The sequence below is a fragment of the Apium graveolens genome, chromosome 4 (assembly GCF_009905375.1).
Source record: "Apium graveolens cultivar Ventura chromosome 4, ASM990537v1, whole genome shotgun sequence".
In the NCBI taxonomy this organism is placed as follows: domain Eukaryota; kingdom Viridiplantae; phylum Streptophyta; class Magnoliopsida; order Apiales; family Apiaceae; genus Apium; species Apium graveolens.
The window spans coordinates 19,678,147-19,750,235 of record NC_133650.1 but is presented as its reverse complement, the minus strand read 5'-3'; the positions used below and the strand labels follow the sequence as shown (position 1 = coordinate 19,750,235).

Genomic DNA, 72,089 nt, shown 5'->3' with positions numbered 1-72,089 from the left:
CTGACAAATGTTTCTGGAAATTATTTTTACTTTTTATTTTTATTAATTTTAAAAATCAGTTTTATTTATTTTGTAAATTGATTAATTAATTATCTAATTAATTAATTTATATTATAAATAATTCTGAATTATTTTCTAAAAATCAGATTGAATTATTTTCTTAATTATTTATTATTTATTTATTACTTATTAATTATTTAAAAGTAATTAATTATTTTGATAATTAATCAAATAATTTTCAATAAATCATAATAAATTCATTTTAATTTCAAAAATTATAGAAAAATTATTTTTAATTCTGATTTTCTTAAATAATGATTTAAAAATTATTTTTCGGTTTTAAAAATTAGTAATAATTATTTATAATGATTAATAAATGGAATTATCAGTATTTAATTAATAATAATTCAACCGTTAGTCCGTTTTGCGTGAAACGAAAGCCTGTTAACTCAGAAAAATGAATCCTTTTCAATAAAAATAATATCAAAGCTTAATTTTTTTTAGAAGTTAGTTGATTTTGTGACTTGTTTGATTATCAGTCAAGTTACGTGCCGAGACGAGTCCGAAAAATTCCGGATAAATGGGAAACAAGTCAGATAACGATCAGTTGAGCGATCAGCGAGTCAATTTTGGTTTTAAAAATTATTTTAACCATAAAAATGATTATGTGCTTATGTGTATTACGTGGTTAATCGAGTCTTACTTGCTTATATGTAATACATGAGTCAGTCATAAGCGCATGGGTAGATGTTAGGATCAGTTTGAAGTTGATTCAAGATGCCAATGAAGTACGACGTGACTTAACCAGTCTGTTTTTCCAACAGAAGCTAATCCAGCCAGGCCAGTTGAGTCGGTAATAGTCCAAGGTGATAGACATAAGTGATTCAATTGCAGTAAGTCACGCAGAAGGCAAGTTTTTCCTCTATTCTACTTTCGGAATAGTGATATTGATTCAAATATTTATCACATTTACATTCTCTTGATTATTGTTCTTGATCACTAATATACAATCCCTATTCCTTTGTTCATATTTCATTTTAATTCTTGATTTCTCCATTTCTTTGGATTCTTGATTCATATTCTGTTGGTAACACATGGAGATTGATATATTCTAGTGTTTGGAATATATCAAAGCATACCGATTATCCCGGTTGCTAAGCGATGGACTGGATAATGATATTTTGGGATTGAGTGTGTCTTAATCCTGAGAACCGGGATGACTGGTGCCTCGACGTGGGCCGTAGTGCCTGGGTACCCGACTGGATCTATATACTGAGATATAGATCTGCATTATATTCTGACTGATCAGTAGAATATAGATACGAACTTGTGTCCAGTTTAGTTTATTTGTACTCGCCAGTAATGGCCTTCTTTCTATTCTCGTGAGGTTATATCTTGGCAGATATACCTGGGATGGCGGATTCATTTAAAATGCTTTAACACTGTTTATATGTTTGTGGACTTGTTGAGCAACTTTTGGCTCACCCCTTTTGTTGTTATTAACCTTATTGTTTTCAGTTAAGAAGGAATATGAAACCAATCAGGACTCGAGTGGTAAAGAAGCGAGTCAAGCCTCGGGATCCTCTTATACCCAAGGTGTTGATCCCAATCCAGGAAGAAAGCTTTGAGTTGCCCGAGCAGGTGGAGTGTTGATAGATAGTAGGTGTGTGTGTTTGAATAAAAGTTGAACTTAGCTTAAAATGAATTAGACAATGGTTTGTAATAAAAAGAGTTTGTGAGACTTTGAATGTTGGTTTGTAATAAAAGTAGTTAGTGGTTCTTGTTTTCATACTTCAACCTAAAAAGATCCTGGTTAGTGTTAAAGGGGTTTAATTTCATTTTTTTATTAATTGTTAATCAGATTGTACAGGTTTGGTGATTAGCTAGTAACCCCCAGACTTATACCCCGGGTCTGGAGGGCGTTACAGGTTTGGCATCAGAGCTGTAAGTTTGGTCCCTGAAAACAAGAACATTAGGATTAAGATAGGATAAGGAGATCACATAAGATAGGGATAGTCAAATTAGGATGAATAGTGTTAGGATTTAGGTCAGATTAGAATAGGGAAATAATCTTAGGATTGTTAATGACCTTTTCTTTTCTTTGGTATATTATCTGATGGCATCTTCTGGTTATTCTGCATCTTCCGAGAGGACAGTCACTGGGCCAGTAGCACCAGCCATACCTCCAGTATCTGAGCATATGTTTCCTCCTCTACCACCTCCACCACCATTGCCACAGGAGCCGGTACCACCAGTACAGGGGATAGTGCATGACCCCATAGAGATGTTTGATCCATTTGAGTTCTTCGAGCCGATGGTTCCTTTACCTATTGAGCACCAGTTTATACTAGGTATTGAGCAGGAGTTACCACCACCACCACCATTGTTACCTCCTATACCAGTGCATGCCCCAGAGCCGGACATAGTTCAGATGATTCCAGTAGAGGGGATGGGAGAGCATGATGTGGATCTACAGTTAGGTTTACCCCAGCAGGGTACAGGTATTCCGAGGGTTCCTTCTCAGGAGTCAGTAGGTCAGGTTGCTCAGCCGCATATGGTACCATACCATGAGTATAGAGTTATGAGGGATGATGTGGAGTATTGGCGGGCACAGTGTCGGGAGATTATGCATCTGTTTGATCAGAGGGACAGAAGACCGTTAGCGACCCTACAGTCGGATTATTATATGAGACAGCGATTATAGTCAGTGTTGATGAGTGCTACTTGGGAGCTGGATGATTTGACTCATGATGGACCTTCTTCTTTTACAGAGTTCTACAGGGTTTTTCGCCTGGCACAGACTTTGGTCCAGGCACTTAGAGAGGAGCTTAGGCGTATTCCGCCTGGGTTCTGAGAGGGTTTGAGACGGTGACTCCAGAGTGCATGTGTATATAGAGGCATCATAGTATAACCTAGTGAGTAGTGTGTATGTGTGTATCAGTAGTTTAACTTGTAGTAGTAGTTTAACTTGTAGCGATAGTGTGACTTGTAGCCGTAGTGATGACCAGTAGCCCAAGACTTTTTGTATCAAGCATTTACACCTAAAGCTGGTGTCACATATATATAAGATAAACTTTTTCAAATTCTTTTATTTAAATTTCAGTCTTTACAGTTTATAGCATTTACTTTCACTTTACAGTTTTTCATATTATAATTCCTGTTGAAAAAAAAACAATTATTTTATTTAACTGTTTACATTTCCAGTCTGTACACTCAGCAACTGTTTTCTTTAAATAAACCATGTTATGAATACAGGATAAATTGTTTTCCATACATATTGTCGATTGTTTATTAAACTGTTAAATAAATATCACCTGTTTTATTATCAGAAGAAGATGGCACCAAAAAGAAAGACTAGGGCTGAGACCTCTAACAGTAATTCTGAAAATCAGACTAATGAGACCATGAACCAAATGTTCCATCTGATGCAACAACAGATGGTAATGATGCAGTAGCAGATGCAGCATCAGCAACAACAGATACAACAACAAATGTTACAACAGCCACCTCGTCCTGAGCTTCAATTACCACCAGTATTACCTGCTGTTACTTTTAAGCAGTTTCAGTCAGTTAAACCTCCAGAGTTTGAAGGGACTACTGATCCTATTAAAGCTACCACCTGGTTAAAAGAAGTAGAGAAAATGTTCGCACTAGTGAAGGTAGGTGAGGACCAGAAGACTGATTTTGCTAGTTACTTGTTGAAAGGAGAGGCGAATTATTGGTGGGAATCTAAGAAGGCCTTAGAGGGTGAAGAAGTTATTGCATGGGATAGGTTTAAAGAGTTGTTTTTAGAAAAGCATTTTCCTCGCTATGTGAAGAATCAAATGCAGATTAAGTTTCTAGAACTGAAGCAGGGAAATATGTCCGTGGCAGAATATGAAGCCAAATTTACTGAGTTGGCTAGATTTGTTCCAGAACAGGTTGACACTGAAGAAAAACTAGTTCAAAGGTTTCAAGAAGGGTTACGACCATGGATTCGTGGCCAAGTTGCAGTTTTCGAATTAACGACGTATATCGCCGTAGTTCAGAAAGCTTTGATTATAGAAGGGGAAACTGAAAGATCTCAGCAAGACAAGGGACAGGGAAGTTTCCAAGATCGCTCCAGCAGAAAGCCGGGATTCCAAGCCCGGGCAAATTTGAATTTTAAAAGGATAGGACAAGGTTCACAGAAGGCAGGTAATCGTTTCCAAACCTCCAGTCAGCAGGGAATGGTTAGAGTTCCAGTGTCGTACTGCAAGACATGTAATTGAAAGCAAACTGGTGTATGTATCAAAAGGGATGTAACGTGTTATCGGTGTAAGCAGAAAGGGCATTATTCTAACGAATGTCCAACAGGTAGAACAGCAGAGATGACTTGTTTCCAGTGTGGAAAGAAAGGGCATATCGCCAGAAATTGTAAAGGATCAGCTATGGCAGCCAGTGTTACGAGAATGTTAGCATTACCTCTGCCGCCGCCTAATCAACCCAAAGCAAGAACTTTTAACATGACCATGAAAGAAGCAGTGCAGAGTCCGAGTGTTATTGCAGGTACACTTTTGGTGAATTCTGTAATTTCAAAAGTATTAATTGATTCTGGAGCTACTCGTTCATTTGTTTCTGAAGAATTTCTTGATAAGTTACATTGTGAAATCGAATGGTTGGGCGAAACGTTAATTATAAAATTAGCGAATGACGACCAAGTTCTGGTAGATCGAGTATGTCCTGCGTGTGATATAGAAATAGCCGGACATCATTTTTCGGTAGATTTAATTCCTTTTAAGCTAGGAGAATTCGATATTATCTTGGGAATGGATTGGTTAGCATGTCATAACGCTCAGATAGATTGCGCGAATAAGAGAGTCAAATTGCGAACTGCGGAGAATGCAACAGTAATATTCAAAGGCGAAAAACAGCAGAAGAAATTTCTTACTGTGATGCAGACTAAACGATTGCTTCGACAAGGATGTGAGGCATACATAACTTACGTGTTAGATACTGAAAGAGGAAGTCCTAGAATAGAAGATATTCCAATTGTGTGCGAGTTTCCAGACGTCTTTCCAGACGAGCTTCCAGGGTTACCACCAGATCGAGAAATTGAGTTCACAATTGATCTAGCACCAGGTACAGAACCAGTTTCGAAAGCTCCATATCGGATGACTTCAGTCGAAATGAAGGAATTGTCAACGCAATTGCAAGATCTTCTAGATCGAGGCATCATACCACCTAGTGTATCCCCATGGGGTGCACCGGTGTTATTTGTGAAGAAGAAGGACGACAACATGCGATTATGCATTGACTATAGGGAATTGAATAAACTCACTATCAAGAACAAGTATCCCTTACCGAGAATCGACAATTTATTCGATTAGCTAAAATGAGCAACATGGTTTTCAAAGATAGATTTGCGATCAGGCTATCATCAATTGAAGATTAAAGCTGAAGATATTCCAAAGACTGCGTTTCGTACAAGATATGGGCATTACGAGTTTTTGGTAATGGCATTCGGTCTGACAAATGCGCCAGCAGCATTCATGGATTTGATGAACAAAGTATTCAAGAAATATTTGGATAAATTCGTGATTTTATTCATTGATGACATCTTGATTTACTCCAAGTCAGAAGAAGAGCATGCAGAACACTTGAGAATAGCTTTGGAAATTCTGAGGAAAGAGCAACTATACGCAAAATTTTCGAAATGTGAATTCTGGTTAAGAGAAGTACAATTTTTAGGGCATATTATCAGTAGAGAAGGCATCCAAGTCGATCCAGCGAAGATTGAAGCTGTGTTAAATTGGGAAAGACCAAGGACGCCGACAGAAGTTCGAAGTTTCTTGGGATTGGCAGGATATTATCGAAGGTTTGTCAAAGATTTTGCGAAAATAGCAACGCCGCTGACCAAGTTAACTCGAAAAAGTGAAAAGTTTGAATGGAGTGATAAGTGTGAAGAAAGTTTTCAAGAGCTGAAAAATCGGTTAGTAACCGCACCAGTACTTGTATTGCCAGACGAGCTAGGAAATTTCGTCATTTTCAGCGACGCTTCATATCGCGGGTTAGGATGTGTACTGATGCAGCACGGTAATGTCATCGCATATGCTTCGAGACAACTTAAACCTCATGAACAAAAATATCCCACTCATGATCTGGAATTGGCAGCGATCGTATTTGCGTTGAAGCTTTGGAGACATTATCTCTACGGTGAAAAATGTGAAATTTACACAGATCATAAAAGTCTAAAGTATATCTTTACGCAAAAGGAGCTGAACATGCGACAACGTCGATGGCTGGAATTGATAAAGGATTACGAAGTCACGATTAGTTATCATCCAGGGAAAGCAAATGTTGTAGCAGATGCGCTGAGCAGGAAAGAAAGATTGAATCAGTTAACTTCGTGTGAAGACTTAATCAAGGAATTCGACAAATTGGAAATTGAGATTCGTATTCCCAATGAATCTGTAGAAGCTATCTACACTATGACTTTCCAACCGGAATTGTTAGAAAAGATTCGCTGCCGTCAAAATGAAGTGATGAGTCAAGATGACGACCTGACGGGAGAAGAAATCACAACTCAGAAAGATAATGAAGGAATTTTACGCTTTGCGTCGAGAATCTGGATCCCTAACGTAGTAGAATTAAAAGAAGAAATAATGCGAGATGTGCACAATTCGAAGTATTCCATTCATCCAGGAAGTACAAAAATGTATCGTGATCTGAAAGAAAACTTCTGGTGGCCGAACATGAAGAAGGAAATAGCTGAATGGATAAGTAAGTGCTACACATGCCAATGAGTTAAAGCGGAACATCAATGTCCGAGTGGATTATTGGAACCATTAGACATTCCAGAATGGAAATGGGAATATCTAGCGATGGATTTTGTGGTAGGACTACCAAGGACAAAGGCAAATCATGATGCGATATGGGTAATCATTGACAGACTCACGAAGTCGTCACATTTTCTACCAGTCAATGAAAGATTTTCACTCGACAAGCTAGTTCACATATATCTCAAAGAAATTGTGATGCGACATGGAGTTCCAGTATCTATCGTGTCTGATCGAGATCCTCGTTTCAACTCAAGATTTTGGAGACAATTTCAAGAATGTCTTGGAACTAAATTGAACATGAGTACCGCTTATCATCCGCAAACCGACGGACAAAGTGAAAGAACTATCCAAACGATTGAAGACATGCTACGAGTTTGTGCGATCGATTTTGAAGGCAGTTGGGATGAACATCTACCCCTAGTGGAATTTTCTTATAATAACAATTATCACGCCAGCATTGGAATGCCACCGTATGAAGCATTGTACGGGAGAAAATGCAGATCACCAGTATATTGGGATGAAGTTGGAGAACGCAAAATTTTGGGTCCAGAACTAATTCAACAGATGAAAGAAAAGATTGAACTCATTCGAAAATGACTCGATGCAGCGCAAAACAGGCAACGCAAATATGCAGATCAAGCCAGGAAAGATATAGACTATCAGGAAGGAGAAAACGTACTACTCAAAATATCGCCATGGAAAGGATTAACCAGATTTAGCAATAAGGGTAAATTGAAACCACGTTACGTTGGACCGTTTGAAATTTTGAAGAAAGTGGGAAAAGTTGCATACGAATTAGCTTTACCGCCTCATATGCAGCATATTCACAATGTGTTTCACGTGTCCATTCTTAAGCGATATAATCCTGATTCTAGGCATGTAATCGACTATGAGCCGATAGAAATCCAACCTGATTTGTCTTTTATAGAACAGCCGGTAAGAATTTTAGATCGTCGAGAGAAAGTGTTGAGAAATAAGTCTGTATATTTAGTGCGAGTGTTGTGGAGAAATATTACGGTTGAAGAATCAACCTGGGAACTCGAAAGTGAAATATTAGAGAAATACCCTCATTTGTTTTCATAGAAGATTCTGAGGACAGAATCCTTTTAAGGGGGGAAGGATATAACGACTGAGAACTTTACGTTTATATTATATCATGATTATAATAAAATATGTGAATTAATGTGTCATTTATGTGTGATTATCTGATAAATTCAAACTATTACGTGATACGTGTATTCCATGTCATTTCTGTATTTTTAAGGTATTTTTCAGATATTTTATTATGCATTTATCGGTTTTATTTCAAACGTTTTATGACCCAAATGATGATTTTAAAGCCAGTATTTCAAATAAAATAATGGGCCTTATTTTTCATCAAATGGCTTTTACAATCGCCTTGTTCTGAACATCTAGATAATTTATAAATTTTCTCATTTTGCGAAAAATGATTTTTCCGGGCCCCATTGGGTGTCAAAAACCCCACAAAAATCATATTTTTATTTTTATAAAATTATAGGACTTTCATTTATATTATTTCTTTGCATTTTTGCATTATTCACAATTTTTGGGAATTTTTGGCATATATATTGCATATATAAAATATTTATAAATTAAATTTTAATACTCAAAAATTATAAAAATTAGGGCCCAATATTTTTATTTAATGTATAATTAGCCCCTTAGTTTTAATTAGGAGTATTATTTTTACTACTATAAATAGCCTAATTTTTATTTAATTAATTATAATTAATCATTAAAATCTGCAAAATTACCAAAAATTCTCTGAAATCGGGTCGGGAAGAACAGGTTCGGGTCGAAGAATCAAGTCGTGATTTCTCACTGATTACAGCATCAAATCGTGTGATTCAAGTACTCAAATCGAAGGTTTTGATCCGTTCTTTCTGTTTCTCGCATTAATTTCACGTTTTATTGCATCGTTTTTGATTTTTGATTTCTAGGGTTTATGTTCGAATTAGGGCTTTTTGATTCTGGGGTTATTGTGATGTTTTGATGATTGATATAGCTTTGTTAGATGATTTACAGTCGATTCATAGTGTTTAATTGAACAAACGATGCTTGGATAATGATTCACGATTTCTAGGGTTTAGGTCGAATTTTCAAAACACAACTCGATGATTTCTGTGAATATTTGGTTCTTGTAATGTTAGGGCTTTGATTGTATATGTTCTTAGCTTCATTTTGCACTATATAACGTTTGATGTTATGTACAAATGAGTGATTTGGATTTTTGGCCGGAGTTCTTGATGATTTTGATCGGAGAATGATATCTAGGGATGTTTCTGGTCGATTTTGGCCTGAAACATATTGGGTAGTAGTTTGGGATGTTTTGGGATCAAAAACGGAACCAAACGGTGTCCATTTGGCCAGGAATTGGACTCGCCGGAGTCCGGTGAAGTCGCCGGATTCTGGGTTTAAACCCAGATTCCGGTGGTGTTCTTCACAGACCCGGAATCCAACCCGGTTGACCCGTTTCCAGAACCCAGTTTTGATCCACCTTGTCAGATGTCTGTTTTCTGACATATGTTTCTGGAAATTATTTTTACTTTTTATTTTTATTAATTTTAAAAGTCAGTTTTATTTATTTTGCAAATTGATTAATTAATTATCAAATTAATTAATTTATATTATAAATAATTCTGAATTATTTTCTAAAAATCAGATTGAATTATTTTCTTAATTATTTATTATTTATTTATTACTTATTAATTATTTAAAAGTTATTAATTATTTTGATAATTAATCAAATAATTTTCAATAAATCATAATAAATTCATTTTAATTTCAAAAATTATAAAAAAATTATTTTTAATTTTGATTTTCTTAAATAATGATTTAAAAATTATTTTTGGGTTTTAAAAATTAGTAATAATTATTTATAATGATTAATAAATAGAATTATCAGTATTTAATTAATAATAATTCAACCGTTAGTCCGTTTTGCCTGAAACGAAAGCCTGTTAACTCAGAAAAATGAATCCTTTTCATTAAAAATAATATCAAAGCTTAATTTTTTTAGAAGTTAGTTTATTTTATGACTTGTTTGATTATCAGTCAAGTTACGTGCCGAGACGAGTCCGAAAAATTCCGGATAAATGGGAAACGAGTCAGATAACGATCAGTTGAGCGATCAGCGAGTCGATTTTGGTTTTAAAAATTATTTTAACCATAAAAATGATTATGTGCTTATGTGCTTATGTGTATTACGTGGTTAATCGAGTCTTACTTGCTTATATGTAATACATGAGTCAGTCATAAGCGCATGGGTAGATGTTAGGATCAGTTTGAAGTTGATTCAAGATGCCAATGAAGTACGACGTGACTTAACCAGTCTGTTTTGCCAACAGAAGCTAAGCCAGCCAGGCCAGTTGAGTCGGTAATAGTCCAAGGTGATAGACATAAGTGATTCAATTGCAGTAAGTCGCGCAGAAGGCAAGTTTTTCCTCTATTCTACTTTCGGAATAGTGATATTGATTCAAATATTTATCACATTTACATTCTCTTGATTATTGTTCTTGATCACTAATATACAATCCCTATTCCTTTGTTCATATTTCATTCCAATTCTTGATTTCTCCGTTTCTTTGGATTCTTGATTCATATTCTGTTGGTAACACATGGAGATTGATATATTCTAGTGTTTGGAATATATCAAAGCATACCGATTGTCCCGGTTGCTAAGCGATGGACTGGATAATGATATTTTGGGATTGAGTGTGTCTTAATCCTGAGGACCGGGATGACTGGTGCCTCGATGTGGGCCGTAGTGCCTGGGTACCCGACTGGATCTATATACTGAGATATGTATCTGCATTATATTCTGACTGATCAGCAGAATATAGATGCGAACTTGTGTCCAGTTTAGTTTATTTGTACTCGCCAGTAATGGCCTTCTTTCTATTCTCGTGAGGTTATATCTTGGCAGATATACCTGGGATGGCGGATTCATTTAAAATGCTTTAACACTGTTTATATATTTGTGGACTTATTGAGCAACTTTTGGCTCACCCCTTTTGTTGTTATTCACCTTATTATTTTCAGTTAAGAAGGAATATGAAACCAATCAGGACTCGAGTGGTAAAGAAGCGAGTCAAGCCTCGGGATCCTCTTATACCCAAGGTGTTGATCCCAATCCAGGAAGAAAGCTTTGAGTTGCCCGAGCAGGTGGAGTGTTGATAGATAGTAGGTGTGTATGTTTGAATAAAACTTGAACTTAGCTTAAAATGAATTAGACAATGGTTTGTAATAAAGAGAGTTTGTGAGACTTTGAATGTTGGTTTGTAATAAAAGTAGTTAGTGGTTCTTGTTTTCATACTTCAACCTAAAAAGATCCTGGTTAGTGTTAAAGGGGTTTAATTTCATTTCTTATTAATTGTTAATCAAATTGTACAGGTTTGGTGATTAGCTAGTAACCCCCAGACTTATACCCCGGGTATGGAGGGCGTTACAGTAGAATTTTTGAATGTTTAACATGAGCAATGTCAGAGGTTTCCTTTTCTTCTGATGTCAAGAAAACTTGAGCTCTATCAGAGGTTGCTTGAATATTGCTTTTCTTCTTCAAAATCAGACTTGTATCTTCATCAGATTTTGCTTCCAGATCCATAGTTGGTATATATATCTTTACAGGTTCATCAACTTTTGCCTTACCCTTGAATCTAGGATCAACTTCCACCTGTGATTTGGACTTGGCCTTAGATGCCTCAGTATCTGTCCTCTCTTTGATCACAATGCCCTTAGGCTTAGGTAGTTTCTTTGCAATGACTTGAGCTTTAGACTTTGACTTAGATTTGTCATTTTCAGCTTTCAGTCTAATCTCTTCTTCCTTCAGACTTTCAATATCCATGCCTGGATTGTCCTTTAGGAATAGCCTTTTGGAGATCTCTTCATCAAGTTTCAGAGTTTGTTCATCAGAACTTATCCTTTTACCAGTATCAGAACTTGTTCTTTTCCCAGCATCAAAACTTGTTCTTTGACTTGTAGTTCTGGCTTTGCTTGATAAAGAACCCCTGCCTTGACTTAGACCTCTACTCCTTTCAGAGTTTCCCTGGTCTTCATTATCATCATCTTTACCCTTCAATGGTTGATTAGTTTTTCATTTGGACTTAATCACTTTCTCCCCCTTTTTGGCATCATCTGGTAGAGCAGGGAGACAAGCAATTCCACAGAGTTTTGGATTTCATTGAGTTGGTCTTGTTGAGCAGCTTGATTTTTTAAAATATCAGATAGTTGAGCTTGCTGCTTTTCCTGAGTCTTTTCTATATACCCAATGCGGTCAAAGGCTGGCTGAAAAAACCTTTTCTTGTCCAATCTGACATTCATGTCTTGCTGAATCAATGTTTCTTGAATTTTGTTCACCTTGGCTTGAGTTATTGAATGTTGACCTTGAAGGTTCCTGGTACTCAATGCAGTAACTCTGAGCTGTGCTTTGAAGTTATCATTCATCAGCATCTCATCAGCTTTAGCCAGGTGCTCAGCAAGAATATTTGCAGTAGGAACAAAATCAACTTTGTTCCATTCCTTGATCCATTCTCTTCCTCTGAAGGTTTCACTCCAAGGTACTGGTGCATCTTCTCTCACAAACTTTTTTATCAAATCAGCTTTATTAACTGTTTGTAGAGGTGCATGTCCTGAAGGACCAGCTACATCAGCATTTTCATTTGTAGCAGCTTCACCAGTATTTTCAGTATTTATTTCAACAGAGCTTGCAGAATCTTCAGTATCAGCATCTTGTGATAGAATAATTGTATGTGAACCAATAGAAGATTCATCTGCATTGACATCAGCATCTGGCAGTGGAGTTGCTGGTGGAGTGTGTTGAGAAATAGTTGGAGCTTCCAAGTATAGAACCTCAGGCACATTCAAGTTGTGAATATCTATTTCAGCACTTGTACCTGGAGTATCAGCATGTACTTGAACAATGATAGGAGACATTGGAGGTGTATGCATGTGTTCTTGAGTATTCTCTGGCTCTTGAATAAAAGATTTGTGAGCTTCAGTAAAGTCTGGTTCAGTAGTGGGAAGAGATTCAATCATAATTGGGTTTTTTGAGATCAGAGATTCCTGACCTCCTTTTTCAGCTGCTGCTGCTTCCATTTCTTCATCAGAGATTGATGATTTTACAGCCCTCCTTGCTCTTTGCTTTTTAAGTCTCTTGGCTGATGGAGAGACTCTGGGAGCTTCATCATCAGAGTTTAGCTTTCTAAGCCTTTTTAGGGGCCTAGAACTCCCAGTTTCTTGAGCTTTCTGAGAAGAGACCTTCTCAGCTACTTCAGCAACAGGTTCTGATGGTTGAACCTATACCTCATCATCAGACTCATCTCTTAAAATTATCTTCCTTCTTTTCTGCTGTGACTGAGGAACTATCTTAGTCCTCTTGGCTCTAGAAGAAGAAGGCTTCACTTGATTATGTGTTGATGATTGTTTGGCATGTTCTGATGTGAGAGTTTGTTGAGTGACAGTAGTAGGTGTTGATGGCTGTTGTGTGTTGGTGGGTTGGATATCAAGATATAGCAATGAATAGGTAGCAACATCAGCATTTACAAGGGCTTGCTTTACTAATAAAGGAATGCTAAGGGGTCTCAAAACTTCCTTCTTATTGTCAGCAATTAAAAGATCAGTAAAAGCCCTCTTAGCTAATATAAACGGTTCTATCTGTTTATTTGCTAATTGTGGTTCTTCTGAAGTACAATGAATGTAGATTAACTGACAGAACCTAGCAAAGTAAACTACATTCCTGTCCTCTTTCATTCTATCTCCTATAAAACATAACACAGTCTTTGCATAATCAAAATGAGACTGGTTTAAGAGTGCATACCCAATTTGTTATGTCAGAATAGGAATGGCATCAAAATTTGAGCACTTGTTGGCAAACGTCTTCGTGATGCAATCGAAGTAGAAGCTCCATTCCTTTCGAATATATGGGCGTTTGAGTTGACCCAACTTAGCCAAAATCTGCTCATACCCAAGATTAGCCATCATTTGCTGTAGCAATGGCTCCTCAACAGCAGAACTGAATTGACAGTTTTCAGGTAGGTGTAGAGCTTTTCGAACTGTTGCCGGAGTAACAACATACTCAACCTCCTTTGATGTAAACACGATGCTTGGAGTCCCATTTTTACCACTATCCTCATAAAGTCCTGTACGCCAAAACGTCAGAACTTGAGTTCCAGATAAATATGATGGTTGCGTCAAAGCGAACCCAATTTCACTATGAGATAAGAAATCCTGAATAAAATGAAGTTCCGAAGGAGCTTCACTCTTAGTGAGAATGGCGGCATAGTTGTTAGGGACGAACTTTGCTCCATTAAAGATTATATCCTTGGGTGTCATTGAAAATGAGTGTGAATTTAGAGTGCCTGAAAGGTGTTTGATAAAATGTCTGTATTGAAAACCGTCATAGAATGTGAGAAAATAAGAAAAAGAGAGAGAGTATAGAATATAAAAGTAGATAAAAGATTTAAAATCTTTTCTCTCTTTTACTTATACACGCCACTTGACAGCAGTTATTGAGAAGTGGAACAGACTGTACACCTGTCAGCCATGCAGTAATTAAGACAAAAGTTAATGGGCATGGGAAATAAGTAATGATTACTATGCACATGCAGTTTTTCAAAAAAAACTATTCCCACTAAACAAATGATTATTACTGTCTTTATCTCACATAAACCAATATTCTGATAAAATATAACCGTTCAAGTATTGACCTAAAAATAAATCAAGGAAATAAATACTGCCACGTCAGCATCAGAAGTTGATTATCAGAATTTAAAAGTCATCAGAATATCGCTCATTTACTCAAAAAGTGAATGTTTATTTCTGTAATTCTTCACACAAATATTGATATGGTTTCAACAGAACTTAATCATCAGAACTTCCATCAGAACTTGTCTCGGAATTTATGCAACTGACACTTAAACTGTTCATTTAAAACAACATTGATCACCACAGTAGTTTTCATCATTCATATGGAGTGTGAGTGTGTGCTTTAAGCTAAATATCAGAAAAAGAGTAAAGTCTGATTCACTTCAGTACATCTTAAAAATAAGGCATAACTAAGAATTTTGCTCAAAATCTGTTATTAGTCTGAAGTCTACTATAGAATTAGTTCATGCATGAGTCAACCTCAACTGTTTTGTGCTCATTTTATGCATCTTTTGAAATTCCTTTTTACAGTGGCTTCTCAGTGTAAGTGAGTCACGACTGCTTATCAGAATTTATGCTATTATCAGAGTATTTCTCCAGTAATCAGAGAATGTGAAAAGTCACCAAGAAAATTTTATTTTGTTTTTCTAATGCATATTACTTAATACCAGCAATGCACTTGGGTCTTCCCTTCCACATACATTTTTCTCTAGATCTCAAAGGAGTACCTGATATTTATTTCTTTTCTTTACTTTTTCTTTTGATAAGTGAGGCTTATCAGCACTTAGTACATCCATAAGATTTACCAACATCAGAACTTAACAGATAAGAAGCATTTTTCTAGTTTTGACTTAGTAATAAGATACACAAAGTAAACCTAACCAAGCTCAATATCAGAATTTGTTTGTGTTAAAAGATTTCCACATAAACAATTACTTCAAACATGGGATCTTTAGTATATTAGAAACTACTAGGTCAGCATCTAGCGCAGTTATCCTCATTGGATTGAATAGTCACAGAAACATTCATATCACTATCAGAGTTTAGAAATTCACATCAGACAACAATCAGTACTTAGGTTAATTTCAATTTAAGCACAGATTATATAAAGATTGTAATATCTGTAAATACTGAATATAAAGTCTGATGTATCAGAACATAAACTAAGCAGATTTAGAGAAAGAACCTGAAACCATTCCAAGTTCATTTACCAATCTTGTAAAAGTAGCTTCACATAGTGATTTTGTGAAGATATCTGCTAGTTGTTGATCTGTTGGAACAAAATGCAATTCCACTGTACCTTCCATCACATGCTCCCTTATGAAGTGGTACTTAATACTGATGTGCTTTGTCATTGAGTGCTGAACTGGATTACCTGTCATAGCAATAGCACTTTGATTATCACAGTAAATAGGGATTTTAGAAAATTCTAACCCATAATCCAGTAACTGATTCTTCATCCAAAGAATTTGTGCACAACAGCTTCCTACGGCAATGTACTCTGCTTCTGCAGTTGATGTGGAAATTGACTTTTGTTTCTTGCTAAACCAAGAAACTAATATGCCTACAAGAAATTGGCAGCTTCCACTTGTGCTTTTCCTGTCAATTTTGCACCCTGTAAAATCTGCATCTGAGTAACCTATTAGCTTAAAGTCTGATTCCCTAGGATACCACAATCCTAGATCAGCTGTACCCTTAAGGTACTTGAAAATTCTTTTCATAGCTGTTAAGTGAGGTTCTCTTGGATCTGCTTGAAATCTTGCACAAAGATAGGTAGCATACATAATATCAGGTCTACTTGCAGTTAGATAGAGTAGTGAGCCAATCATACCTCTGTAATCAGTAATATCTACTGATGTACCAGTATCCTTATCCAATTTTTTTGCAGTGGCCATAGGAGTGGATGCACTTGAACAGTCTTGCATTTCAAATTTCTTCAACCAATTTCTGGTGTACTTAGATTGACAAATAAAAGTTCCTTCTGCATTCTGCTTGACTTGAAGGCCCAGAAAATAGCTAAGTTCTCCCATCATACTCATTTGATATCTTGACTGCATTAGCTTGGCAAACCTTTTATAAAGTCTGTCATTTGTAGAACCAAAAATGATATCATCAACATATATCTGCACCAAAAGTAAGTCCTTTCCATGGTTGAGATAGAATAAAGTTTTATCAATAGTCCCTTTGTTAAATCCACTTTCCAGAAGAAACTGAGCTAATGTCTCTTACCATGCTCTTGGAGCTTGCTTAAGGCCATAAAGTGCTTTATCAAGTCTGTAGACATGATTAGGAAATTTTGAATCTACAAAACCCGGAGGTTGTTCAACATATACTTCTTCTTCCAATTCTTCATTAAGAAAAGCACTTTTTACATCCATTTGAAAGACTGTAAACTTTTTGTGAGCAACATAAGCCAGAAATATCCTTATGGCTTCCAGTCTAGCAACTGGTGCAAATGTTTCATCATAATCAATTCCCTCATGTTGAGAATATCCTTTTGCAACCAATCTTGCTTTATTCCTTATAATTATGCCATCACTCTCAGTTTTATTTCTGAACACCCATTTTGTACCAACAACTGATCTATTCTTTGGTCTTGGCACTAGGGTCCAGACTTTATTTCTTTCAAATTCATTTAACTCTTCAGGCATTGCTTGCACCCAATCAGCATCTTGAAGAGCTTCTTCCACTTTCTTTGGTTCAGCCTGAGAAAGAAAAGAATGATAGAGACATTCATTTGATGTTGTTGTTCTAGTTCTAATACCTGCTTCAGGATCTCCAATTATCATAACTTGGCCCATCAGAACTTGATGAATCAGAATTTGAGTTTCCAGAATTATCAGAACTTAGCCCATCAGAACTTGATGAATCATAACTTGAAGAGCCTGTTCTAGATTCTGATGCTTCTTGAGATGTGGTTGGATCTTCAATATGCCCCCCTGCACAGGTGCATTTTCCTTTGGCGTAGTCACCACAGTTTCAATAACATCAGAGTTTAACCCATCAGAGATTGCAGTATCAGGATTTAGACTATCAGAATTTACAGAATCAGAATTTAAAACTTCATTCTCAAATCTTAGTTGATCATGATCACTGAAATCTTCAAGTCCAGTAATCTTCTTATCATCAAACGAGACATTGATAGATTCCATGACAACCCTTGTTCTTAAATTGTAGACTCTAAAGGCTTTTGTGGAAAGTGGATATCCAACAAAAATTCCTTCATCAGCTTTTAGATAAAATTTGGATAGCTGTTCAGGATGAGTCTTAAGAACTAAACACTTGCATCCAAATACATGAAAGTACTTCAGATTTGGCTTCTTTTTCTTCACCATCTCATATGGTGTCTTTCCATGCTTGTTGATAAGTGTTGCATTCTGAGTACAACAAGCAGTCTGCACAGCTTCAGCCCAAAAGTAGGTTGGTAACTTTGCTTCATCAAGCATACTTCTTGCAGCTTCAATAAGAGTTCTATTCTTTCTTTCAACAATTCCATTTTGTTGTGGAGTTCCGGGAGCAGAAAATTCCTGCTTATTCCATGCTCTTTGCAGAACTCTTCCATAATTATATTCTTGAACTCAGTGCCATTATCACTTCTTATGATTTTCACAGAGTCTTTGACCAATTTATCCAGTTGTTTGACATGATCAATCAAGATAGATGCGGTTTCACTTTTTATGTGCAAGAAATACACCCATGTGTATCTGGTAAACATATCTACTATGACCATAGCATATTTCTTCTTTGCAATAGACATGACATTCACTGGACCAAATAGATTAACATGTAGTAGGTGATAAGGCTCAAGAATTGAAGATTCAGTCTTGCTCTTGAATGAAGATTTTCTTTGTTTTGCCTTTTGATATGAATCACAAAGACCATCAGGAGCAAATACTGATTTTGGCAGTCCTCTCACAAGATCTTTCTTAACTAGTTCATTTATATTATTAAAATTCAAATGAGAGAGTTTCTTGTGCCAATCCCTGCTTTCCTCAATTGATGCTCTGCTTAGCAGATAGATTACAGAACCATCAGAACTTGTTGAAAGCTTGGCTTCATAATTGTTACCATGTCTGTATCCTTTTAGAACAACTTTGCCTGTAGATTTGCTTATAATTTCACAGTGTTCTTCAAAGAAATCCACATGATAACCTCTTTCACAGATTTGACTAACACTCAGCAGATTATGTTTAAGTCCTGAGACTATAGATACTTTTTCAATGATGACATTCCCAAGATTGATATTGCCATATCCCAGAATTTTTCCCATGTTGCCATCTCCATAAGAAACTCTTGGGCCAGCTTTCTCCACAAAGTATGATAGCAGGGCTTTATTTCCAGTCATATGTCCTGAACATCCACTGTCCAGAACTAGGATGTTTTCCTGTTACCCTGCAATCACAAAGACCACTAATGATTAGTTTTAAGGACCCATACTTGCTTGGATCCTTGGGCCTTATTAAGTTTGTTAACATTTGCAGTGGATTTAACATCAAAGTTTATGTTAACATTTTTCTTATCAGAATTTACAGTATCAGACTTTGCATCAGAACTTACACTAGAAGGAATAATGCTAACTTTCCTTAAAGAATGTTTTATTTGATAATAATCATAATACAAACTATGATATTCCTTACAAGTGTAAATGGAATGCCATAAACTGCCACAATGAAAACAAGGATTTTATGGTTTAAACCTAACAGACTGACTCTTAACTCATGATTTAGGAGGTAAAGAGTTGATATTCTTATTCTTCCTGCAAAAAGAAGCAAGATGGTTAGAGTTTCCATAGTTATAGCATTTCTTTCTAGGAGCATTAGGAACAGGCTTATAATAATTACTTTTATTCACACCTTCATTTCCATTCCTATTTTTCCTAGGTGGCTTTATCTTGTTTACATTCTTAATCTCTTTCAGCTTATACTTAAGCTACTTCTTTATCATTAAGCCTATGATAACTTCAGCTGGTTTATCCTGTTTTCCCTTATCAGAAGTTGAATCTGCCTTAACTTCAATATTTTTCATCTTTTCAGAATCAGACTTTACAGTTTTAGCTACAAACTTAACAGGATTTACCTTTGGCTTATTAGTCTGTTTAACAATAATTGGCTTAATTTGTTCAGTTCCTGTTTCACTTTTATCATCTCCATAACCTAAGACCTCTTTCTAGTTTCCAATACTTAGTAAATTCTGAGTTGTTATGCCAGAGTTAGTCCAAGTCCTGATAATCTTTATTTTCTTTTCTAACTCAATTTTTAGAGATTGATTCAATTTTAACACTTCATCTCTAACATAAAAAGCATCATCTCTTTCTTTCTGAGTTTGATGAAACATAACTAACTCTTTTTCTAAATAGTCATTCCTTTTCTTAAAAGCCAGATTTTCAGAAGTTAACCTATCACATGTTAAAGTCTGATCTCTATAACTAATGAATATGGTTTTAAGATAAGATCTCAACTCAGTAATATCATTAGTCTGAAAAGCATAAGTTGTTTGAGGTACCTTTAACTCAGCAACATCAGAACTGCTATCAGCATTTTCCATCAAGGCATAGTTCACCTCATTTTCAGAATCTGAAGTGTCTGTCCAGCTTTTCTTCTTTGTGACAAGTGTCTTGCCTTTATCACCTTATCCTTTCTTGCAATCAGGAGATATGTGGCCTTTCTCGCCACAATTGTAGCATTTTACATTTGAGTAATCTCCTTTATCAGACTTTCCTGCTTTGCCTTCAGATTTTCTGAATCCCTTCTTATCAGAACTTCCACTTTTCCTGGAAAATTTCCTTCCCTTTCTGAATTTCCTCTAGGCTATCTTTGTGATGCCCTTCACCATAAAAGCACACAATCTCATCATCTTTTCATCAGCATCCATCTCAGATAAACTTTCAGTTTCTTAATCCTCATCATCATCATCAGAACTTGATGAATCTGAATCAGACTTTGTGATGAGAGCCTTTCCTTTACCTTTCTTTGAGACAACCACTTTGGGGGATTCCTCCTCAGCCTTAAGAGCAACTGTCCTTGACTTTCTCCCATGTCTCTTGCTTCTTTGATCCATCTCAAGTTCATGAGTTTTGAGCATACCATAAATTTCATCAAGAGTAGTTTCATCAAGAGCATAGTTGTCTCTTATAGTAGTTGCCTTCAAATCCCAACTATCAGGAAGAGCTAAAAGGAATTTAAGATTTGAATCTTCAAGATCATATTCCTTATCCACAAGTGACAGATCATTCAAGAGTTTGACAAATTTATCATATAAGCCAGTTAATGACTCATCAGGTTTTGAGTCAAAGTACTCATACTCTTGAGTGAGTATAGTCCTCATGTTCTTCTTAATTGCATCAGTTCCCTGGCATCTTATTTCCAAGGCATCCCATATCTCCTTTGCAGTCTTGCAGTTAATTACCCTGTTTGACATGACATTATCAATGGCACTATGCAACAAATGCCTTACTTTTGCATCCTTGGCAATTGATGAGATATCTTTAGCTGTATACTCACTTTTCTCCTTTGGTACAGTCTTTGCTGGCTGATCTGCAACTACAACAGAGAGCTTTGTTGGCTTATGTGGTCCTTCATTAATTCTGTTAAGGTATTCTGGATCTGTAGCTTCCAGAAACATAGCCATCCTCACTTTCCATATGGGATACTCAAAAGGTCTCAACATGAGAACCCTAATAGTCTCATATCGACTGTGGATTTGAGTCTTTGGAGTTTCTTCAGTTTTGGTGGGCTTGGTTGGAGTTTGTTCTTCTTCAGACATAATTGTTTTGGATCTTTACTGTATATGTGTTAAAAGATAGGCTCTGATACCACTTCTAAGGTCACACACACTGTAGAAGGGGGTGAATACAGTGTATAGTACAATCAAATCGAATTAAGAACACAAGTATATAACAAAGAATAATCTTATTAATAAAATAGTATTGTAATGGAACCGTTCTCTCTCAGTGATGAGCAATTATCATGAGAGCTGCTAGGGTTACAATGAATAATATTCTCGATTAAGATAACACTTATAGTGTAAACCCTATATTGTGTCTATATAGACACACAGTTACACGATAATCTTCTAATTGATATTGAATATAAGTCTGTATCCTAAAATATATCAATTAGTTATCTTTTCCTCCAAGTCTTCTATTCTTCATAGAATTCTTCTCCATGCATATCTCTTCTTGTTTTAGTCTTGATCTTCTTTCCTTTCAATCAGCCGCCTTCCTTATCTGAAAGTCTTCTTAAGTCCTGATATTATCTTCTGATGAATATCTTCTGATATCTTAAGTTCTGATAACTTAAGTTTTGATATCTTAAGCTCTGATTTCAGTATAAGTACTGATTTCCAGTTAAGTCCTGATTTGTCCTGTTAGTCAAGATCTGAAAACCAAACACAAATCATTTTTAGACATGACATCATAAATATATCTAACAAGCATGATGGGAGAACTAACTTACTTTCTTGGTTTACAAGTTAAGCAAGTTAGTGATGAAATATTCATTAGTAAAACTAAATATATTCATGATCTTTTGGAGAAGTTTGATTTATTGGATTGCACATCTGCAAAAACTCCCATAGTCACTACCACTAAACTTGAATTAAACACTACTGAAAAGTCTGGGGACATTTAAAACTATAGAGACATGGTTGGCTCACTTTTATATTTGACAGCTAGTAGGCCATCTATAATATTTGCTACTTGTCTTTGTGCTAGATTTCAGGCTGATCCTAGAGAATCTCACTTAGTATATTAAGAGAATTTTCAGATATCTCAAGGGTGCACCAAAACTTGGCATTTGGTACCCTAGAGATTCTGGCTTTGATCTATTTGGTTATTCATATGCATATTATGCAAGGTGCAAAATAGACAGGAAAAGCACAACTGGCACATGTTAGGTTTTAGGAAACAAGCTTGTGTCCTGGTTCGGTAAGAAACATAATTCAGTTTCTACTTCCATAACTGATGCTGAATATATTTTTGCTGGTAGCTGTTGTGCACAGATTTTATGGATGAAAAATCACCTATTGGATTATGGTCTACATGTGGACAAGATTCCAATTTTCTGTGACAATACAAGTGACATTACCATTACTGAAAATCCTGTACAACATTCAAGGACAAAGCACATCGACATCAAGTACCACTTCATTAGAGAACATGTCATGAATGGTACTGTGGAATTACATCTTGTTCCAAGTGAGCAGCAACTTGCTGACATCTTTATCAAGACACTTGATGGGTCAACTTTCTCTAGATTGGTAAGTGGGTTAGGTATGCTTAATTATTCTTAATTCATTTTGATGTCTATGCAATTTGGAATACAACCAGAAATACATTTGATTTTTCCTGAAAAGATAAATTTTTGGCTAAGTCAAAATTAATCTCTCGACGGATGTTCATTATTCGTTGAGAATGAATATCCGTTCAGTTTCATTATCCGTTAAAAGTCAAATATGTTTATGGGTACCTTAGCCCTCGACGAATAAAGGTACATCATTTATCCGTCAAATTGTTTCATTCATAGTCGTTAATTTCAAATCCTATCCGTCGAATTTACTTACAGTGTGTATGTAGATGTCGATGGATAATTTTGGAATTTCTATAGTTCACTTTTTTAAAATGGTTATTTTTGGAAATTATCATTGGATACTTCATTTTTTTTAATTATTTATTTTTCTTTTTCTGAGAAAGTATAAAAGCCTCTTCCATTTTTTTATTTCACTTTTATCTTTTTCTGAATTATAAAGCAAATTTCACTCTCTTAATCTCCAAAACCCCTTTCTCCTTGTGACTGCATACTAAGCAAAAATGGCACCAGTAGTCAAAATCATGTCTCAATCTGGGTTGTCTATGAGAAAAACAACTTCGTAGCACTTGTGGACAAGAGTGTTTCTTCTAAAGACTTTCACAAAATGAAGGATTTCATTAGCAACTGCAAATTGAAGTACTCTATGCTCGAGTCTCCTGTAATTTACTGCGAGGTTGTGGAGCAAGTTTGGACCACAACCATTTTCAACTCTACAGACATGACCATTGCCTTCAATCTTAAAGGTAATGATTTCTGTATTAACTGTGATAAAGTTCAGCTTCTTTTAAATTGGCTGAAAATCACACATTTGTTCTACACACAGACACTAACCTGAGTAACATGCTTAAATCTATGGGTTGCTCTATTGATTTTGCTAATTTTGGTGGAATCAGGAGAAAGGGCCTTAGAAAAGAATGGAGTTTTCTGTGTGATTCTTTTATAAAAGTATTTTCTGGAAAAATAAGTAACTTTTATGCAATTACTTCTTCCATGCTTAATATGATGTACATGCTCTTAAATGACAAGTATTTTAATTTCAGCAAATATGTCATGTTAAGGTTAGGGTATAAGTTAGGAGATATAAACAAAAGACCAAATAATGTGTATCATGTTAGGTTTCTTATGATGCTAGCTAATCATGTATCTAAAGATCTTATAATTGAGAATCCAAAATAACAAGCTTGCTTGTTGGATCCAAGAAAAGAGAGTACTTGCTGATTTATGCAGGAACAATCTTAATGATGAAGTGCCTCTTCACTACATGCCATGGAGGCACCTCTGGTAAGTGAGGTAAATATTCCTGTCTCTAACTCTTCCCAACCTCTGACTTCTTTGAGTTCAACTATGGCTATGACATATGTGACTGTGACCAAATAAATGTTTATCCAAGCCACTAAACCAAAATCTATTAAACCCAAATCAAAGAAGTCACACTCTACTTTTTCCCAAAAGAAATTAGTTTTAAAAACTACCACAACACATGGAGGGAGTGTGAAGGGTAATGAGCAAGGTTAAGGAAATGATGAAAATCAAATAAGCCCTAATGATAAGGTGGATGAGGAAAGTCTGACCCAAACCAGCCACACCGCAGTCTCCCAACAGACTGTGATGATTAATAAGGAAATAAGCTCATTACTAGTTACATCCTCCCAAAAGGATGTAGCTATTGAAACAAGCTCTCAACCAAGAGCACATGCCAAAAGGGGAAGGGACACAACTGACCAAACATAAACCTATATTAGAAAGAAGAAGTTAAAAACCTTGGAGGAGTCACAGGGTGCACACACAGTGTCAACTGTAGTCAAAGACTCAGTTATAGCACCATCTCAAAGTCAGTTTGATGTGGCTCCAATAAATATGGAGTCACAACCAAGTTCTCTCATTATTGTTACTCAATACACACACAATTCTCCCACAAACTCACTGGATGTGGACATGATAAACACATCAATTATTGATTGTCCATCTTTAAAATTAATGGAGGAGCCAAAATCTACTATAAGTGAGCATCATCTTATTGATGACTTGTTGGCTCACTTGCCCTTTCTTTCTGAAACTAATGATGAGTCTGTGCATAAAAATCTAAAATCAATCTTCACAAACTCAACCATAGTTTCAACTCCTAACTCTTTTATTTCTACCTCTTCGAAGGATAATCCTCATCCGTCGACAAGTCATGATTGTACCTCGACGGTTAAGCTTAACAGCAATAATCCGTTGACACTCACAAATGCTACTTCGACGGATATCACTTATCCGTTGAAAGTCTCTACACAACTTGATATTTCAAAAATTGTGACAAGTGTATATGAGTTAGTGTTAGGGCGAAAACACGCGCTAAAATTATACGCAAGTATACGCATTCGCAAGTAGTATAAGATATAAATCTGATTCGGACCCACAGAGACTCTTTTTAGTTAACTTAAGATTATGCAACTATGCAACAATGGTATGGCTATCGCTCAATGCTAAGACAATAACAAGTTGAGATGTTTATAGCTAAGATTAAACTAACATGCAATTAACTAAGAATAAAAGTGATTAAATTAACTGTATGAGACAAACATGGGATTCTAACTTCATTACTACTTCATTCAAAGTCATTGTTCTTAACCTTAGAATATGATGGTGATGACAACTAATCAAACAACACAAAACTAGTAAATGACAACTAATCAGATTAACACGCTATCTTATATGTTAGCTACGCACATAAGATGAATAAGCACAACCAATACTAGGATATCAATCAATCAACACACACCAAGATATTGAAACAAATTAACTACAGAAATCCATAAGTAAATCCGTTAGAACCCCACGATAACGATTAGTTCATAACCGAACTCATCGTCATCATGGGTTCCAATGAAAGCATGATAATAAACAATATAAGAGTACTAGGGTTCAAAGACAAATCGAAAACAAGCATCCAAGTACCAACTATACTAAAGAAAATAAAAGTCTTCTTCTCCATAGCCGTCTTGTGCTCTCTAGGTCTTCTTATTGCTCCCTCATCGCTCCTTGTCATTAAAAACATCTTTTTATTGGTATATATAAGCCCCTAGTGGACCTTGACCCTCAAAATCATCAAATTCTACTAAAATCAGAATTATGGGGCAAAAAGGGCGGGGCGGCCGCACTAAAATCAGCGCGGGCGCGCTGGTTTTTTGGCAGAAAATCGGCGCGGCCGCCGGTTTTTGGGGGCGGCCGCGTAGGGTTTCTGGATTTTCCTGCTGATTCTTCTTTTGGCCGTATCTTGAGTTCTGCTCGTCATAATCAGGCGATTCAACTGCCCATGCGAAGCTAACGTGATTCTCTTCAACTTGAGAATGGCCTAGGCTTCCAATTCCTAGCTCTTTTCAGCATATTTCCTTGAAAAACTCATTTCTTCATTTAAATGATACCTGAAATGCAATAACACAAAAATATATCAAAATTACCAATAACTTGAGTCCAAAACACCAACCTAAGTTTATAATGAAGCGTTCCAATTAGATATAAAATTCACTTATCACACCCCCAAACTTGAGTTGATGTTTGTCCTCAAGCATAAACAGACTCAAATCTATAAAATAAACCTAATGCATGAATGCAACTAAATGATTATACAATCGATCCCCTCAGAATAACCATAATAAAATGAATAAGCCAACGCCTCTAAGAATGCAATAACTTTTAGCAGAGTTTGAATAAATCGCACAAACCAACTCACAAACCAGAAACGTGTGTGTGTGGGATGCTCAACAGATATACTCTCGATACTAGATCAATAACCATAACTTATCTTTCATCAAAACAAACACAAGTTTATAACTAGAATAGGTTAAATGCATAATGACTCACAACACCTCCTTTCGACTAGAGTTATACAAGGATTCTTGCTATTATTGAACACATAACAAAGATGCTTATTTGACTGTGTAATGAATGAGGTCCCAAAAGACTTATGCAATAATACCCATGTAGCGAGCGTTAGGTTAGCGGATCCCAGACTATAAAAGCCTTAGGTCACTAGGCACAAAGGCCCCTAGAACTTAATAACTCGAGTATTAAAGAGCTCACTCTTGATCAATTATGCATAAACACATACTTTTTTTTTCTTTTTCTTTTTTTTTCTTTTTTTTTCTTTTTTTCTCATGTTCTGAATGAGTGTGTTTTGCTTCATCTCGCTCAACCCTAGACTACTCATATAAATATGAGCCGGCTACTAGCCATTTGACGCCTAGCCACAACTAGCATTGAAATCCTGCTTTTCTCCAGTTTTTTAAAAATTCAGTGTTCTTTTGTCATTACAAGAATACCACAAATTCTAGATATAAACAAGTGATTAAATATAAACAAATAAACAAGTATAATCATGATCTAGCTCAAAAACAACCTATAAGACTTATGATTTTTTTATGGCATGCAAATCAATTTATTAGGACTTAAACATCTCTCTATTCGTCATCACCACACTCAAATTAACATCAACTTATCATATATCAATAGCTCAACCTAAAGGATCATGCTATATGCATGCAAAAGCAACTATATGAACTCACATAGAAACACAAATAAAAATATCCTATATGAACAATCATGCAAACATACGAATACAACTAAACATGCAACATGAATCTATATGAACACACACAAACTAATCCTTACATTATCACCCTTAAACTTAAAATTTTCAATGTACTCATTGAAGGTAATAATAAGGATTTCAGGTATACCTAGTTAGCGGGAGGATCACCCTCTTCGGGTGGAGGATCAGGTGGTCAATCAACCTCGACACCAGTGTCTCGGAAAATAATATCAAGAGCGCGTGTCAAATCTTTAGCAAATCGTCGGTGGATGTCATGCATGGCCTCAATACGCCAAATCAACCTTCTATACTACGCATCACCAAGACCAAACCTATCAACTGTCTGTGGTGCACGAGAAGGACCATCTGTAAGCACGGGAGGAACCGTACGGTCACCCTTTAGAGTCTCATAGATATATTCCAACACCTTGTTAGGGGGTGCACCTAAAAATGCATAACTCAAATGATCTGGCAGTGGGTTGAACTGAAGTGTGGGAGCTTCTTCAATCGACGGTTCGAGACGCTCCTGAGAAATTTTCAGCTCTGCTTACCCAAGAGAATCAAATGGCATATCCAACTTCCTCTTTTACGGAGGTGCATTCAAAACCTGGAGTTGCTCTGCTCCTTTATCTTCAAGAACTGATTCCCCTATTAAGGCTCTCTCTAAGGTCTCTGACTTTGGTAATTGCTCATGCTCCGAATTCACGACAGAGTCTACCCACTCTACTTTAAAGCCCTGCTCTTAATCTGTGAGTAACTTTATTTTCTTGAACACACTAAAAGTGACCTTCTGATCTTGAACCTTCATCATAAGCTCTCCTTTTTGCACATGAATCATAGTTCGACCTGTAGTCAAGAATGGTCTCCCCAAGATAATGGGAATCTTCTTATCCTCCTCAAAGTTTAGAATGACAAAATCAATAGGGAAGATGAGCTTATCTACCTTAACAAAGATATCCTCCACTACTCATCGCGGGTAAGTGATGGAACGATCAGCTAACTGCAAAGACATGTTCACAGCTTTTGGATCAAGTAGTCCAAGTTTCTTGAAACTGACAAGGGCATCAGATTGATGCTTGCTCTCAAGTCACACAAACACTTATCGAACGACAGATTGCCAATGGTGCAAGGTATCGTGAAGCTTCATGGATCTTTAAGCTTAGAAGGTAGTTTCCGTTATAGCACAACACTGCACTCCTCCATTAGAGCAATGGTTTTCAACTCCTCAAGTTTTAGCTTCCGAGATAGAATATCCTTCATGAACTTAGCATAGCTCGACATCTGTTCTAGAGCTTCGGAAAAAGGTATGTTGATATGCAGCTTCTTGAAAACTTCCAAAAACTTGGCAAGTTGCTTGTCAAACTTATGCTTTTGAAGCCTTTTAGGATATGGCAGAGGTGGGTAGACCTGTTTATCCCCTGTATTACCCTCAGGAGGATTGCTTTCAACAGATTTCTTTTTCGGTTCCACCTCGGCATCCTTCTGTACCACTTTTTCAGCTACAATCTCATTTTCTGGATTTGGCAAATGTGCAGATGCACCTGTATCCTGGACAAAATTTTTAGACTCTTCGTCTTGCTGAATTTGGGGGCTTGCGACCTTTCCGGACCTCAAGGTGATGGCGTTCACCTGTTCGTTAACTTCCCTCTTGCCTGGATTGGCTTCTGTATCACTAGGAAGCGTTCCTGATGGTCGATTCAATAAGGCGTTAGCAATTTGCCGTATTTGGTTCTCTAGAGTCTTGATAGAAACAACCTGGCTTTTGCACATATGCCTCAACTCCTCCAATTCAGATTTTTCATTAGATAGACTTGTACATTCATGCGGTAGTTGTTGAAGTTGAAGTTGTTGTCTTGGTGCATATTGCGGTTGTTGAAAACCATGAAGGTTGAATTGCTTTGCTGCAAACTGCTGGAATGGCTGTTGTATCGCATTCTGATTGTTGCTCCAGCTAAAGTTAGGATAATTCCAGTTGTCGGGATGATAAGTGTCTGGAACTGGTTGCTGCGATCTCTGAAAGTTGCTCACAAACTGAGCTGATTCACAAGATATAGCATATTACTCCGTCGCATGCGAACCTGCACAAAGCTCACAAACACTAGTTATCTGATTAACACCATATTTAGCCAGAGAATCGATCTTCATAGACAACGCATTTAGCTGAGCAGATATAGTCGTAGTTGTATCCACCTCCAGAATTCCCGCTACCTTGCCTTGAGGTAGTCTTTGAGTTGGATTCTGATATTCATTAGCAACCATCAATTCAATTAGCTCATAAGCTTCATCATAGCTCTTAGCCCGTAAGGCTCCACCTGATGCTACATCGAGCATGGGTCTGGACTGTGCTCCCAAACCATTATAAAAACAGTTGATGATCATCCAATCAGGCATTCCATGATGAGGACACTTCCTAAGCATCTCTTTGTAGCGCTCCCAAGCTTCACATAAAAATTCTCCCGATTGCTGCATAAATTGAGTAAGAGCGTTCCTGATTGCAGCTGTCTTCGCCATAGGGAAGAATTTAGTGAGAAACTTTTGAGCAAGATCTTCCAAAGTAGTGATAGAACTCGCTGGTAGAGAATGCAACCAGCATTTAGCTTTATCCCTCAGAGAGAATGGGAAAATCTTCAGCTTAACAGCATCTTCAGAAACATTGTTGAATTTGAAAGTGTCGCAGATCTCGATGAACTCTTTAATGTGCATGTTGTGATCTTCCGTTGGAGTACCCCCAAACTGGATTGAATTATGCACCCATTGAATCATGCTAGACTTAATTTCGAAGGTATTAGCCGCAATGGCTGGTCTGAAAATGCTAGACTGAATGTCATTGATCTTCGGTTGAGAATAATCCATCAAAGCTTTCAGATTCGTTTCTGGTTCTCCCATTGTAATAAAAACTAGAGTACCTGAAACACACACAAGTAAATCGTGAAAGTAAAAGAGTCTGAGTCAGTGAACTTTAACGACCACTGATGTCAAGCACATAAACTAAAAATTAACACCGAGTCCCCGGTAGCGGCACCAAGAACTTGTTGGGGCGAAAACACGCACTAAAATTACACGCAAGTATACGCGTTTGCAAGTAGTATAAGATAGAAATCAGATTCGTACCCACATAGACTCTTTTTAGTTAACTTAAGATTATGCACCTATGTAACAATGGTATGGCTATCGCTCAATGCTAAGACAATAACAAGTTGAGATGTTTATAACTAAGATTAAACTAACATGTAATTAACTAAGAATAAAAGTGATTGAATTAACTATGTGAGATAAATATGGGATTCTAACTTCATTACTACTTCATTCAAAGTCATTGTTCTTAACCTTAGCATGTGATGGTGATGACAACTAATTAGATAACACGAAACTAGTAAACGCTAACTTTCGTTGCACGAATACCCTACTACCAGACATCCATAAAAGAGATAGAAGCTGAATAGACACCAATTATGTTGAGACCCTATATGTCTATAGAATTTGACAACATAAAGGTTTAATGTGCAAGTTATCTATCGTGATTATATAAGGCAAGTAAGATGGTTAAAATTACTTACGAATCATGCATAACAATTATACATGAACCTATGCTAGCATGGCAAGTTCTAAATCTCTATATTCATTGTCGCTTCAATAGAGATTAACACACTATCTTATATTTTAGCTACGCACATAAGACGAATAAGCACAACCAATACTAGGATATCAATCAATCAACACCCACCAAGATATTGAAATAAATTAACTATAAAAATCCATAAGTAAATCCGTTAAGACCCCACGATAACGATTAGTTCGTAACCGAACTCATCGTCATCATGGGTTCCAATGAAAGCATGATAATAAATAATATAAGAGTACTAGGGTTTAAAGACAAATCGAAAACAAGCATCCAAGTATCAACTAAACTAAAGAAAATAAAAGTCTTCATCTCCGTAGCCGTCTTGCGCTCTCTAGGTCTTCTTATTGCTCTCCCCTCGCTCCTTGTCATTAAAAACGTCTTTTTATTGGTATATATAAGCCCCTAGTGGACCTGGACCCTCAAAATCATCAAATTATACTAAAATCAGGATTCTGGGGCAAAAAGGGCGGGGCGGCCGCGCTAAAATCAGCGCGGTCGCTATGGTTTTTTGGCATAAAATCAACGCGGCCGCGCTGGTTTTAGGGGCGGCCGCACAGGGTTTTTGGATATTCTGCTGATTCTTCTTTTGGCCGTATCTTGAGTTCTGCTCGTTAGAATCAGGCGATTCAACTGCCCACGCGAAGCTAACGGGATTCTATTCAACTTGAGAATGGCCTAGGATTCCAATTCTTAGATTTTTTCAGCATATTTCCTTGAAAATCTCATTTCTTCATTTAACTAATGCGTGAAATGCAATAACACAAAAATATATCAAAAATACTAATAACTTGAGTCCAAAACACCAACTTAAACTTATAATAAAGCATTCCAAGTAGATATAAAATCCACTTATCACTTAGTAGCTGTACAATCACTCCCAGGTTTGAGGGAAGGGAGTGACTTGAGTGAGAGGCTGAGTTGCTCTCAGGCAAAATGAGAGGAAAATAATGAACTTCCACATGCTATTTCTTCCAGCATGGTAAAAGTGAGTGAGACGAGTTCCACCGTAGATAGTGAAGGTGATGGTGTGAGGGTGGGGAGCTAAGGGGATCCCTTGATGCAAAAAGAAAGAGAGAGAGAGAGAGAGAGAGAAAGAGAGAGAGAGAGAGATAGAGAGAGAGAGAGAGAGAGAATGAGAGAATGAGAGAAAAGCAGGTACATGATGAATAAAGTTGGAAACCATTGCAAGTGAGTCGATGAATGTCAATGAGGCTGAAAGGAAAAGACTATACTAGCAAGAATATAGAGCTGTTATAGATTTTATTTCCCTAGATGATGAGACATTTACTCACCCTGTTACAGCCTATCAAATATTGGTTATTTAGGGCAATGAGGAAGCAGAAAGGACTCTTACTCTGGTACATACTACAACTTCAATGCTAAGAGAAAATGATGGAATCAATTCTCTTCCACCTACAACTGGTGATGATTTCAAGTATGAATTTGGTGACTCTTATGGGGATGAGTCAAATGGGAAAGATATTGATGTAAATGGCATGGACTTAGGGGGAGATGCAAGCCTTAGTTCATCTACAGACACTCCAGCCTGGATGCTATCAAAGGAGTGCAGCTACCATCATTTCACCTCAATAATGTTTAAACTTATAAATCAAACTCAGTCAGCCATTCAAGCTACCATTAATGCCAGTATTAAAGCCTTCCTGGAAGCCCATCTTGAGTCTCTTCAATTACACAAAATTTAAAATCTTAAACATACTCATGATGTGGATGATATGAAGAATGTTGTTGTGGCAGTTAAGTAAGAGCTGAATGAAATATTTGAGGAGAAACTTCCAGAAGCTACAATGAGTGAAGTGCAGCTCAAGCTCAGAAAATAAAGTGACTTGACAAGGAAAGTTGAGGCCCTCACAGACAGACTCTCAAAAGTGGAAAATTATGTGGCCAAGGTACTGGATGGTCAAGCAACACAGACTCAACTACTTCAACAGTTGGTGGCTACTCAAACTTTAAACCATGTTTTCCTTGACGATAACAAAAAGGGGGGAAGGATGTGCATATTCAAGTCAGCGAAGTGATAGTGCCATCTATTACTATCTCTAAGCCACCAGCTTTGGATAATATTGATTTAATCAATCTTGCAGCAGCTGAGCTCAAGATCAAAGAGCAAAGACAAAATATTGATGAAATAATTGTAAAGGTTTTTGGCTGAACTACTACTCAGGATCAATCTGTGAAGTATTTCACTCAGTTGAAGCTAATCACCATGAATGACATGCATCTAGGAAAAGGAGACAAGGGTGAACCCTCTATAAAAATGAGTTCAACAACTTTGTGGTGCTAAAGCCTAAACAAGCAAGTGTCACAATATCAACAAAGCACCCAATATTGGTTGACTATTCTCCTTCTAGGCCAGATGAAGACAAACTGTTGGGTGAATCCATTGAAAGCTTCAAAACCACCAAAGATGTGATGCTAAGAACAAAAATTATAAAAATCTACAGATATGGCAAGATGATTTATGTGATGACTGGGCACCCTCAGTTTGGAGAAGCTAAATATGAGGAAAATAGAAGACTTGGAGCTCAGAAAAGAAGGAAAAAGCAGGCCACTAAAGGAGTAAAAAGAAAATTGGAAATGCCTGCAACTTCAACTGAAACTGAGAAAACCTCATCTATAGAGAAGCAAGAACCAAAGAAGTCAGGAAAAGGGTACTAGAAGGTTAGAGCAAAAAGGAAGAGTGTTGAAGATGAAAAAATAGAAGCTAAGCCAACTCAGTCTACCACAACAAATCAAACAACTGTGCCTACAATGGAGAAAGTTGAGTTCAAGGTCCATCCTGATGTGAATTTTCATGGTGAGCCAATAATTCCAAAGGATGAAGTAATAGACTGGGAAAACCTGCCAATTTCTGAGCCAAACCTACCCATTTCCACCAAGAAAAGAAGAAAGAATTCAACCAGAAAATAAGTTTTACCCCAATCAAAATCATGGTCCAAACCCAAGCCAACAGTCAACATGGAAGATCAACTCTTTATTTGTGACATAAAAGAATTTTCAGACCTCAACCTCTACCTGGATGAGCTGGATGAAGTTATAGCAATTCTACAGATTGCCAGAAAGGTTGGTGTTCATGTATAAGAGTGGAAAAAAAATAACTTGGCCTCTATATAGGATTCTGAATGAAGGCTATAATGTCTTGGTAAAAGTATTTTTTGCTATGAAGAAGAATTTTAGCTTCACCAAGGTGGCCAAAATAGAAATACTTAACAAAATTCAACAAATCAGACAAAGCTGGAGAGATCCAAATGCCAAGAGTCTTAACTATTCCATACACTGGAAGTAGGGTGCATTTGAGACCATACTGGATGATGGAGTTTAGGGATGAAAGATTTACCATTAGATTCTTCAAACTTGAAGACCAACTAAAAATATCAAGCAATGATACTCTAAAGGAAATGCAAGAGAGGCTGGATCTCAATAATGAAGATGAATCTGAGTTCTACAGACAACTTCAAAATCAGATAGAACAGAATAATGAGAATTAGGGAAGAAAACTAGACAATCAAGGAAAAAGAATTAATCTGCTCAGTCTAGATGAGCACCTTGAAAATGGCTTGTGAGATTTCTATAAAAGACACAGAACAAAAGAGGGAGGGACACTGAAGCCACACATTCACCATTTAAAGCCTTTTCAAGGAAGAAGAAGGCCAAAACCCTAGTTTCCACACAAGGGACACACACAGCACAGATACATCCACCAGTATCTGTGCCTTCTCAAATTCAGCTTGATGTGATTCCATCAAATGTGGAATCACAGCCCCATTCTCTCAATATAGAAACACACCATTCATCAAACTCTCCAACACCCTCTCTGGATGTGGATATGATATTCACATCAATTCCTGATTCTCCCTCATTAAAACTCAGGGAGGAGCCCCACTCAAAACCTGATGATCATCATCTTTTAGATGATTTGTTGGATCATCAGCCAATTCTTTCAGATGTAGTTGAAGAATCTGTGTTACCTCACTTAAAATCAATCCACACAGATTCAACAATTATGTCACTTTCTATATCTACATCTTTTCCTTCCTCAACGGATATCTCTCATCCGTTGACAAGTGGTTGTTCTTCAACGGATAAGCTTAACAGCAGTTATCCGTTGATACCATCAGTTTCTACTTCAACGGATACTCCCTATCCGTTGATGGTCTCTACACACTTAACAGAAACAATTCCAACTGTAGAGGACATGGCAACTGTACAATCACTTTTAGGTTTGAGGGAAGGGAGTGATCTTTTGAGTGAGAGGCTGGGTTGCTCCCAGGCAAAAGGAGAGGTTGAGAGTCACCAAATGCATGCTATTTCTTCCAGCATGGCAAAAGTGAGTGAGAGGAGTGCCACCTTAGAAGGTGAAGGTGAGGGTGTGAGGGTGTGTGTGAGCCAGGGGGAGCCCCTGATGCAAGAACAGAGAGAAATTGAGAGAAAGGCAGGTACAGAAGCTATAAGGGTGGATCCAGCCATTGCTAGTGAGTTAATGAAAGTGGATGATGCAGATAAGGAAAAACAATTTCAGCAACATTACAAAGCTGTCATTGATAACATTTCCTTGGATGCTGACACTTTTACTCACCCTGTTTCAGCTTATCAATTTTTGGCTGCACAGGGCAATGTGGAGGCAGAACAGACACTATACATTGTACACACTTCAGAATCTCTTCTCAGAGACAAAGTTGTTGTCAACATGCTGCCTTCTCAAGCTGGCGAGCCATCTGAAGAATTTGGAGTAAATTCTAATGATGATGACTCTAATTCTTTGAATGAGAGCATGAACTTAGGGGGAGTAGCAGGCCCAAGTTCTGTTCCTGATCTTCCTACATGGGCATGGGCAAAACCATCAACACCAGGAGAGTTTGGTGTCACTTTGGTCAGACAAGTCATGACAATTCAGCAGGCCCTTTAGGAGACTCAGGATGCTGGTACCAAGGCAATTCTTCAAGCTCATCTGGACTCTCTACATCTCTTGTAGTTGCAGCATTACCAGCAAAATCTAAGTGTAGATGAGCTCAAGCTGGACATTGCTGATCTGAAATCCTACAATGCTGAGAAATTGGATTCACTTATACCCTATGGTACTATGCAAGATTTGTTGGGGAGACTGAGGAAAGCGTCTGATGCTGACAAGAGGCTGGCCAGATTGGAAGATAGGGTTCAAATCATTGAAGACTCTATGGTCACCATTCTTCAGAATCAACAAACTCAAACAACTCTACTCATGCAGCTGGCACAAGCACAAGGCTTGACCCCTACCCTCGATGATAACAAAAAGGGGGAGAATAAAAGGGAAGGGGAAGGAGAGCCATCTACAACAGTTCAGATTTCTCAAGTGCTAGTTCCTGTCATCACAACTTCTCCAACTATTCAAGTCAAAGGAAAGCTAGATGGAATTGATCTAATCCAAATAGCAGCAGCTGAATTGCAAGTCAAAGAGCAAAGGAAGAAGATTGATGAAAAGATACAACTAATATTTGGTTCTACAACTTCTCAATCACAATCTGTGAAGCATAGCACAAAAGTGGAATCAATTATTATGGAACTCAAGCCAGTAGGGAGGCATAAGGATGGAGAAACTTCTTCCAAAGATCTGCAACCTATGGTTCTCAAGCCCAACAACAGATCCAATAAGGACTCTACAAAGAATCCTCTAAAAGAGGTGGATTTTCCTCTTCCAAAAGCTGATGAGGACAAGCTTTTAGGTAGAAGTATTGCATATCTCAAAGAGACCATGGATGAGGCTGTAAGGAGAAACATGACTATTATCTTCAGAGAGGGAAAGAGCATATGTGTGATGCAAGGACATCCCAAATTCTCAATAGCCAAGAGGGAAGAAACCAAAAGGTTGAAGGAAGAAGCCAAACAGCTAAAGGCTGACAAAAGAGCACAAGCAAGGCTTGAAAAACAGCTAAAGTCAAGTCAGGCTGAAGAACAAAAAGACATTGAAGACAAAGGTGAAGATGAAACTATGGGGGACATGGTTGGTACTGAGATGGAGGAAAGAAGTAAGGAAGAATGGCAGAAAGGGAAAAGAAAGAAGGTCAATACAAAGAGAAAGAAGGTAGATAAGACTGAAGAAACCCAATCAATATCCAAACCACTACCCTCTATTCCTGAACCAATTGTACCTGGCCCCTTCATAAATATTCATGGTGAAACAAACATTCCCAAGGAGGAACCAATTGATTGGGACACCATCAAATTGCCCACCTTCCTAACCTCTTCTCCACCATCAAAGAAGCAGAAAAGAAGAATCAAATCAACACCCTCTAAAGCCTCAATCAAATTCACATAGAAGCCTAAGCCTAAACCTCAAACCTCTAAAGATGATTATGTTCACATCTGTGACATAAAAGAATTTTCAAACATTGAACTCTATCTGGATGAGCTGGAGGATGTAAGGGGAATAGCTGCCTACAGACAGCTACCTGAGAGACTAGTGTTCAAATACAAAGGAGCTTGGGAAAGAACATGGCCTCTTCACAAAATTCTGAATGAAGGCTACTCTACCTTGATTAGAGTCTACTCAGCCATACAGAAGGATTCTGGCTTTACCAGGACTGCCAAGACTGAGATTCTCAACAAAATTGCCAACATAAGGAAAACTTGGAGGGATCCAAATGCCTTGCCTAGAACTTTACTCGTTCAAGAAAGAGGAATTACAATTCACAAATCACCTCATTGGTTGATGGAGTTCAGAGATAACAAAGGAGTCAGAAGATTTTTCAGAATTGAAGATCAGCTAAAGATTGCCAGTAATGAAACTCTCAAGGATATACAATCTAAGTTAGATATCAACGAAGAAGATGAAGCTGAATTCTACAGACAACTTCAACTTCAAATAGAGGAGAATGACAGGAGGCTAGGAAAGAAAACCAGGGATCAAAGGAAAAGAAAGTAATTTGCTCAGGCTAAAGGAGCACCCTTGGAAACAATGTAATTCTTCAATTCCATCTCAGCATATACATTTTTGTAGCACTTTTGAATTTCTACTTTGTTACTGTTTATATATTTGTTAAGTGTTTTGTTATCATCAAGGTAAACCCAAATTTATGCCTACAGTTCTAGTAGACATAAATAGGGGGAGATTGTTAGGAATATGTGTATTAGTTTGATGATAAGTTAAGCAAAACACTTAAGTAGAAATCTAGTGTTTGTAGCCTCAACGGATAAGACCATCTTGGCTATCCGTTGAATGAGTAGCTTTACTTAGCAATAAGTTTAGTATTGTAGCACATTTCACTCTCTGGTATCAAGCTGTAATTCTTAGATGTTGTTAGGAAATAATCAGTCATGTTGACTACTAATGGATGTACAAATAGGAGGGCTAATTATAAATATTTCATGCCTTGTAATTTTGTATAAGTGAAGAAGTGTCAATGGATATTGAAGACCTTCAACGGATAAGAAATAATGCTTCAACGGATAATATCCATCAACGGATAAGTGCTTCAACGGATAAAGACTTCAACTGATAATGCATCAACGGATAAAGCTTCAACGGATAAAGCTTTAATGGATAAGGCATCAACGGATGAAAGCTTCAACGGATGCTTAGTTCATTAGCAGTTGATAGTGACAATTCACAAGCTGACAGAGGCACATGGATTGACAGAGATATACTGGAATGTGGAAGCCTCTAGGAGGAATCAAGAAAATGCAGCATTTCCATTCTGATGCAAACAAGGAAGTATTCAAAGATTTACAGATCACTCTAGATTGCATTGGATAGAGAAATGAAGAAGAAACATGTGAAGAATCTTTTCAATTGTATTTTACAGTTTGTCTTCACTTGTAAACTTGGTGATATATAAACCAAGTAGCAGCTAGTAATTAGATATGAATTTTCCTTGAGCTGTTTAGAAATATCAAAAGAGAAAATCATCTAGTTTGTACTAGGAAGCAGCTGTGATTTAATTCTTTGAATCACAGATTTTCTGAAATAACACATCTCTGGTGGAACAACAAATCCACCAGAAAAGTTTTTTTTAAGTTCTTTGTGTTCATTACATTTGTGTTTGAATATATATCTGTCTGCATCAGCTTCAAGTAATTCACACACATTTGATTACTCATACACTTAGCCTTAGAAACTGCTCAAAACTTGAAAAAGTTTTGAGATTTACATTCAACCCCCCTTTTGTAAATCTCATTATTAGTCCACTGGGAATAACAAAACTTCTTGACTATCTCACTTTTGTGAACAATTTATTGAGGTGCATGTCCTGATGGACCAGCTGTAGTAGCATCTTCATTTATAGCAGCATCACCAGTAGAATCAGCATTTGCAGCATCAGAACTTACAGAGTCAGCATCTTCTGACAAAAGAACAGTATGAGAAGTAATTGAGGCTTCAATATCATCCTCTAAGTGCTGATCTGCTTCCAAGTTCTGATCAACAGCCATATTCTGATGCTCACCTATAGTCTGATCTTCAATGTCTAGATGTAGAGAAGGTGTTGTAGACAATTCTGGAGTTTCATTAGCATCAGTAATTGGTGTTGTTGATGGATTAATTGGAGCTGTTGGAGCTTCTAAGTAGAGAACCGTAGGCACAACCAGGTTGTGAATATCAATTTCAGCACTTGTGTCTGGGTCTGCAGTAGATACTGGTTCATGTACAGGAGACACAGGTGGTGTAGATGTTTTATCTGTAGCAGTAGCTTCAGCAAATTTTGGCTCTTGTGAGATCAGAGATTCCTGATCTTCTTCCTTAGCTGCTGCTTCCTCATCATCTGAAACTGGCCTGTGAGCTCTCTGTTTCTTGTATCTCTTTGAAGAAGAAGATTCCTTGGGAGTTTCAGCATAAGATATTCTTCTAAGCCTTTTGAGAAGCTTAGATCCCCCAATTCCAGTATCCTTCTGAGAAGGGACCTTCTCAGCTTCTTTAACAACAGGTTCTGATGCAGGAACCTATTCCTCACTATCTGACTCATCTCTCAGAATAATCCTCCTTCTCTTCTGTGGTGTTTGAGGTATAGTCTTTGTCCTCCTGGGCTTGGAAGATGAAGGTTTCACAGTATGTGCTGATGATGAAGGTTGAGTTATCTGTGAAGGTTTGACATGTGTTCTGATAAAGGGTTTAGTAGGTTGAGATGTATGTGTGGTATGTTCAGATGGTTGTTGTGGTGTCTGGGATGTGCTGGTGGGTTGTATATCAGGGTAAACAGATCTGTAAGTGTGAGGATCAGCATTTACCAAGATCTGTTTTACAGACTGAGGTATCTGTAAGGGTCTAACCACTTTTTTCTTAAGGTCAGCATTTACCAAATCATTAAACGCCCGTTTTGCAAGTTTAAAGGGTGGAAATAAAGAACTGGCTAGTTGAGGTTCATCAGCACAACAAAAGTTATATATGAGCTGACAGAATCTAGCAAAGTATATTACATTCCTATCCTCTTTCATCCTATCCCCTATAAAGCCTAGCACAACACTTGCATAATCAAAATGAGTTTGGTGAATAATAGCATACCCGATGTGCTGACTCATAATAGGAATGGCATCAAAGTTGGATGATTAAGTAAGACTTAATCAATAATAACGAGGATTTTCAAATTTATTAAAACTCAAAAATCATATTGGAGTTAGAAGTCCTTTTCTCTTGCCTTTATTATATCTCATTGGACTAAAGTAGGGTTTTACATTTTTATAAGAGATAAAAATACAAACCCTAGCAGCTAGTGAGTGAAAGAGAGAAAGAGAGAGAGACACACACAGAGAGAGAGGGGGGGGGGGAGGTGGCTTGTGAATTTTGAGTGCTAATCTACGCTCATCCTCCGTTCGATCATTTTGGTGAATACCTTCAAGGTGTAGATCGTTTCACGACAGGATACATGGTGATTGTTTAAAGCTTGCACCTTTATTACACAACAGAAATAGTAAAGCTTCATAAGGTAAACATCTTAACTATAAATTAAATATTATCTTTTGCATGGATCATGCGGTGGGTTTCAGATTTATCTGAATTTTACAGTTTTTATATATTATTTCCGCTGTATTTTATGCCCGAAATCCCAACATTAAGTGTATTAAAGGTAAACAAATAAACATAAAGAAATTAAGTACCAACATGAGTACCAATGTCTTACAGTTGATACATACTGATATATGTGGTCCATTTCCTACGATATTTGGAATGATTGATAATATTTTATCACTTTTATAGACGACTATTCTCGATTGGGGTACTAATATCTAATACATGAAAAGTCATAGTCTTTGGATGTGTTTAAAGCCTTTAAAGGTGAAATTGAAAATCAGTTTGATGAGAAGATTAAAGCTGTCAAATCTGATCTTGGTGGTGAATATTATGGTCAGTATGACGGATCCGATGAATAAAGTCCTGGACCTTTTGCAAAATTCCTAAAGAAATGCGAAATCGTCCTACAATACAATATGCATGGGCAACCACACATAAATGATGTTGCTGAGAGACGAAACAGAATGTTTAAGGACATAATAAGAAGTATGATTAGTCACTCTTCATACATGAATCACTCTGGGGAGATGCACTTAAGACTGCAGCTTACACACTAAGTAGCTCAACAACTATTAGTTGTTTTTTGTTGGGTATCTTGAGGAAATAAAGGGTTTCAAGTTTTATGATCCTTTGACAGATTCCTTTTTTTCGAAACGGGAAATGCTAGATTTCTTGAGGATGTTGAGTTTGAGGGGGAAGATAAAGTTAGGACTGTTGTGTTTTAAGAAGAATTAGTTTCTTTAACTCATATAGTTCAAGACAACAACGTGGGTATACCTATATAATTTCCTACACAAAATCAGAATGATGTTTAGGAAGAGCAAACGCAATAATTTTCAAGAAGAATTGCCACTTAGGTGACCCACTAAAGAGAGAAGAAGTGCAATTTCAGATGTTTATATTTTATTTCTTCAACAACGTGAGTTTGACGTAGAGGTAATGGAATATGACTCGATCTATTTCCAACAAGCCAAATGAAATGGTAATAGACAAAAGTAGATTGATGCTAAAATGATGAGATAAAATCCATGAAGGATAATGATGTTTCAGATCTTGTCAAGTTGCCTGAAGGTGCAAAACTGATTGGTTGTAAATGGATATTTAAACCAAAAGGGATTCAAAGGGCAATATTAAAAAATGAAAAGCGCTTTCAGTCGCAAAAGGGTTATACTAAGAAGAAAGCATTGACTATAAAGCTTCCCATATGTTGAATCATAAATTTCATCAAACTATTATCTTATACAGTTTTGAGTCCAATAATGTTAGAAAATGCATATATGACAAGTTCAGTGGGAATAGAATTATATTTCCGGTGCTTTATGTCATTGATATAGCTTCTTGTATGAAACCAAGAGTTTTCTCACAAATCAGTTTGAGATAAAGGATATTGGTGAAGCCTCTTATGTATTAGGAATTAAGATACATCGAGACCGTTCTCGAGTATCCTTGGGTTATCACAAAAGAGCTATTAGGTGCTTGCTAAATTTGACACATGAAAGATTATGCACAAATAAATACTCATGTTGCTAAAGGAGACATTTTTTTAGTCTCAAACAATGCCTTAAGAATGCTCTTGAAATAAATGAGATGCAGAAAATTGCATATGTTTCAGCTATTGAGAGTCCTATATATGTTCAAGTAAGTACCCTGCCGGATTTGAAATTCATTATGGCTATGGTAAACATATATTTGATTGAACCTAGAAATGATCATTGGATTGTAATTAAACGGGTTATCAGGTACTTGCAACGAACAAAAATATTGCTTGCAAGTTTATCGAAAATCGGAAATTTTGGAGATCACAGGTATTCCGATTTTTTTTATTTAACTGATTACGTAGATGCATGAAAATCTACTTATGATTATGTTTTTTTATGTCTAAATATGTTGATCTAGTTACTATAGAGAGATTGCAAAATCGAGTAGTGCTTATTTTAGTATATAAGGACAAATGTTATGCTAGCAGATGCACTTACTAAAGTTTTAAAACCTAAAGTTTTTCTTGAGTATACTGCTCACATGGGTGTTCCCTTGTTGGAGGATATTAAGTTTTAGCGGGAGTTTTGTTTTGTTCTTATATCCGGTACTCAATTCTTTTTTGACACCATTGTGATACATTATGTGTTTTGAGTTTCTGTAGAATGAAGTTGAGTTTTTCTCTCTCTCTCTCTATTACTCTAAATGAGTTATATCTTTCAGTTGTGATTTTGACATAAAGTTGAAAGAATAAAGACCGATCTCACTAAAGTATTAAGGACCAATTAGAAATAGACATAATTGGGATCACATTGCATGTAATTTTCAGTTACACATCCATACCTGATCTATGTCATTGAATATGTTTATGTGGTGATCATTGAGGATCGAGTTACAATAATGTGACGAAGGTCGCTTTGGTTTCATATTTATATATGAGATGAAACAGATTGACTAAAGAAGATGTTTCTAAACCATAAACAATTTTATGCGCACCTATGGATATTGAATGTAATTGTTGTTTGGAACAATTTGTAGCCTAAGTGAGAGACTGTTAGAATATTTTATAATATTCACTATATATGGGCTTACAAATTATGAATAATTATATTTAATATTTATTCTATATTTTGACTAATTAAGTGGTCTAAAAAAAGAGTCCAATAACATCATATTTGATATGAGCTTTGTAATGTGTAATACCCGATAGGAGTCTGATTAGGTTAATGAGATTTAATTGGCTACTATATAAAGAACATAATAGCGTTTTGGTCCTCGTTACTATTCACAATCTTTACTCCTTTATTCCAATCAATTTGAGTGAAATACGGTTAAATGACGAATCAAGTCTGATTTACCGTCATGAAATTGGCACGCTTCCGTGTACATTTTCTTATATAACCTTGATAATATCAAATAAGATGATTCTGATTGTATTTAGATCTAACATCTTATTCTAACCAACTCGTCGCATAAGACATGGAGAGGAGACCATGATCAAGTGCGTACTTTGTATAGCATTATGACTATGGAATGGAATACTGCACGTTTATATAAGCTTCAACACCACTAATCAAGTTATAGGCACCACTCATCAAGTTAGGCGTGACTTGGATAATAAGGGATTTAAGATTCAATTAAGGAGATGTAATGGATTTAGTAAAAGATAAACTAGTGGTTCAGTAGAAAGATAGGCTAGTTGTATAAGACCATGCAAAACTTAATTTGTCTCGTGTAAAATGACGAATCAATCTAAACGTGTTTTGTCCGTTCATGAAAAATTGGATTCTCAACCATATAGGTAGAGTGTAATATGAGTTAAGTGATTAGCATCAAACTCTTCCGATACTCTAAAAACCTAAATAACCTCACCTAAATCAGAAGTAAGAGCTCTATACTCAAATTTAGAAGAAAACTTGAAAATTGTTGTCTGCTTCTCAGATTTACATTTAACAAGAAAATTATTATGTAAAAGAATATAACCCATGATAGATTTTCTTGAATCAGTACATGAAATCCAATTACTACCAGAAATGTATGCAAACTAAGAGGAGATGCACTAATTAAAATGCTTTCACTAGCATTATAAACAACTTATTATGGTGCAAAACATGAACGCGAAATTTTAAGAGATTGCATGAACTAACGTCTGAATAATAAAAATTTAATTCAGATATTGTGTTTGGTAAAAAAATTAATTAGTCCACCAAACTCGTACTTTCCGGGACCCTTCCGACCAAACTATCACCATTGAGTTCCTCAATTTATAAGTGATAAAAGTTTGAGAAATTGACAATAGTCAAAATTCTAGCCTTTTACCAAAAGGTTTACAATAAAGAGGATTGGCTAAGTTAACTTCTCTTTGATAGCGCCATGAACGAGGACTCGAACTGCTAACATCCGCCTCTTGGCTTTGCCGGCGATACGAATGTATTTAAGTAATTGTCGTTCTGTAAGATCATTTTCGAACAGAAAGAAAAGCAACGACTGGTAACTCACTCACGGCTCATAGTACATAGTTGGGCCTAGCTGGGCCTTTCCACATATATACATTAAAAGTCAAATCCAATACCAACGTAAAACGACCCAATACCCCAGACATAACGCAGCACATACTCCTTGGATAAACACCGTCACAGTAGCACATTCTCGTCTCGTTACTCTATTAAAACTCTCGCCCGGCCACTAGTATAAATACACACTGTTTAGATATACATATTTATAATAATTATCGCCGGCGGCGGTCGGACCGGAGAAGATGAAAGTGTTCATCAAAACTCTCAAAGGCACTAACTTCGAGATCCTTGTCCAGCCAGATAATACTGTATCAATCTCTCTCTCCCTCTCTCTCTCTCTCTCTCGTTTAGCCACTTTTGTGTTTAATTGAATTTGTTCCGTGTAATTTATGCGATGTACTAGGGTTTTATGTTCAATTTGATTATTATACGAGCTTTAGTTATTTCAATTACTGTTTTTATTTGCTTTTTATCGAATTTAATTATTGGCTGCTTTTGTTGACAGAGTGTGCAGTTAGTTGAATTCCACGTAGTACGATTAGTGTTGTATGCGGATCACTTATTATATATCGTAAACTGATTGTTGTGCAAGTTAATTGAATTGCCACACAAAGTGAGTGAGTATAGTTAATTTGAGTAGATTAATCAGGGAACCATACAAGTTTCTCGAGTTTTTGCATCAGTGTTAGTGTAATTGAATGAGTCGTCTGTTTCTGAGGAATTGTGCATATGTTAAAATTCTGGTAAAGCTTGATTTTTTGTTTTAGTCATTGTGGATAATTTGTTTATTTAGGTTTCGGAGGTGAAGAGTATCATAGAGGCAAAACAGGGTGCAAATGTTTACCCTGCCGTGCAGCAGGTTCTCATCCATCAGGGAAAGGTACTTAAGGATACAACGACACTAGCGGAGAACAATGTTGCTGAGAATAGTTTTATTGTCATTATGCTCTCAAAGGTACATCATCTCCTAGAATGTGTGAATGAATTTCTTTCCTATATGTTTACGAGTAAGAGAGATGAACAATTATGCTGAGAGTATAGTAGTTAAATTGTTGCAGACTTATAAGGGATTTGGGTGGGTTAGATGATGTGATGAGTTTGATTGCTTTACAAGCAGACATCTTTGTGTATACTTTATAAAGTAATCTAATGATGTTGGTAATTCTAAACGTTTTTGTACTACTGCAGGCAAAAAGTTCGTCAACTGGGGGATCAACCACATCAGCTGCACCTGCAATGACGGTGAGTTCATAACCTATTGTTTTGTGACTCTTATTTAGATCCTAGAAAACTAGAAGAGATGTTGAGTGGCTATATTGCTTTGTGCAGAAACAAAAATTCAGGAATTAAACAATTTGAAAAGTAAATCTGAAGTCAAAGGGTCGTACATTAGCAATTTATAACAATTTGTAATCTGCCTTCCACTAGTGCTTATTGTCCGCTGACTTTGAAAGTTTGAATGTTACTGGCAATTTAATATGTGGCTGCAGAATAAGCTACAACATGTTGGTATGGTAGGGAGAACTCTGTTACAAGTGCTCCCATTATGAAATTCTGTAAAATTAATCTGAATGTAGTTGTGCTTGATATCATGAAAGATTTCTTTTTTTAGTAACTAGTAAATTTGATGTTTCAGAATATTTCACAATCGCACTGATAAAAATACTTTATGACACAACATTATTTAAAAAAAGTGTATTTGTACACCATTTTTGAAAAATTATGCATCAGAACTTATCTTTCGTTCACATGTGTGAAAAAAAAGTGTATTTGTACACTATTTTTGAAAAAATTGTCCTTACACACTATTTTTTTCAGTTTATTATTTTCTTCATTCACATATGTGTTTTTAAGTGCTGAATGAGATGGTTAATTTGTAGGCTCCAGCAGTAGATCCTTCGCCTTCTCCAGTACAGTCTGTATCATCTCCGGCACCTGCGACAACTGTTTTTCCGTGAGTCATACATTTTTTTTGCATTATTATGTTGGGAATGCATTTAGAAACAATCTGATGGTCATCGTTCGTATGCCAGCCCTCAATCTGGATCCGAATCTACTCCAGTTTCTGCTCCTGATACGTAAGTTCAAATCTGTCCTGTCTAAGTGCTCTCTTTTTTTTTCCCTAACTTACAATAATCATTTAGATGTGTCAATTTTTGTTTCCATAAAAGATCAGTTGTGCAATTTTATCTTTTGAACATTTATGAGCATTTCGCCTCTTTTATTGGTGAAGTTTGCTCCGATGACTGAAATGACGAAATGTGATATGCAAAAGCATGTTCTATCCGACCATGATTACAAATTGTTTACATGCAGACGAACTGCTTTTCTATGGCATACCTACCTACCTATCCTCTTATTTAGTCATTAGGTCCGTATTTTTGAAAAGGCATAGTAACATATCTTAGAAGTGGAAGTTAAATAGTTGTTATTTCATGTAGTTCAAACTGAATGTTTCTCCCCCACCTAAATAACTTTTCTTTTTGATGCTCCTGCTCTTTTATGGTGCAGATCGGTGGCAGATGTGTATGGTCATGCTGCATCAAATCTTGTTGCTGGAGGTAACTTAGAATCTACTATCCAACAAATTCTTGATATGGGTGGAGGTAGCTGGGATCGCGATACAGTTGTTCGTGCACTGCGTGCCGCCTTTAACAATCCTGAAAGAGCTGTTGAATACCTATATTCAGTGAGTTCTTTCACAGTATTTAATCCAATCAATTTCTTTGTATCTCATTTGTCTTGATTTTTGGTAGTTGCTTGTCCACGTCCTTTGTTCTTCAATAATTTTGTCTTTGTACCCTTGTCGGACACTTGACACTGGGACATGGGTATAGGCACACTACATTCTTAGCCAAAATTTTTAAGAAAAATGTTATGGAATCGGACATTTGAGAATATATCTATCTATGACACTTTTTGCCGACTTCGGGCAACATTCAGAATAACTGGTACTGTTGTGTTTCAAAAATCAAAACTATAACGAAAACAAATTATGACTAAGCCAAATCATTGCTACATGTCAAGCTCTAATTAAAAACTTAAATTAAAAATAAGTATAACTTTATCTGGCATAGCCCGGGAATTTAATCTACTAACATTCAAACATCTAAAACAAATGGAAACATCCAATATACCGCCTGTCCTTGTAATGGATGTAAATATGTGTGACATTTATATGGAAGTGGGTGATACCATGCTAAATACCTACCCAAATTTCTGCTTAAAGTATTATTATGTTAGCTAATAACATGGAAGTATAAATGCATTTTTCGTTTAATGTATGGAAAAAATATAAAGAGCCAGAACACATTAATTAGGGAATCTCGGTCCATTTAATTGGAAGCATTTAATAACTCAACAGTAGTAATACTACCACATACCGAGGGACGGGTGGGGGGGATACTCCTTCTAAACAATTCAGCAGCGTCTTAGTAATGCACCTCTAGATAGCTACGGAGCAAGAAATGGGCTCAAAGTCATCAGAGGGAAGACAGGATAGCATGGAATAAATCTTGACCCGGTACAAATTAGGGTTGCAGAAAGGAGTGTACATTAATCTTATCATCTGGCATGGATATTGCTAAAGATCATTTCACACACACCAAATCAACACTGAAGGTCCAAGGGCAAAAGAGGAAATGAAATAGAAGAGAGAAAAAGGGTTATTAGGGATGGATGACCTTGATGATGGTCATATCAAGAAGATTGTAATTTGTTATTTCTTTTTATCAACTTGGTGAGGCTGGGCTCTCGAACCCCAGTAGCTAATATTGTTTGATCTATCAAAAGTTGTTTATCTTCTTTAATATTGAAGTAATACTGCTGTGTGTTTGTGGTTTATTTCATAAGTGTGAGGTTGAACCATTTCATGGTTACTATTGATAGAAAGAGGAGCTGTTGTCTCCCTTGAACTGTGGAGTCAAAGCAAAATTTAGTTTATTTACAATTGGATGATCCTGATCTTGACATGCAGCAATTTCAAAATGCTTTAAGATCATAAATTGAAGAACTGGGAACACTAAAAAGTCATTAGTTGAAAGAACCATGGTATTGGTAACGCTATTAGTTTATCCTTTATACGTGGTCACCCACAATTATTAGTGTAGTTCTAACAAGCTTCCAGTGACTGACCTTGAGGATTACACTGGCTGACAAGGCACCGATGTATATTATTATTGTATCTGCCTACCCGGTATACGAATCAGTGGCCATCTCCTAAATCTGACATACTAACATCTTAAGATTTGGATCCAGCTTGTACTTATTTGTTTTCTGACCAGGTCATGTACAAGTGTTGTTTTCCTTTCCAGCATACTATTTTGTCTGTCTTGATCGTGAACACTGTCTTGATGTTTTTTGGTTCTACCCTCATTTTTCTAATTAAATATTTGGTTTGTCAAAGGGCATTCCTGAGCAAGTTTCAGCTCCTGTTGTAACCCAACAACCTGCTGGCGGTCAAGCTATAAACCCTCCATCACAGGCACCACAAGCAACAGTGCCTCATGGTGGCCCTAATGCAGATCCTCTAAATCTTTTCCCACAGGTAGTGATTTGCGAATAGCTTTTGTTTTTATCCTCCCAAAGATATATTTTACACAATTATTTGCTATGTACACACAGGGACTACCAAATATGGGTTCAAATGCAAATGCAGGAAACTTGGACTTTCTACGCAACAACCCACAGGTACATGGTTTTCTTTACGGTATAAAGTGATTCATTTTGTGTTTATTGAAATGATTTTTTTTTGTAATTGTCCTTTTCCTATCTTTAGTTCCAGGCCTTGCGAGAAATGGTTCAAGCAAATCCCCAAATTTTGCAGGTACCATTTATACATATATGTATTAGGATATACCATAACCGTTTTGAACCATCCTTCTACAATTTGCCAATTAGTGCGTCTAAATGAATCACATTTTCTTGCAGCCTATGCTTCAGGAATTGGGGAAGCAAAATCCGAACCTGATGCGACTCATTCAGGAGCATCAAGGAGACTTTCTACGTTTGATAAATGAAGCTGATGAAGGAGGGGAAGGGTAAGAATTATTTTCTTAGTGTTTTACTGATGCAAGTTCTTCCTTCTTTTTCTTCAAAAAACGAGGGTAGGGTTCGAAGTTACACTGATGCAAATCTAGTATTTCTCTAAAAGAAGTACAGGACTAGAAGTGGACACATTGATTCTGTCAAACTGTTTCCATTATTTTTCCTATAATATCACTTCTCACTAATTTTTCTTCTTCCTTATGATGAGCTATACACTGAACTTATTCGTATTTATCAGGAACGTACTGGGGCAACTGGGTGAAGCAGCTCCACAAGCAATCACTGTTACACCTGAAGAGCGAGAGGCAATCGAGCGTGTAAGTAGAAACTTTAATAACTCTTAAGAACTTTTTTGGTGAAACATTACTTTGCTTTAAGGTTCCCTTAACCAATAGAACACTACCACACTTATTTATGATATCAGTTTCACTATGGCTTTGACATAGTCAGGAAGTGTTTACATCAGTCATTTAGACATCAGTAGGAATTGTTTACGTTGGTAATTAGCGACTACTAAATCAATCAAATACAAAATGTAATTTCCACTGTCCTAGGATTCAGAATGAACAAATGGTGGTGTTGAAAGTATATCCTTTTTTTCTCATTTTTCTTTTTAAATAATATAGGTATAGGTAGGTCGTAAGAAATAATGGTTTATCAAATGAACATTTTGTTACTCAAATGATAAAACCTAAAGTACAATGAGCCACTAAAGTCTATAGGAATGTTTGGGATATGGCTTCATTTTTTTTTAATATTTTGTGGATCCCCTAACACTGAGTATTGATTATTATGTCTCGTGATAAATTTATTAGAAAATCTATTTCCTTATGAGTATTTGTTACTGATTTTTTTTCAAGAGTAGGAAAAACTACGTCTTTGCTCGTAGTTACTTGACTACAAATGGTAAATTGATAAAAATTTATAACATAATTATTGTCATAAAGTGTTTTTGGTGAGTGGTTATGCTACGTTTATTTGTTGTTTGTAAGAGCAAGTCCAATGCAATGCTATAAGTGGTGCCATTTTTATAATTTGAAACCAAATGTCAAAAATTTTCAACTCCAAAGGAGTTCTATACTTGGATGCAAATATGCATATATGCATCCTTGGTTCTAAATTTGAAACCAAGGATGCATTTATGCATCTAGCCACATCATCAAACTACTACAAATGAGATGAATGTTGTTGTGCTTTAAATAAAACTTACGGGAAAGTGACAAAATTAGGTAAATTAGGAAATATTTGTTTCAAAATATATCTAGCATTGGAGTTGAAGTTTTATTTTAGCATCAAAAGACATTTTTTGGTGCCAAATTATAGCAATAGCTATAGGTATTTTGCATCTTGGATTGAACTTGCTCTAATATTGCCATTAGTTTCTGCTGATTCTTGGAATCTTGTTTGACATAACTTGGTATCTATTATTTTTTGATTTGACACTCCTCTGTAGTAATTATATATTGAATTGTCTGCATCATATTCACTTTTGAGTGGTTTTGACAGCTTGAAGCAATGGGTTTCGATCGAGCTGTAGTATTGCAAGTATTCATCGCATGCAACAGAAATGAGGAACTGGCTGCTAATTATCTTTTGGATCATGGTCATGAGTTTGACGATGACGTAGCTAACTAAAGAGTTTAATTTATCCATATGAAGATCTTATGAAGTGACTTGGTTTCCACCCTTCTTAAGCGGGTCAGCTTTAAAATCACATTGAAAGTATTAGAGTCAAATCTTTGTAATTTGGATTTTAAATTACATCTGATTTGGTTGCCCAGATTATGAATATACATGTTTTTTTATATATTGTTGCAGCCTTTTTTTTAATGTGCTTATGATGTGGCTTATTCCGGCAGTTGCCTAAAGTGCATTCGTCCGTATTTATTTAAACAAATAAATGATTTTAGTTTATCTATAGGTGATTTTAACGAACTTATTTGTTACTTTAAAAAACAGAGCATGTATCTTATTGCTTGTACAGTGTGTCCCAAATTTGTAGGTAGCGATTAGGAATGACAAATGTATTTCTGACAACATTTGCACCAATATTTTTTTGTCAATTCCATCGTCGAACTTCAAAATTAGAGCATTGATCATTTTCTCACTGAATTCAAAAGCGACTTGCATATTTGATTTTCAACCAATGTATTGGTAGGTTTTTTCATAAATATCCAAATTTTTACAAACTTTTTACAAAAATACCACTCTTTCTGTCAGGTTAGGTTCTTAATATTTGAAATAAAGAGTTTGACACGTATTTAAAAATTTTTAAAATTTTTATCTAGTATAATTTCGTAACTTATTTTTAAGATTTATTTTTTTGAATGAAAGTTAATTTTTGAATTTTTATTCAGAATTTTTTTTAATAAGTTACGGAATTATATTAAATAAGTTTTAAAATACGTTAAAATGCGTGCCAAACTTTTTATTTCAAACGTTAAAAACTATTGGGACGGAGAAAATATCACTTTTTGAAAATATTTGCAAAAATACGTTCTGCAACTTTAAACCATTTTGCAACCAGGTTTGTAACTTGAATTTTAAAAATATTTGCGAAAATATGTTATGCAAATTTATAACATAAAATGTAACCTGAAATACAATCTAAAACATTTGCACAATTTTGACTAAATGAAATCTATAATGCAATATCGTATTTTTGCAATTTTTTTAAAAAAATATAATTTTTTTAAAAAAATTCAGAAGTTGATAAAATCACAAATAATTTGAAAAACTTGATTTTTTGATAAATTCCCTGTATATTAGGGTATATTGTACTATGTAACTGTCAGCAGTTAAGCTTTGTGAGGAAAAAAATGCCAACGTTGTTGAAACAAGTCTGCGAAGCTTAAAAAGTAGCAACATTTGCATTATCATGGTCCATTTGAGATTATAATTTTATACAAAATTAAAACTTAAAATCACTATCTATCTATCGTAAATTTGGTTTAATCTATGAATGATATTCGTCAATTGCATTGTATCCATTTAATTTTAGTTTAACGCACAATATTTCTTTTGTAAAAATTTCTGGTGTATTTACGTAATTACGTGGTACACAATAATTTTTGGGATATAGTATATATATTTTTGTCACTTAACTATTTATCCTTTTAAATATTACCACTGAACATGTTGCTTTAAGTAGGTACCAATGTTACGTTTATATTTCATTTTAAGCATCATGTTAATTTCGACGAAAAAAGTTAAAAGTTTAGAAAAGATCGATGGAGACTCCCTCCGCCATTGTGGATAAATTGTTGACATAGTGTATACCTATAACGATCCATCCCGCATTATATAGCCCATTTTTCTTGCACAAGTAACTTATATCTAAATGCTAGGAATGCATCTCTCTCTAGATTGAGGATATTTACAAATTAGGGTTCATGTAATCCAAGTGCCACATGACCGACCATAAATATGGAACCTTATTCGGCATGTAATATGTTGGCCTTCCTACTAAATTTCACCCAGTACTAAACAACTGAAAATACAGTCTCTCTGATTCTCTGGGTCTCTGCTACTGACTCCATTTTTATATGATTCTCCGCTAATGACCCAATAGTCAATTAGGACCTTGCAATGTGCTGGCCGGACCCCCATAGACTCCCGACGTAGAGTCGTAACAACGAAGTTACCACCCACGTATAGATTTCTCATTTAATATGAAGTGGCTTAAATCAAACAAGAGATGCTACATAAAAGCTGCTTTACAGAAAAGTTCTCTTCGAAATTATAATTGTCTCTGGTAATTATAAATCAATTAGTTATGACTCATTCCAATTTAAAGGCAGCAATTAGTTATGACTCATTCCAATTTAAAGGCATCAATTAGTTATGACTCATTCCAATTTAAAGGCTCTTGTTCATCACTTCGCAAGTCTTTAAACCCCTTATCCTTGAACACCCCCCCCCCCTTCGCAAGTCTTTAAACCCCTTATCCTTGAACACCCCCCCCCTTTCAAAATGTGGCACTGGTTCATACATATATATGAAATAAGCAAAAACAGAAAACAAAAAATGTACATATAAATCACACTCGCACACCTTAGGATATAGAAACAGATTTGTACCGATGTGCATATGCATTCAAGAGAAATAGAGGGAAAAATTACATAAAAGAAAAACAGAGAAATAATACAGAGGCAATAAAAAGAGGAAAGGCTGCCACAGAACATGACGGCACCCTTGATTACACGCCCCAATCAAGTAAGAGAAAAGATAGTTTTTACTTTCGGTACATACAAGCAAAATTTTATGGAGGCACCCTTAATTATACGGCCCAATCAAGTAAGAGAAAAAATAGTTATTACTTTCAGTGCATACTAGCAAAATTTCATGTTCCATAAAATTTAATAAGAGAACTCAAGCAATTCAAAGAGATACCACTATTAAATTACAACAAGTAAAGCTACAACAAAATTAGCCCAACACGTAATCTATCAATATGAAAAAGATCTTACAATAGATCACCCCCGCTCTGTTGCCACAAGTTGATAATATCGGTAGCCTGATTGAGCAAAACAACAACCTCCTTTTGAGATATCCACGGCTTTCGCTCAAGCATGTCCTTAAGCTCTTCCCAAGCATCTTTCCTAGGCCAGAAGTAGTAAGGACTCAAAGGGATAGTACCATGCCCTGGTATCACTTGATCAAGTGCAAGACCAATGTTCTTATCCATCCATACAAATTTCAACACAAGCCTCGGTTTCTCCATCGGCTTCACTACCACACCTAGCTTCTATTCTCACACAAAAATTAATATTGCCAATTAAAGAAAATTATAAACAAGATGTATTTACATACACATTATATTCAAAGTAATATAACTAACAAACAATTACTCATTTGTTTCATAAAATTGCAGCTAAACTATGATAATCAACAGTAAAAAAGTAATTAGTGAGAGAGGGAGGGAGGGGGGAGAGAGGGAGAGAGATAGAGAGAGAGAGAGAGGAGACCTTTGATTCAAGTGGAGTTGAAGAGTCATCATCATTATCATCATCGGTGAATGTTTCGGCGGCGGCTGATGAAGCATTTAAATGTGTAAATTTAATATTAGTATTATTGTGAAGAACCCTAATTGAGGAAGATAAAGATGATGCGGGAGGTTGTGGATGAAGAAATGGAAACAAATAATTAGGGTTTGAGGATTTATTACAACAGTTGTAAGTCTGGAGACCGAGTGACAACGTTGTTGAAGATAACATCTTTTGGTACAGTACCTGGGAATGTGGGAGTCGAGGACAACTTTATATTTTATATACACGCAGTAAAATCTCCATAAATAGATAATTATTCAATAAATATTTGTAAATGATAATTTATTAAATAATTAATCGATCTTTAAATTAGTTTAAAGTCTTTGACTTTCACCGCAACTGAAAAATGTTAAAATTAACAATTTTTTAATAAAATAAACAAATACAATAATTGTGACAATGTAATGTAATTACTAGATGACCAACCTTTATTTTTGACTCTCCATTTTCTTGTAACATATCCTTAACCAATATAAGGTCTGCTTGTATTTTGTTTAAATATGTAAAATAAAAAGATATTCTTCTTCCTTATAATTTAGCTATCTCTCAAAATCTCTTATTTATAATATATTATGCACGAACTGTTTTGAAGAATTTGAGGCCAAATTTGTTCATAATTTTGGAGCACACTTTGGGTCAGTTTAACTAATCACCTACGAATTTAAGGTATGTATTTGAAAAGAACATGCTTTCTTTGTATATAAATATAGAATGTGTTCAAACTTTTTTCTTTTTACAATACTTTGATACATATGCGCAAGTTTCAAAGTTTGAATATTATCACATTTGTGACCAGGGACGGAAGAGGTATTTTTAAAAAAAAATTAGTACATATATGTATATAGAGCCCATTCCAAAATATTTATGTTTAGCCCTTTCAATTTTTATACTCAAAAGTTAATAAAACTAGGAGTAGGCTATATCAAAAGTCAAAATTAAAAACAAAGTAACAATTAACGACGACCTTTGTGTATTTCTAAGTCCTAGTAACTCTCTAAGCTAAAAAAGAAAGAGTCCCTGCAAGTCTGCAACTATTCTGTAATTCAGAGTATTTTTACTCATTCATCCTCTTTCTCATGTATAAATTTTCTTTCTTTTATTCATTGTATTTATGAATTGTTTACTGATTTTGGGATAAAGTATAGCTCTTATCTGTGTATTAAATTAGGGATTTTATTAGTAATTGAGTAATTCGAAATTTATAGTTGTATCTTATTTGGGGATTAGGTTTCAATGTCTAAACGAAATAGGTCATCTTCGCAAAAGATTTCCATGTTTTTTCATTGGAAAAAGGTTCAGAAAGTAAATGACGATGAACATGTTGTGCCTGAAGCCGTTTAAATGCTGCAAATGGAACCTCAATTAGTACATAATGTAGTAGCGGAGAAACCTGAATTTGTTGTTAATTTTGAGCGTGATCCGGGTTTGCGTTGTTAAATACATGAATATCCAAAAAAGCAATGGAATAAAATTTATCGAGAGTATCTCAAGACTTGATGGAGTCTTAAGCGCGATGACTATCCATTAACAAGAGCCGAAGGAGATAAAAAAAATCGAAGATTTAATCTTTCATGATATGAAAGATTCAAGTGGCTTGAATATTCTCCTGCAAAAGACCGGGCTTATTGTTTACCATATTTTTTATTTATAAAACATCCGCCAAAAAGTGAGACATATACGGTGAAAGGGTTCAGAAATTGGAAGAAAATTTCAAATACAAGAGAATGTTCGTTTGCAACATAAAGGAGTTCCTTGCTCACAACATAATATTTCTGTGAGCTCCTGTGAAAATTTGATGAAGCCTTCTCAACTAATTGATAATGTACTTCGAGTATGATCTCAAAAATAAATTCTAAAAAACTTTTTACGTGTTGAGCCAACAATGAGATGTGTCTGATGGCTTGCATTATAAGGATGTGCCTTCTGAGGCAATGCTGAATCTCCTGACTCAGAAAATTATGGAAATTTTATTGAATTACTCAAGTTTATGGGAGAGTTAAATGAAAATATTTGTTTGGCTATTATGGGAAATGCTCCAGCAAGCTTTACATCTTCTGGCCAATAGTGTCAGGAAGCAATTAAGCTACTTACTCTTACTTCAACATTAGATCCTCATAATCATTTCAAATCATTTGATATTGATAAAATTTGTCGTCTTGCAGAGACATTCTATCCTCAAGATTTTACAGGAAATGATGTGGATGGGTTAAGAAGTGAATTAGAGCACTATGAGTTTGATGTTGCTGGTAGTGCTGAAATTCAAAATATATCAACTATTTCCGAGATATGTCATATGTTGGTCAAGATCAGAAAGACAAAATCTTTTGTTATGATTGATAGGTTGATCAGTCTTATCTTAACTCTTCCTGTTTCCACGACATTGACTGAAAGAGTTTTTTCCGCTATGAAAATTCTCAAGACTGATGTACTAAGGTTTTCATTTTGTATGTGGCTCGGGCCGTATATTATTAAGAGAAAATTAAGTGTTCAGTCATATTCAAGTTTAAGTATATAAGGTTTTACATATTTTTTTGTCAATGTTATTACATTGGATTATATAATTAAGGATCCGACACTAGGGATGGGCGTCGGTCACTTCGGGGCAGGGTAGTATTATCTCCGTCCCCGGCCCGCGACTTTAAACCTAATCCCTGTCCCCGGCCCATTTCCCGCCGGGGACTATATATCATTCCCCATCCCCAGCCCAAACGGGGAATGGGGATCTCCAAGGGTAATCAGGGATATTTTATTTAAATCAAAATTTCTATTAAATAATTTTTTTTCATGCAATATATATAGAAAAAACAGCAAAACAAAATATTAAACTGCAAATTCTAATAATTTTGTCTTTTTATACATGAAATATTTATGTAAAATCAAAGTACATTGTAGTACTTCACTTTGAACTTATACTTTGAAAAAGATATATCTAAAAACATCTCTAACAATATAGAAAATGCAAATTATAAATAAGAATATATTAATATATTTTAGGGCAGGAAAAAATCGGGTCGGGGACGGGGATCGGGCCGAGCAGACATAAAAAACCGTCCCCGACCCGTTCCCCCGTTTTTTTCGAAATCGTCCCCATTCCCCGGCTCATACCCGCAAAAATCCCCGAATCCCTGCCACTTTTGGTGCGGAAATCGGGGCGGGATCGGTCGGGCCGGAGTCAGTGCCCATCCCTATCTGACACCTTCTGCCATGTTCACTTAAATAAGCTAATAGGCTATGTCACGTGAGTATTAAAATAAATAATATTTTTAATAGTAATGGTTAGTGATAATTTCTTTATGATTTTAGAATATGAGCTCTTCACTTCTTTTATTTATATTCCCAATGAATCTCTTCCATGTCTGTGTCTGGACTATATTTTTTACGGACACTTATTTTTAAGGAAAGATTTTGTCTTTCTTTTCTTTATTAGTTATTTCTTATATGTTAACTTTAAATCGTTTTGTTCGAGTACGTAATTTAAATCAACAATTATTCATATATACTGAACGGTAAAATATTTTTTCAGGGGTACTTGCCTCAATACGCTTTAACAACTATTACTGGTTGGCTTTGCACCGACCGAGATGCTAAGGATTTCAACTGGAACCTACAGGAATCGAAATACCCTAAATTAGACGTCCGAATATGCTTGACTATTCTCGCTAACAATCTACCCGTACGTTAACAAACCCGACTCGTAACATTCTCAATATAATAATACACGTATCAATTAGGGTTTGCATCTTCGAAAGTCGGTTCAGTGTTTATTTTCAGAAAATAGGTATATTTGTCCTTTTACGAAACTAGGGTTATCGGTTTTTGCAAAGTATTTCATCACAACACATAATCAAGTTTCGTACAAAGTAGTTACATATAACCGATCGACGTTTCGATAGTTATTGGGTACGGCCTCGCATTTCCGTAATTTAATTTTCTGGAAATTGGGCAGCACCTCCTTTAATAATCGGCAAACCCGTCGAACGTCCCGACGTCAAATCAATCTCGACCGCAATCAATCCCAATCCAAATTTCAATCACCGACTTTAGTCAACAACGGCAATTCGCAAATTCACAAATACCACTTAAATACAATTATTAATTGTTAGTCATGTTTTTATGTTTTAAATCGTAGGATTCAGAATCGCATCATCACAGTCCACCGTCGGCTCGCCGAGACTCATCGCCGACGGTAGTAAAATTTACGGGTATCTGATTAATTTCAGACTTCCATCGCAAATTTCACCGATTAATTTTTCTAAAATTTTCCCCGTAATAAAACATTTATCTCATAAATTTAATTAATCATTTTCTGCGGAAAATAAAATAATTAATTCAACAAAATAATTCCCAAAAATCAACGCGTGTTACCACGCGCACCATATCAACCATCGAACAAACACGCAAAACAGGCAGACGGCAAGGCGGCAACACGGCGGCTGCACAACGGCACCACCGCATACACCCCACAACCACAACACTGAACACATATAAATTTTATATATTTATTGTGATGCACTTGGTTTCATTTAATATGTTTATTTTCATTGTGCATGACTATCACAAAACATTATCGTATATGATATGGTTAATTTATTAAGTATACATGTATATGATATAATATAAATTCACCATATTGATGCACCTTGTTGTTTAGTTTAACATAATTTTTTAAACATATATATTTTGTTACATCTATGTGCTTATGTAGACTCATTAAAATTGTGTTTTTAGTGATAATATCGAATCTTAAAAAGTTTGGGTTCAACGCACTTGATGTCACCGACAATAATTATTTGACATGGATTCTTGATGCTGAAATCCATCTTAGTGCAATGGGTCTTGGTGACACCATAAAGAGGAAAATAAAACCTTTGAACAAGATAAGGCAAAGGCCATGCTATTTCTTCGCCATCACCTTGATGGGGGATTGAAAACTGAATATCTAACTATTAAAGATCCATCAACTCTTTGGAAGGATCTCAAAGAAAGTTATGACCACTAGAAAACGGTGATACTTCCTAAAGCTCGCTATGATTAGCTACACTTATGATTTCAAGATTATAAAAGTGTGAGCGAGTATAACTCTGCCATGTTCAAAATTACATCTCAACTGAAACTATGTGGCGAGAATATCACCGACAAAGATATGTTGGAAAAAATATATTCCATTTTTCATGCCAATAATATGCTCTTGCAGCAACAATATCATGAATGTGGATTCACGAAATATTCTGAGCTGATTTTTGTCTTGCTTCTTGCTGAACAAAATAATGAACTTCTGCTGAAAAATCATCAAGCACGTCCAACTGGCTCTACACCATTTCCTGAAGTGAATGCGGTGACTAATAATGAATATGAAGATAATAAACCATTTGGACGTGGGCGTGGACGTAGGCATGGATATGGACGTGGGCGTGGATGTGCCCGTGGTCATGGTTTTGGGCGTGGTCGAGGCCGTAATCAACAAAATCCCCCAAATTTTAAAAGGAAGCCTTACTACCAGAAACGGAAAACAAATGAGGAGAAACCCGAGGGAAGTGCGATGGTTAAAAGGGGTGAAAGTACTTGTAGTCGTTGTGGAATGAAAGGTTATTGGAGAAGTACGTGTCGTACCTTCAAGCACTTTGCTGACCTATATCAAGCATCTTTAAAGAATATTGAAACTAATTTCACTGAACACAATGATCCCTTGGGAATCGCATCTTGACGCAAACCTTGGAAATGATGATCAAGTTGATCCTTCGGCCTTTACTCACATAAAAGTCGGTGATTTCTTTGAAGATGTTGATGTGAACATGCCTAAATTTGATGGTGATGAGCCTAAGAATAATTAAATAAGATCTTACAGTGCTAGTTGGACTTTTTTTATTAATTTTGACTATCTGTATTTAAATTTTGAACTATGATCATCATTGTTGTCAATTGCTTATGTAATTTTTATTTTGTTAATGAAGTACTTGAGATGTTCTTTTATTTTATTTTATTTTTCGTGAAGAAATATGGCCAGCAGCCTCTCATCATATGTTATAAAAGATGAGGAATCTTTTTGTTTGGTGGATAATGCAATGACACATACAATTTTAAAAAATCAAAAATATTTTTCGCATCTTGCATTAGCCAAAGCTAATATAAATGCAATATCGGGTGGCTAAGATATAATTGAAGGCTCCGAAAGAGCGAGTATAGTGCTATACATGTTTATTGATTGAAAATGCAATATTTTCCACCCAATCAAAAAGAAATCTTTTGAGTTTTAAAGATATGCGCCGCAATGGCCATCATATTGAGACAACGAATGAACACGAAAATGAATATTTATGTATCACGACTATTGTATCAGGGAGGAAACATGTGATAGAAAAACTCCCATCATATAACTCTGGATTATATTATACTTTCATAAATCCAGTTGAGTCACACATGACTATTAATAAAAGGCATGTTGACCCGACTAATTTTATTATATGGCATGATTGTTGAGGCCATCCGGGTTCAACAATGATACGAAAAATTATTGAAAATTCAAATGGTCATTCACTCAAAAACAAAATTGTTCCATTATCCAAATATTTTTCATGTGTTGCTTATTTTTAAAGAAAATTGATAACAAAACCATCTCCTATAAAAGTTACAATCGAATGCCCAAAATATTTGGAGCGAATTCAAGGAGATATATGTGGACCTATTACCCCATCCAGTGGTCCATTTCAATAATTATGGTACTCATTGATACATCAACATGATGGTCACATGTTAGTTTATTGTCCACTTGTAATGTTGCTTTTACACGACTCTCTACTCAAATAATTCGATTACGAGCACAATTTCCTGATCATAATATAAAGAAAATAAGATTGGACAATGCAGGAGAATTTACATCCCAATCTTTTAATGATTATTGTATGTTGACTGGGATTGAAGTGGAACATTTTGTTGCCCACATACACTCAAAATGGTCTTGCTGAGTTTTTCATTAAAAGGCTACAACTAATTACGAGACCATTAATTATGAAAACGAATTTACCAAATTCTGCATGGGGGCATGCAATTTTACATGCGGCTTCTTTAGTTCGGTTAAAACCGACTTCTTATCATAAATATTTTCGAATGCAACTGGTAAATGGTCAAGAACCAAATATCTCTCACTTGAAATATTTTGGGTGTGCAGTTTATTTTTCGATATCTCTTCTCCAGCGAACAAAAATGGGACCCCAAAGATGATTAGGGGTATATATTGGATTTGATCCGCCCTCAATTATTAAATATTTGGAGCCTGTGACTAGTAATTTATTCAAGGCAAGATTTTCCGATTGTCAATTTGATGAGACATTTTTTCCTGCATTAGGGGAGATAAGACAAAATTTGAAAAACAAAAGCAAGAAATTTTGTGGAATGTAGTATTCATGTCTCATTATAACCCTCACACAAATCAACCTGAACTTGAAGTTCAAAAGATTATCCACCTACAAGAAATCATAAATAGATTGCCTAATGTATTTACTGATGTCAAGACTATAACAAAGTCACATATACTAGGAGAGTTTGGTGTCACTTTGGTCAGACAAGTCATGACAATTCAGAAGGCCCTTCAGGAGACTACAGATGCTGGTACCAAGGCAATTCTTCAAGCTCATCTGGAATCTCTGCATCTCTTGCAGTTGCAGCATTTCAAACAGAATCTAAGTGTGGATGAGCTCAAGCAGGATATTGCTTATCTAAAATCCTACAATGCTGAGAAGTTGGATTCAGTCATACCTTATGGTACTATGCAAGATTTGTTGGGGAGACTGAGGAAAGAATCTGATGCTGACAAGAGACTGGCCAGATTGGAAACCAGAGTTCAGATCATTGAAGACTCTATGGTCACCATTCTTCAGAATTAACAAGCTCAAACAAATCTACTCATGCAGCTGGCAAATGCACAAGGCTTGACCCCTACCCTTGATGATAACAAAAAGGGGGAGAATAAAGGGGAAGGGGAAGGAGAGCCATCAACAACAGTTCAAATTTCTCAAGTGCTAGTTCCTGTCATCACCACTTCTCCAATTATTCAAATCAAAGGAAAGCTTGATGGAATTGATCTAATCCAGATAGCAGCAGCTGAATTGCAAGTCAAAGAGCAAAGGAAGAAGATTGATGAAAAGATGCAACAAATATTTGGTTCTACAACTTCTCAATCACAATCTGTGAAGCATAGCACAAAAGTGGAATCAATTATTATAGAACTCAAGCCAGTAGGGAGGAATAAGGTTGGAGAGACTTCTTCCAAGGATCTGAAACCTATGGTTCTCAAGCCCAACAACAGATCCAATAAGGACTCTACAAAGAATCCTCTGAAAGAAGTGGATTTTCCTCTTCCAAAGGCTGATGAGGACAAGCTTTTGGGTAGAAGTATCTCAAAGCTCAAAGAGACCATGGATGTGGCTGTAAGGAGGAACATGGCTATTATCTTCAGAAAGGGAAAAAGCATATGTGTGATGCAAGGACATCCCAAATTCTCAATAGCCAAGAGGGAAGAAACCAGAAGGTTGAAGGAAGAAGCCAAACAGCTAAAGGCTGACAAAAGAGCACAAGCAAAGCTTGAAAAACAGCTAAAGTCAAGTCAGGCTGAAGAACAGAAAGAAATTGAAGACAAAAGTGAAGATGAAGCTATGGGGGACATGGTTGATACTGAGATAGAGGAAAGAAGTAAGGGAAGAGAAGAATGGCAGAAAGGGAACAGAAAGAAGGTCAATGCAAAGAGAAAGATGGTAGATGAGACTGAAGAAACCCAATCAATATCCAAACCACTACCCTCTATTCCTGAACCCATTGTGCCTGACCCCTTCATGAACATTCATGGTGAAACAATCATTCCCAAGGAGGAACCAATTGATTGGGACACCATCAAATTGCCCACCTTCCTAACCTCTTCTCCACCATCAAAGAAGCAGAAAAGAAGAATCAAATCAACACCCTCTAAAGCCTCAATCAAATTCACACAGAAGCCTAAGCCTAAGCCTCAAGCCTCTAAGGATGATTATGTTCACATCTGTGACATAAAAGAATTTTCAGACATTGAACTCTATCTGGATGAGCTGGAGGAAGTAAGGGGAATAGCTGCCTACAGACAGCTACCAGAAAGACTTTTGTTCAAATACAAAGGAGATGGGGAAAGAACCTGGCCTCTTTACAAAATTCTGAATGAAGGCTACTCTACCTTGATTAGAGTCTACTCAGCCATACAAAGGGATTCTGGCTTTACCAGGACTGCCAAGACTGAGATTCTCAACAAGATTGCCAATATTAGGAAAACTTGGAGGGAGCCCAATGCTTTGCCTAGAACATTACTCATTCAAGAAAGAGGAATTACAATTCACAAATCACCTCATTGGTTGATGGAGTTCAGAGACAACAAAGGAGTCAGAAGATTTTTCAGAATTGAAGATCAGCTCAAGATTGCCAGTAATGAAACTCTCAAGGATATGCAATCTAAGTTAGACATCAATGAAGAAGATGACGCTGAATTCTACAGACAACTTCAACTTCAAATAGAGGAGAATGACAGGAGGCTAGGAAAGAAAACAAGGAATCAAAGGAAAAGAAACTAATCTGCTTAGGCTAAAGGAGCACCCTTGGAAACAATGTAATTCTTCAATTCCATCTCAGCATATACATTTTTGTAGCACTTTTGAATTTCTGCTTTATTACAGTTTATATATTTGTCAAGTGTTTTGTTATCATCAAGCTAAACCCAAATTTATGCCTACAGTTCTAGTAGACATAAATAGGGGGAGATTGTTAGGAATATGTGTATTAGTTTGATGATAAGTTAAACAAAACACTTAAGTAGAAATCTAGTGTTTGTAGCCTCAACGGATAAGACCATCTTGGTTATCCGTTGAAGGAGTAGCTTTACTTAGCAATAAGTTTAGTATTGTAGCACATTTCATTCTCTGGTTTCAAGTTGTAATTCTTAGATGTTGTAGGAAATTATCAGTCATGTTGACTACTAATGGATATACAAATAGGAGGGCTAATTGTAAATATTTCATGCCTTGTAATTTTGTATAAGTGAAGAAGTATCAACGGATATTGAAGACCTTCAACGGATAAGAAACAAAGCTTCAACGGATGTCTCTAATGCTTCAACGGATAATATCCATCAACGGATAAGTGCTTCAACGGATAAAGACTTCAACTGATAATGCATCAACGGATAAAGCTTCAACGGATAAAGCCTCAACGGATAAGGCATCAACGGATGAAAGCTTCAACGGATGCTTAGTTCATTAGCAGTTGATAGTGATAATTCACAAGCTGACAGAGGCACATGGGTTGACAGAGACAAACTGGAATGTGGAAGCCTCTAGGAGGAATCAAGAAAATGCAGCATTTCCATTCTGATACAAACAAGGAAGTATTCAAAGATTCACAGATTATTCTAGATTGCATTGGATAGAGAAATGAAGAAGAAACATGTGAAGAATCTTTTCAATTGTATTTTACAGTTTTGTCTTCACTTGTAAACTTGGTGATATATAAACCAAGTAGCAGCTAGTAATTAGATAAGAATTTTCCTGAGCTGTTTAGAAATATCCAGAGAGAAAATCATCTAGTTTGTACTAGGAAGCAGCTGTGATTTAATTCTTTGAATCACAGATTTTCTGAAATAACACATCTCTGGTGGAACAACAAATCCACCAGAAAAGTTTTTAAGTTCTTTGTGTTCTTTACATTTGTGTTTGAATATATATCTGTCTGTATCAGCTTCAAGCAATTCACACACATTTGTTCACTTAAACACTTAGCCTTAGAAACTACTCAAAACTTGAAAAAGTTTTGAGATTTACATTCAACCCCCCTTCTGTAAATCTCATTGTTAGTCCACTGGGAATAACAGCTATTGAAGCAGAATTAAAATCACTTGAAAAATGTCAAGTTTTTGGACTTATTGTCCAAACACCTGCAGGTATAAAACTCGTTGGATATAAATGGGTATTTGTGCATAAAAGAAATGAGAAAAATGAAATTGTGAGATACAAGGCACACCATGTTGCAAGCCTTCTCACAAAGACCGGGAATTGATTACGAAGAAACTTATTCCTCGATAGTGGATGCAACAACATTCAGATTTTTAATAAGATTATCAATTTTAGAAGGGCTCCGAATGAATTTGATGGATGTTGTGGCTGCCTACTTGTATGGGTCAGTCGATAATGATATTTACATAAAGATCCCTGATGGATTAAAAATGCCTGAAGCATATAGTTCAAGGCCCTGAGAGATTTACTCAATTAAATTACAGAGATCATTAAACGAATTGAAACAGTCGGGTCGTATGTGGTATAATCGTCTCATTGAATATCTTTCGAAAGATGGATATATTAATAATGTAATATGTCCATGTGTTTTTATTAAAAGGACAAAATTGGGGTTTACCATCATTGCAGTATAAGACGATGATTTAAACATCATTGGGACCCCAAATGAACTTCATGAAATGATTGGATATTTGAAAAGAGAGTTTGAAATGAAGGACTTGGGTAAAACAAAACTCTGCCTTGGTTTTCAAGTTGAACATTTATCTAAAGGAATATTTGTCCACCAGTCTTCATAGATTGAAAAGATTCTTAAACAATTTATTATGGATAAGGCATATCCTGTGAGTACACCCATGGTTGTACGATCATTAGAAAAGAATAAAAATACATTCCGCCCAAGAGAAAAGGGAGAAGAACTTCTTGGTCCTAAAGTACCATATCTTAGTGCCATTGGTGCACTGATGTATCTTGCCAATTATACACGTCCTGATATTACATTTTTTGTTAACCTTTTGGCAAGACATAGTCCTGCTCCAACTCGAAGACATTGGACTGGTGTGAAACAAATATTTAGATATCTTCGTGAAACAACAGATATGAGTTTGTTTTATTATAAAGAATAAAAAATGGAATTAGTTAGTTATGCAGATGCTAGATATCGGCCTGATCCCCACAAAGGTAGATCTCAAATAGGTTACATATATACATATGGTGATACCACAATATCTTGGCGTTCTATAAAGAAGACTCTTGCAGCAACTTATTTGAATTATGCTGAATTATTGGCACTACATGAAGCTAGTCGGGAATACGTGTGGCTAAGATCTTTGGTCCATCATATTCGAGAATCATGTGGTCTTTTAGTCTATAAAAGAAGCCATACTATTTTATTTGAAGATAATGAAGCATGCATCACTCAGACTCGAGAAGGTTACATTAAAGGTGATATGAGAAAGCACATTAATCCAAAGTTCTTCTTTTCCCATGAACTTCAACAAAAGGGTGAAATTGATGTTTATCAGATTCGATCATATGAGAATTCAACAAACTTGTTCACAAAAGCACTTCCAATATCTTCCTTCGAGAAGTTGGTACACAAGACTGGGATGCGTAAATTTCGAGATCTATGTTGATTTTCATAGTCATGTTAAAATGAGAGGGGGTATATAATGCACTCTTTATTTTATTACACGTGTACTCTTTTTCCTTCACAAGGGTTTTTTCCACAGGATTTTTCCTATTAAGATTTTAACGACGCATGGTATAACAACTCAGTGTATTTTTGTATTATTTAAATGCGTCATTATGGGATTATTAAATAAATAAAATATGTGTATAGCTTCTGTCAGCTCGGTTTTGTTTTATTATTATATATGTGTGATTTATGGTGTACCAGGTTGTTCGCGTAATTAATTATTGAGTTATACTAAATTATTTTCACTTTTAAAAGTGGATTTAATGCAAGTTTATTTGCAAAAATATTTGAAATGTCTCTAAAATTGTTTTTATGATTTTTATTATTACAATAATTATTTTTGGGATTTTATAAAATTTAGAAATCAATATTTCATCAATTATTTAAACCCTGTATGATTTTCTGATTGCAATTCTTTGTAAAATCAGTATTTAATTCTAGAATTCTTCAAAAATTTCGAAATTTATATTTTATTAAGTTTGGAATATTTTAGGAGTTTTAAAATTATTTTGGAGATTTTAGGATTTAGTTCGACCCGTGTTTTATTTTATTTGATCGATAAATTCAGATATGAGTTGCATTTTAAAAAATAATTTCAAATTATAGAAAAGTTATTTTAAATAAATTTTAATTATTTGTGATATTTTATAAAATATTTTATTAATGTGCGGGTTTTAATTACACGTGAGTTGTTCGTTAAAAAAGTTAAAATATGGGTTAGACGTACATTAGTTTCGGGTTTACGCAGTAATTTGATAATTAATAATAGAAAAAATGGGGCATATTTTATTCGGGTACAACCCGGTTCTTCCTCTCCATTTACAATCTCTCCTCCTCTCCTGTCTCTCTCGCAAATCTCTCTATCATTCTCTACCCTCACTGTTACGACCGGCATTTTATGTAATATTATTTGTGGATTGGGTATAATATTAAAGTCAAATGAAAATATATTCAATGATTGCACGCTAGTGTGAGTGAAAATTTCTGCATTATAAATTTGCTTTGTGTAGTATATGATTTTTCAAAATAAGAGTTTATTTAATTTCTTTATTTTTGATTTATAAGGAATATTCTAAGCTTTGGAAAAACTTTTTTTTAAAAGGTATTTTGTTCACAAATTTTGAAAATGATTTTATAAAGTCTCTAAAAATCCAAGTTATTTTATGGTATAAATTTTATAATTTTTGAACTTGTATTTTATTTTATAAAAATAAATCTTTATAAATCTTTATTTGTTATAATTAGCAAATTACATGGCTACCCTTGCATGCAAATACTCTTCCAATTCAACTAAGGGGCAAGGAAGACATTGCCAACCCCACTCACTTTCATTCTACTAACCAAATTATCACTTTACCCTTGCATGCAAATCTACCTAACTATATTGGAAGGTTACTCTTGTAAAATCTCAAATCCACTCACTTTTGGCCAAATAAAAACCAAACTAACATGATTATTACTCCACATTCACCCCACCATTTCCACACTCCTCCTTTCCTCCCCCTCCTCTCGGCTCTCCCCTCTCCTCTCGGCTTTTTGGCCGAAGCCATACCCCCTCCCTTTTCTTCATTCTTCATTCAAGCTCCCACTTTGCAATCAAGTAAATGTTACTTCCTATATCTTGATCATATATAATTCAAAGAGTGATGAGTGAAAAGTTTAAGTTTAAAGATTGCATGTAAAGGTTTTAGTGAAACTCAAAATACAACCTTGATTCTTGTGAGTTTAGGGTTGTTTTTGAAAGGACTACAAGGAATGGAGAAGTGCCAAATCTTGAGAGGGAAACTCTTGATGATTAAATGGCCATTCCCATCTATTTCATTCGGCCATGACCATATGGGAGCCGAATGAATGGTCCTTAAGACTATTCTTGTTGCTTAAATCAATTTTTGCATGTTTATGTGATAATGACTTGAATTTTGTGGTAAAAATTTGATAAAACTCTTTGCATGCTAAGTGATCATCTAGGTATATCTTATTCTAGGCTTGCATGTCAATTTTATGATAGAACATATGTAGAAAATGTGTTGTTTTGGTTTGAAAGACCCGAAGGCATGCATGCATGTGGATTTCTCTTAGAATGTTGTAAGATTTTGATCATTTGGAAAGATTTTGTTAGTGAGCCTTAATTTCAGTAGAAATAATGTGTTAATATTGATTTATGCTTCTTGTTGCATGGTAATAATTCGTGGTTATCTTTTATAAAAATATATATCTTGTTGTTTCAAAAGCATGAAGATTTGTGATTTGTGAAGTGTAGTCTCTTTTGTTTTGCCATAATTGTACCTTAGGTAAGGATGATCTCACCAAGGTTATTTTGAGAATAAGGGAGTTAGTTCAGTAGAATACCATGTATAAGTCTTGGTTTAAGTATTGAGTTGTTGTTAGTTGAGTTGTCAAGTCAAAACCTTGGAAAATGAGAGTTATAGTTTCTGCAGAAAAAATCAGTATAGCACCCTGAGGTTTAGAGTGAGTTTTGACCATGTCATTGGTGTGCACTTTGAGGCCCAAGATACCAGAAGTTAGTATTGGGAGTATATAAAAGGTTTTAGGAGTTGGTTGGAGGTTTGCATGTCATTTGGTTAGGTGCACAAGTAGAATAACAAAATCTGTCCAGCAGGGGACAGTTTTGTTGTAACTTAGAAATAGGGAGATTTGATCATGTCATGGGTAGGCCCTCATTAGGCCCAATTGGGCCTTAGTTAGAGGGAGTGTCAGAGAAGTTTTTTCAACCATAGTTCATAGGATATGAGTGAGAACCATGTGTCACAAGTTAACTCAAGTCAGGGCATTTTTTGCCCAGAAAAAACAGGGGAACCTTGGACTTTTAGCTTAGGCCCAAGAAGGCCCAAGCCAGGCCCTTGAGCCACATCAAGTTTGTGAGATGCCCTTAGGTCAGGAGAGTCTTGTGTAAAAGTTTTGAAGGAAAACTTGTAGTTTAAGAGTGTCTAATGTACTCAAGAAACCATAGTTGTCATTCTGAAATTTGCACCAGTGAGCACTTTCACTTATCACATAGTTTTAGAACACTTAGAAGTGAGTATTAGGTCGACCACCATAGTTGTAAGATAGTATAAGATCAGTAGAGCAAAAGGCTCAAGTGAGGGTCAATAGGTTTTGGATAATTTAGGAAAGGCACATCGAGTTAGGAAGCCAAAATTTGAAGATCTTGTCTAGTTTAGCGACCAAGTGACTTAAGTTGTGAGTCGAGATCATCCAAGCCTAGTGTTGCATTATGGTGTTATTTGATATTAATATACGATATGTGATTATGTGGCTACGTGTGTACATTTGAAATATAAAGGTGGATATAAATTAAGTGCATATAGGCCTAAGTGCCATCCGTGTTTAATTTCGGGTTGTAAATAGGTTGAGATGGTAAGAATATATTATAATGAGGATTATTATTATTTATGTAGGATCTCGAGACGAGGGAAAACTTGCCATAAAAGTCGAGTGAAGCTCCAGTTGCTCCTACCAGTCAGACCAGACCAGCCTATCTTAAGGCAAGTGAATCAACTTGACCTTCATATTTACTATAAACAGTTCATATTTATCGATGCAATTATCCTGAGTCATTTTGATATGTTTAAATCAAGCGTATCTCTCGCTTATCTTTGAATTACATAGAGATGCCATGAACCCTCAAGTATGTATTGCAAGTAGTTCAAAAGTCTTTTCATGATAGTTAAATGCCATGATAAAATAAAGAGTTGTTATATTACTTGATTGATCCTCTTGATTAACATGATGATGATTCCTAAGTATTGATATCTCATCCTGATACTTGAACCCCTATAAAACCTTACCTTGAACTTTGATAGTCAGAAACTTACCAACATGATTCCTCATTGATTGATACCCTCTTTCCTATCCTAAAACTTGACAATTCTGATATATACATTCATCCTGAGCTAGAGATCATTACCTTAACACCCATAGTATTCGTGAAGCTTATCTTCTTAATGATCCAACACCTGTACCTTGACGAGAAACCATTGCTTTAAGCCCAGTTTGGCATTACCCCTTCATATTATCCATTAGTCTCGCCATATTTTCCTGTCCAAGTTCTGACATATGGAAACCTTTTGGTTACCATAATAGAGTAAAGTTTTGTGAATCATGGCCCTGAGATTTAGTACCATATTTCCCGTGTATCGAGTTGATCTATATTCCCTTAATAAAAATGTGTACTGTTAAAAGAGATTTTGTTACAATTCGGCATCAGCTTTTGAAATAAATAAAATATGGGTTTTCAGTCCCAAAGGGGGATAAATGTTTTCTTGAATAGTGGATTTGGACTGAGACGCGAGTCCTTTCCACACTTGTATTAGGCTTAAAAGTTGCCTAGGGATTCCCGTTAATATTTTAGAACCCAGCGAGGTTCGGGATTACTTTGCGGTTGATCACCGGCTGTAATCCGTAGCGCCATAAAATGATTTTGATTAAGACATGATTTTCAAAAATTGTTTTGATACAAGCAAAATGATGTCATCTCACGTAGTTTTATCTCTCGTTATCATTAGTTATGTCTTTCTTTTTGCATTCTTA

At 35.8% G+C, this 72,089-nt stretch overlaps 1 protein-coding gene and 1 non-coding gene across 2 annotated transcripts; both read left to right on the top strand.

Moving 5' to 3' along the window:
• The first annotated feature begins 29,730 nt into the window (after positions 1-29,730).
• LOC141722990 (small nucleolar RNA R71) lies at positions 29,731-29,837 on the top strand. The gene has a single exon (XR_012575986.1). It is a non-coding gene; the product is annotated as a small nucleolar RNA R71 (small nucleolar RNA).
• Positions 29,838-45,065: 15,228 nt separating this feature from the next.
• Positions 45,066-51,802, top strand: LOC141717871 (ubiquitin receptor RAD23d-like). Its single transcript, XM_074520093.1, has 12 exons — positions 45,066-45,257; positions 45,743-45,904; positions 46,138-46,191; positions 46,830-46,903; positions 46,983-47,027; positions 47,461-47,638; positions 49,355-49,495; positions 49,573-49,638; positions 49,727-49,774; positions 49,879-49,988; positions 50,234-50,312; positions 51,502-51,802. The coding sequence occupies exons 1-12, from the start codon at positions 45,192-45,194 to the stop codon at positions 51,628-51,630; spliced, it is 1,152 nt and encodes a 383-aa protein (XP_074376194.1). The 5' UTR covers positions 45,066-45,191; the 3' UTR covers positions 51,631-51,802.
• Positions 51,803-72,089: the final 20,287 nt, after the last annotated feature.

Bases quoted from the DNA above. Each gene is read 5' to 3' on its own strand.
- LOC141717871 (XM_074520093.1), top strand. From the start codon at position 45,192: ATGAAAGTGTTCATCAAAACTCTCAAAGGCACTAACTTCGAGATCCTT. The intron at 49,496-49,572 runs GTAGTGATTTGC...ATGTACACACAG, and splicing joins CTCTAAATCTTTTCCCACAG to GGACTACCAAATATGGGTTC. The intron at 50,313-51,501 runs GTAAGTAGAAAC...TGGTTTTGACAG, and splicing joins AGCGAGAGGCAATCGAGCGT to CTTGAAGCAATGGGTTTCGA.